At 54.0% G+C, this 67,827-nt stretch overlaps 3 protein-coding genes across 6 annotated transcripts; all 3 read left to right on the plus strand.

Annotated features, from left to right (window-relative positions):
* Window positions 1–11,595: 11,595 nt before the first annotated feature.
* Window positions 11,596–23,700, plus strand: LOC308224457 (ras-related GTP-binding protein A). Of its 2 annotated transcripts, XM_080624394.1 has the most exons (10): window positions 11,596–11,821; window positions 12,259–12,292; window positions 13,951–14,050; window positions 14,982–15,048; window positions 15,738–15,960; window positions 18,072–18,167; window positions 19,022–19,144; window positions 21,358–21,449; window positions 22,300–22,415; window positions 23,163–23,700. In XM_080624394.1, exons 2-10 carry the CDS (start codon window positions 12,266–12,268, stop codon window positions 23,258–23,260), a joined length of 942 nt encoding a protein of 313 aa, XP_080480520.1. In that variant the 5' UTR covers window positions 11,596–11,821; window positions 12,259–12,265; the 3' UTR covers window positions 23,261–23,700. The 2 variants fall into 2 exon arrangements, with proteins under 2 accessions (XP_080480520.1, XP_080480521.1); XM_080624395.1 differs by lacking the exon at window positions 22,300–22,415.
* A 2,562-nt stretch (window positions 23,701–26,262) lies between these two features.
* Window positions 26,263–32,834, plus strand: KLF8 (KLF transcription factor 8). 3 transcript variants are annotated; one of them, XR_013957586.1, is made up of 6 exons: window positions 26,263–26,322; window positions 29,081–29,630; window positions 30,395–30,521; window positions 30,630–30,763; window positions 31,852–32,443; window positions 32,537–32,834. XR_013957586.1 is itself a non-coding variant. In XM_080625096.1 (5 exons), the coding sequence occupies exons 1-5, from the start codon at window positions 26,296–26,298 to the stop codon at window positions 32,031–32,033; spliced, it is 1,020 nt and encodes a 339-aa protein (XP_080481222.1). In that variant the 5' UTR covers window positions 26,263–26,295; the 3' UTR covers window positions 32,034–32,834. The 3 variants fall into 3 exon arrangements, 2 of the variants coding, with proteins under 2 accessions (XP_080481222.1, XP_080481223.1); XM_080625096.1 differs by having other exon boundaries at window positions 31,852–32,834; XM_080625097.1 differs by having other exon boundaries at window positions 30,419–30,521; window positions 31,852–32,834.
* Window positions 32,835–39,099: 6,265 nt separating this feature from the next.
* On the plus strand, window positions 39,100–60,421 carry LOC308224617 (Krueppel-like factor 5; the record flags this gene model as incomplete). Its single annotated transcript, XM_080624745.1, has 5 exons — window positions 39,100–39,264; window positions 50,203–50,250; window positions 53,602–54,487; window positions 56,484–56,543; window positions 60,243–60,421. The coding sequence occupies 5 exons, from the start codon at window positions 39,100–39,102 to the stop codon at window positions 60,419–60,421; spliced, it is 1,338 nt and encodes a 445-aa protein (XP_080480871.1).
* Between the last annotated feature and the right edge of the window lie 7,406 nt (window positions 60,422–67,827).

The raw sequence follows: 67,827 nt of genomic DNA on the forward strand, positions 1-67,827 counted from the left end.
TTCTTTGCAGCCTCTCTGCTCAGATTAGTTGCTCTCTGTCCTTTATACAAGGACTTGTAGCATCAGGCCCAGATTAGCTTTCCCTGATTGGATCATCTGTTTTGTAAAAGACATCCCCTTCTCTTTCCTGCTGCTGTGAGTGTGCTGCCTACACGGTGGTGTTCATGGACGTGGCGATGGGAGTCTTAGCGTCAGTCCTTAGGAGAATATACTCTTGAGCAGTATAAGCAGCCCAAACTTTCTTTTGAAGCCGAAGATGTGACGGTTTCAGTTTCAGAATGTGAACCTCTGGAGAGAAAATTGGCACTTTTTTGTGCTATTCAGAGTAACTTAATCACTGGTGATCAATAATAAACCCTGCTACTTGTTGGAAAGATTCTATCTCTGAGGGCATTGGAATAAAGGCTTTGGCAACAGAAAGACAGAGACAACTTCATTTATATAATTTAGGAAGGAGATTTCTCTGAGGAGACATAACCAGAGGCTCTAAGTGTCTTCAAGGTAACCCAGCATATATCCCTTATTTTGTTAATTCCTTTCCAGTGGGATAGTATAATCCATTTCATATGGTGATAGGACAGAGAAAGATGACCTGAAGCTAAAGCAGCAAAGCTGTGAGCTAAGCATCAGTACAGTTCAGCAGCTCTGAAAGTTAGCACCAAGAACAGGGACACATGGCAGGGGGATTAAGTACCATTTCTTAAGGGAATCAAAATTGAGAACAATTAAGGGCGACTTACAAACACACGAGTGTTATTTGGAACACATTTAGCATATACCAGAGAAAGCATCAGTGTTTTAGAAAGCCAACTACTCTGTATTATTGTTGGGGTGAAAGTCTATTCTCTTTCCTATCTATTACCTATCTATCACCCTTTTGGTAGGGTGGGACATTTCTGCCACTGCAGCAAATGTTGCCTGGGTTAGCATTGGGGTTTTTGGCATTACATGGCCAGGGAACATGTTGGATGGAAGCAAAATTCCATCGCATCCATTGCACACATGCAGTGGGCTAAGAGTGGACAGGCCCTTCTTTACACAAGTTAGAGGCAGGTGGCAGTTGGCAGTAATGTGTTCGTTTTCAGCTGTCTGCCTGTACCTGCAGGTGATGAATGACTTGAAAAGGCAGATTAACCACTATTAGTGATAGGGAGAAGAATCAGGTTCCTGATTTATTTCCGCCCTCCTCAGGTTTTATGGGGTCAGCTTAATTTGCTATGAACTCATGCTTTACAGTTGAGCAGCAAGGCAGTGAAGAAGCAGAAACACTCCTCAGGACATCCTAGGTATGTACCACTATTAAAACCATCAGTGATATGCACTGATCTTTCCTTGTCAAGGTTCCCCAAAGGATGTTCCTTTGGAGCCCTTGAGGAGCCCTTGCAGGCTGAGCAGCACAAGCAGGAAGAAGCACAGCATGGTTTGTCACCAGGCTCTTTGTTGATCGTGCACATCCATTTAACATCTAACTCAGCTTTAGTTCCCACTGGAACACAGTCAGCAAGGCCAATCCCAGCGTGTGCTTAGGTGCTCTGCAGAGTTATTCATTTACTGGCTACGTTATAGAAGGTGCCAACTGTTGTTTTTAATTCGGATACAGGGCTGACGTCTCTCAAGGGGTCTTTGTCCCCATATTAGGAGGGAACAGCCACAATACTGTATTACTGTACTGGAACCATCCCATTTTTTCCTACATCCTGCTCATCTGCCTTTTTTTCTGACAGAAGGTTTCATTTCTTAACTATCTTTTGGCAAATCATTGTTTTTTCCATTTCATCATTTCATGTGTTTGAAAGTGAAGCTGTTTGTAGCCTTCTTTAAACTTGCTTCTGCCTAAATATATTTTAGGGTTGCTTGCAAGGGTTGAGAACACACACAGCCATCCCCTCTTAGGAAAAATGGGGGAATACATCACAGAATCCTGTTTCTTTCTTCCCTCTTACTTACCTGGGAACCCACTTCCCATTACCCTTCAAGCAGTTCCCTGGAGAATTACGTTTGCAGTTATATTGCATTCCTCAATTCCTCATTTGGGTCTCATTCAGTGATGATTTTCGTTGCCCTATGAATCAGTTTGAGGTTTTGCTTTCCTGGTGAACAAAGTGAACGCACTTACATAGATTTATCATGATTTATACGTGTTAAACATTTATATATGTTAAACATTTCAGGAGCTGCTGGATTTGAGATCCTGGTGCGAGGTGGCCATGGGGACAAGTTACAGCATGGTGACTATGAGGTGAGTGAAGCACTGCGATATGAGAGGTCTGTTCTCACCCGGTTAGATCTTAATTCTATGTTCCCCTTGTTACAGTGCCATGGAAACAGCAAATTTGCAGTAATTCCTGTTGGCCAGGCCTTCGAGCCCCTCTGTAATTGCAAACCTTCAGAGTTCACCCCTGGTGATAAAAGAGTTCTAGAAGAATGCAGAAGAGTGGTGAATCCATTTGGGTGCAGTGTTAGGGAACAGGAGAGATCTCATGTTACAGCACAAGTTAAATGCCTCTGTTTGCTAGGAGAGGCAGCAGCCTGGCTGCACTACAGAGGGTGAACAGAGGGACTGCTTCTTGTGCCCCTTCCTCTCCCACTGCCTTTATTTCACACCCAGCATCTTCCAGGAAGGGTCACAGAGGAGACGTGCTCATCTGCAGGTTGTTTAGTAACACACCTTCAGTCGCTGTTAGCCAGATTTCAGGCTCAGGGCTGTTAAAGGTAAAGCTCTGAAGCACCAGTCATCAGGTCAGGGCTATTCTACTGGTGAAGAAGAAAAAGAGTTGCAGTCTCTAGAAATGACATTGGGTTATTGCATAGAAATGGCAGCAAAGTAGGACAGGGCTTGGAGCAACCTGCTTTAGAGTGGGAGGTGTCCCTGCCCGTGGCAGGGATTGGAACTGGATGAGGTTTAAGGTCCCTTCAGCCCAAACCAGTCTGGGATTCTATGATTTTATGACATGGCCAGTTTCTTCTGTTATGTTCCTGAGACATTGGAAAGCCAGCTGCAAGGGTTGGACAGGTCCCACTGGCTCTCAGAATTAACAACAACAGAGTAATGTAAATGAGACCCCTTTGATGAAGGCTAACAGCCAGATCCTGCTCTCTGCTTCATTAGAGTAAAACAGAGAGATTTCAGTGTCATCAGCAGACCCATTCTAGTTTTATGCTCAGGTAATGGAATTTGGCCCAAAGAGACTGAAAAGAACCGATCTATCACGTTTATGTAGTTGAATATAACTGCTGTGCTCTGTTCAGGAGAATATTTCAACAGGGCTCCATATAATATTGCCTGTACTCTGTGACTAATTCCTACAGCCATACTAACTTAATTCTGTAGCAATTTAATGACTAAGAAAGAACTAAATTGCTTGGCAGGATAATGGAGGGAAGAAAGAACGTAGCAGGAGGGTTAAGCACGGTGGATTTCACTGGCCACGAGAGTACAAACTGAAATGCAATGAAACAAAGTTCCTGGGAGAGCCATAAATAAGGAGTTTAATATATCCCCAGCAGGTACAAGCTGCATAATCTGCTCCAAGACATTGTGCTTTCGTCTGCTGGAAGCCAGGCTCCATCTTAACCTGACATGAAAATTGTTTGAGGGCCTCAAGCCATTAGCTCATAAAGGGCACAGAAAACAGTGTTGTTACTGCGGTGCTTTGACTAATTCCATCTCTGTATCCTCAGAAAACAAAAGATGCTAAAAGATGTAAATTGTTCTTAAAATCAAGTGTTTGTGTGGTTGGTTTTTAACCATTATGGATGATGTTGGTAAACTCATGGCAAGTGGGTTTACTTCTTCCCCTGCGGGTTTTACAGTTATTAAAGTCCAGAGGTTCTAATGTAATTCATTGAAATCCATTCTGAGGAATGGAGAATAAAACATTCCAAATGCCTCAGAGGTGCTAAGGTTTTGAGGATCGTTTCAGGTGGATTTCCAGGAGCCTCAGTGAATTCCGGGAGATGAAGCAACAGAAATACGCTACTTAAATAATGAGCTTGTAATTGCAGCTTTCATGCACTAGGAAGAGGCATTTTGGTCATTCTCTCTCCTCAGCTTAGCTGGAAACTGCCTCCCTTCATTCACTTTTACTCTGCTGTGGAAGGCGGTTTACAAAGAGCACTGAGGCTCCCCTGGCTTAAGTAACAGCAAACTGGATCAGCAAACATTTTGTTGCTCATTCTAGTTTTGATTTCATCTCCCAAACAGGAGACCAAGATCAGAATGTAATGCTGCTGTGGAAGCAGATGTAAATCCATTGGTCAGGAAAGGCTGATGATCATGGGGAATGCTCCCAGTAGAGTCTTGGACTAGCAGAACTCCTTTTGCATCACGCACTTCCTTGGAACCCGGTTCTCTGTCTCCACCTCCACACTAAGTGTGCCAGGGGGATCCTCTCCTAACCCAAAGGTCTAAACCCAGGTGTGATTAGAAGATGCTGAGCTAATTTCTTGGAAAGATGAATTTGGTTCCAGCCCTCCCTCCCCATACCCTTGTGCTGCCCAGAGCAGCTCTTTCCTCATACCTCCAGCTGAACCTGACCCAGAACCTTTCCAGCTCCATCCGAAGCTGAAAACGCATTTCAGTGTGGATGACAGTCGTGTTTCCATTGTGTCTGAGGCTCCTCCAGTCTGGCAGGCATGTGCCTGGAATCCAGAAGCAGGTTTCTCAGAGCCACAAGTGCTTGCCTGGCTCTTCAAGGGGACAAACAGCCATCAGCTCGTTACCTGGCCATGAAAAGACATTGCCTGTATAGAATGTGTCAAATCCTGTCCCTGGGGTGACAGTAGCTGCTGAGAGGATTGTCAGTGTGGGATGGAGGAGCTTGAAATGGTGCTGGATTAGTGCTCAGCTCAGTTTTCTCCTTGTTTTTAAAGGAAAGGGGGAATTTAACCCTGGGAAGCTGTCCCAGCTCTGCAGTTTGGGATATTGATCCGTTAATCAGGTTCAGCAATAGCTTCAGGGAATCAAATGTTTTTCTGTGATCTCTTCTTAGTGTCTTCTTCAGCCCTGAGGCAGAGAGAAATCTGATGATGCAAAAGAACCAGGAAGTGACTTTTAAGCTGTTCAACCCCCTCAGTCCTTGACATCCCCCAAGATAAAACCAGAAGCTGGTTACAGGCTGTCTCACACTGACATGTGAGTACTGCTGTAAGGAATACCTGTTCATTTCCTATTGCCCAAGGAAATGCTGGTTCTCCTGAAGCTGACAGGAAGGCTTTGCTTTTATTTCTTATTCCTGTACATACTTTGCAGCATCCTCAGCCTTAGCTGTGTTCATTTCACCTCAGCCCTGGAGTGCACAGATCATGGTCACACTCTTCAGCTCTCAGCAGCACCAGCACTTGGTAAAGTAGCTCCATCCCCTGAGTTAACCTGGAGTCAATCATGGAAGAAACCAGAGCTCAAACTGAGGAATGGGACAACAAGGACAGGGCAGGAGGGATGAGCAGTGCCCAGCTGAGGGCTGGGAGACAGGAGACCTTCTGCATCCTGCTCTCTGCTGCGAGGCAGGGAGGCTGACGCTGCTGCCATAGGATGGGCTGGGTGCCGTAGGATGGGTTCTGGAGCGGCTGCATTGGGTTGGGTTGTGCAGAAGGCTCCCTTCAGGCTGTCACTGTTCCTGTGCTCCTAACACCATGCTCTGAATGTGGAAAGGAGGATGAGGGATTTGCAGGATTGGTGCTGTTCCACTGCCGGGTCAGTGCTCTGCGGCTGTCCCCATTTCATTAACAACAGGATGTTGTTTTAGCTAAATATTTTGTTTAAGCTTTTACTGGGTTTGAGGCGTCAGTGGATGATGAGAGTGGAGAGGAAGAGGCACCTTTTCCCAGTGACAGGTTAGTGAGGAGACACCGTGTCTTCCTCTCTCCTCCACACAGCCCTGCTGAACTGCCTGAGACCTTCAGGTTACGGATCTCTCTGCTGGGGCCTCTCTTCAACAGGTTCCAAGATGGCCCTTGTTTGACAAACCATTAATACATGGAAGTAGCTGTCTTTTTCCATCCTGGAGACTCTTTCTTCCCTCAGTATCTCCTGGGCCATATATGGGATGTGCTGTTGAAAGCCCAGATTCACATTGTAATGAGATTATCATCCCTACCTCTGCTGGAATTAAATAACAAGCCAAGCATGGGCAGACAGGACACTGAACACTGCCGAGCTGCCGGCTTTGGCGAGGAGGTGGGTCATTGGTTTGAGGGGCACAGTGTGTTACCAGCTTGGCCTCTCCTCAGCCAGATGACCTGTTGCCGTCTGCTGCCTGTTAATGCCAACAGAATAAAACTGTGAATTAAGAGCAGTTTCCTGCAGTTTGGTTACAAATACGCTTTTGACCACAGCTACTGTAGGTAGCAGTCGTGTTTCTGGGCCAATCCCAGGGTGGTGACCCCCTGAAGAAGGTGTCTTGCTGCTTGAGGAGCAGTTTGGGCATCGGGTAACGTAGTGACTCCCCCTTTTGTTTTCATAGCTGAGATCGAGAGAATGGGGAAGCTTCTGCCTTTCACTGGGTTCAGTTCCTGCTGTCTCACTGCCCTGTTCTTCCTTCCTTTCCGTTCCCCCAAATCCATAGGTGCCTCCTGCTTCCCCTCCTGCCAGCTGGGACAGTGACACTGGGAGAGCTGCCAGACCTGGCTGCGCTCCCGAGCTTCCCAACGTTTCCCATCCTCTGAGACCATGTGGATACCTGCACCAGCCCTGCAGCAGAAACAGCTCACGCCTGGCCTGGGAGGTGGGGACTGAGACACTGCATAGGGAGAGCTCAGCCTGCTCAGGGGCCAGTGGGAGCCCCTGGCCCCGTGACACCAAGCTGCTTGTGATGGGTGCCCAGAGCCAAGCAGCCAGTGGGACCAGTGCGGGTCTGGAGACAAGGGCATTGGCAGGGAATAATGGGATAATGAAGGTTTAGCACAAGGACAAAAGGGACTTTTACAGCAGAGGAAATGCCTTCAGAGATGGGGGATGTTTATACAGGGAGAGATGGGTGGAGGAGCAGGAAGCACAAAAGAGCCAAAAAGCTCTAGAACAGGGACAGGAGGGTGGAGCCTTTAAATAGACATTTGGAACATCATCATGTACCTGCTCACGCTGCATCCAGGCACATTCCCAATGTGTCAGCCACCACAGAGTCTGTTCAGCGCTGGGAATCATGAGGCTGGGAATGCTCTAGACCATGTTTACACCCTGAGCAGTCTGGATGTGAGACAATGTAAGACTCAGAGGTAGAGTTCTGGCCCGACTTTAACAACAATGTGCATGTAGCTGTGATTGAACGGGTGCAGTGTCAGTTATGGATGTGCTGGGAGGCCTGTGCCATACATTCAAATACACCACAGAGCTGTTGGTGTTCAAATCCTTTTTGGTTTCCCTTAGACCACACTTCCCTACAACTGATGAGATACTGATGCCTATTTCAGCGCATGAAGAGACTATTAACTTTTGGCTTCTTCCAACTTAGCGAAGAGTCTGAGGGCTGTGGCAGCTCCACAGGGAATTCTGTGCCATCAGTTCACTCCTCCTCACACAACCATAGATACCCCAACCTCACTCCTCTCTCTGGTCTCAGCTGCAGGATGCTGGCACAGGGAAAGGGCACCCGCTGCTGCTGAAGAACTCGCTGCTTGATGGATGGAAACCAAACATCTTGAGTTCCACCTGGAGCCTCTGGCAGCGAATGCAGGGCTCAGAGCAGTCGTGTGGTGGTTTCCCATGGTGACACGTGGCTCGGTAAGCCCCTCTTAGAGCTTTCTTATAACTTCACCATGCTGAAAGCCTGGCCTGGGCCTGATGATTGGGGATAGACCAGAGGGGTCCCAGGGAGCCTGCCCAGCAAATTAACACCATGAGCTTTGCACCAGAGAAGAGGGAGCCAGTCTGAACGACCTGACAAGTGTTCTGTGCCTCGGGATTAGGTTTACCTGATGGGCCAGAGAGCAAAGACACAAGTCCTGAGGGACTGGGGCTTTGCTTTGGAGCCTCATGAACCATGTGCTTGTGTGGAGGCAGAGATTACATAAAGGAGTGGGAGATGGGGAGGTGTTGTTTATGTCACAGGCTCATCCTGTATGTGTGAAGTGCTGGATGCAAATAGCGTGGTTTAGAAGCCGGGTGCTGTTGGGGCACACGCTGAGCGAGGAGCAGGGTTTGACACTCCAGTTCCAGGCAGCAGACCATGGCTGGATGGGATTCATGGAAGAAGACAGACAATAGTGCTATTTAAAATCCAAATCTGGCTCTGGAAAGCATTTTCCACCTTTACGATGAGCTCAGGGACTTGAAAATAGCCACACCTTAAAGCATGGAGATTGCAAACCTGAACTGTGTGTGGAGGAAAACCAACACCTTGCATCCTTCCTGCCTGTTTGAATACTGCCACTGCCCTACAAACCTGTTAAGAACCAAAAAACCCATGCGGAAATCACACAGGTTTGGTTACTGATGCTTGGCAAACAGCATGGCCTGAGGATCAGCGTCACAGCCTGATCTCTAGGCAACTGCTTCTCCTCCACCTCGTACCGTCCCTTGAAAAGGGATGGATAAAGAGTATTATTGGAGGCAGGCAGGCTGTGCAGACAGCGCAGCGCTTGGGAAGAGGGTGCTGCTGCATCTCCACTCATAAATCAGGATCGTTATCACACCGGGGGGGGAAGAGAACCCAGAGCAAAGGCATCTGGTGTGAGTTATGTCTCTGAGCCTGCTGGAGCTCTCCATCTTCCCGTGGCGCTTGCCTCCCCTGAGCCGTGCCGCCTGCCAGCAGCCATTAATCCCCTCCTCTCCTGCTGAGCGCTGAGCCGGGGCCAAGGCAGATACTTCTTGTGCCTGACAGTTTGGGGTTGGGGGCTTTTGTCTCTTTCTAATCCTTGCTGTAATGAGCAAGAGCCCAGAAACGCTGCGGGTGCTTTCCGCAGGCACGGGTGTCAGTGAGGGAAAGACAAAGCCGGAGCAGCGCTCTCCTTGTGAGGCATCAGTCGCCCCTTTTGGCTCCAACACGTGTATGAAGAGAGGAGTGACATCTGGGAGCACGGGGACCTCCCTACAGCACTGCCTCTCTGCAGGACCCATTTCCTGTACGGTGCTTTCCCTGCAGGGGAACTGGGGGGACACCAGCAGCAAACCTGAACTCACCTGCTTCTGATTTCACCCAGGCTTGTTAAGACACAGATGCTCTGAATGTGATGCCCTAAGAGTAATCCTGCAACTAAGCCGAACCTGTATCTCTTTGTTCTTGTTTTTGGATGGCAGGGGAAATACCAAAAGCTGTTTGCTTGGGCGAAGCTGTCCTCACACTGGCAATGGGACAGTAGAACCAAATGGGTGATTTGTGCTACCAGAACACAGCGTGTCAGAGAGTATTTACAGACATTTGCTCAGTGTTTATGTCAGATTTCACCACAGCACGGTACTAACACTTACATGAGTGAGAGCCTGCATTTCTCAGCCAGTAAAACCTCATGGATTTGTCTGAGTCTTTTGCTCCTCACTGAAAAAGGGGAACTTGAATCCTCAATAACTGAATTTCTTAGAAGTTTATAGATTTTAGGAACAAGTGTGACTCACAAGAGCAGATTAGAGCTACTTTTCCTGTGAAACAACACAACTAATGCCAGCAAGCCCATGTTGAGGGGTTTGTCTCGGTGGCACCCAGGGATGTCATGAAGTAGCTGCAGCGTATGGGTGAACGTGGTGCTGCTGCCCTCTAACAGAACATGCTGGTTTATATCCTGAGTGTTTCCAGCATCCTCACTCTCACACTGCTTCCCTCTGCTGCTCAGCTGGAATTCCCATCAGTGGCATGAGCTGCTGGGTCTCCTCCAGTGGTTTGCTTGGAGGGAGCCAGGTAACTTGGGATGACCAAGCAGCATGAGGGTAAATCTCAGCACTGCTTTTCCCCTCCATCGAGACTCATCTGGACTAATCATTGCGAATGGATGTACCCAAGGGATGGGCAGGTTCCGAGGCTCTGGCTCTCAGGCTGCTCTGCCTTGCAGGAAGCGTGATTTAACCTGAATGAATGGAATTCTCATCCCCAACATGCTGATTTGCAGTGCCTTGTACCAGCGCTCTGGAGCCCTGTGCTGGCTGTTCACCCAGCGATGAGCAATGAGGGTTTCCAATGCGGGAAGTGGAGCCTCTTCACTGTGCCCAGAGCCACATCACCCCTATGAACCCTTTACACGTCCTTTTTGTCCATTCCCAGGGCTTTTTCCTGTCATTCAGTGGGTTATTGTCATTGTCACTGGGGGGTTTTTAGCTTTCCCTACACTCGCAGCGTGCTGTGCTGTAGGTGAACACCTCCAGTCCCTTCTAGACTTTTATTACCAGTTCTGCTAATTAAGTTAAGAGCACCCAGGTCAGGAGGAGCACGATTCCAGCCCGAGGCCCCGCCTGCACCCCCGGGTGTCCCGTACAGCAGCGCTCAAAGTCCCTGTCCTGGTGCCTCCCCTCCCCAAACCATTCCTCACCCCTGGAATCTGCCCCGCGGCGTGGCGGCGGCTGCGGCCGGCAGAGGGCGGCAGAGGGGAGCGCCGCTCACGCGTGCGCCGTGTGCGCCCGGACCCCGCGGAACGGCCGCGGCTGCGGTGCCCGCTCAGGAGCACCGGCAGCGGCCCCGGGACCCCGGGCGGACGTGCGCAGGCACGGGGACGGGAGCGGCCAATCGCAGATGCAGCGCTACGGTCGCACCGGGTGACAGGGGAGCTCCCTGGAGGACCCTCGGGCCCTCCCTTGCTGTGTGAACCTGCTTGTGTGCAGTAGGGAAGCCTTGTGCCGTTGCCCACCCCTGGATGCGTTCTATAGGAGTATATAGACGGTAATGGAAAACTGTTGGGCACGTAGTGAGTTTCCCTTGATAAATGACCAGCCCTACACATTTATACATATCTATAACTTACATACACAGGTATGTATGCGTAGCAGATTATTGCTGCTGGAGTTGCAGTACTTTAGTGCTTTCCTCGTACAACGAGGTGGTTTAAACACACCGCGGGACACAGGCTGCGAGTTTCTTGTATTAGAGAAGAACGCCATTAACTCCAGACTATTCAGTTAAGGACTCTCGTGTCCGATTTACTTGAACACGTCAAACCAGGGTGGGAGACGGGCTCTGCAGTGGCTTTGAAGAGCTTCAGCAGGCTCCTGGGGTCGCGAAATGCGGCTGCAGAGGTGTTAAAACGCGGTCCGAGGAAGTCCGAAGAAAGAGGCAGCAATAGAAAAGATGGTGCTTCCCATACCGGGAGTCGAACCCGGGCCGCCTGGGTGAAAACCAGGAATCCTAACCGCTAGACCATATGGGAGGCGCTGGGTGATAGTTTCTCCGCCCTCCCCACAGCCCTTCCCAGCCCCTCCAGCCCCCGGGGCGGAGCGAGGCCTGGCTCGGCGGCCCTGCATGTACCCCGGGAGCCCCGCCTCGGCCCGGCCCGGCCCGGCCCGGCCCCCTGCCTCCATAGCGCCTTTGTGCCAGGACGGCGCTGCCCGCACCCAAGATGGCGGCAGGGGCTTCACTGCCGCCGTGCCCCGCCCCTTTCCTCGCTCCTTGCCCTGCCCACCTCGCGTCACGTGACGGGAGGGAGCGCGCGGAAGAGGGCGGGGTGAGCGTTCACGTGACTGGCGTCTGTGTCTCGTGAGCGGCGCCGGGGGGGGGGGAGTCCCGGAGCGCCGCGGCGGGAGCGGGCGAGGCCCCGGCGGGGCTGCGGATCCACGCGAGGCCGCGGATTTGCGGCCTACCCCGGAGCGAGGGGCGCTCGGGCACTGCAGAGCTCCGGCGGGCACCCCCGCCACCGCCTGCGGGCACCGCCGAGCCGCACCGGGAGGCGCCTGTCTCGGATAGAGGTAGCGGGGGGCGGCGGGGCCCGGCTGTGCAGCTGTCGGGCCCGGTGGGGCTGGGGGCGGGCTGGTGGGACCGCTGCCGCCACGGTCGCGGGTTGCTCGTTGCGGGTTCCGGGGGGCTCTGGGCCCGGCCGCTGTACGTGAGGAGCCTCCCGGCGCCGGCCGCGTTGCTGCCGCTGGGGCCTGTTTGGCCGCGCAGTGACGGGAGCGCCGCTGGCCAGGGCCGGGGTGCAGGGTTCTCCAGCGGGGGGGAGCCGGTGCCAGCGCTTCCCCCGGCGACTGGAGCTGGAGCTGTCGAGTGCCCGATGGGGCGGAGGCTGGGGGTGGTGTCAGTGTGGGAACGCTTCCCCTTTTGCACCCGCTGCCCTCTCGGAATGGGATGTGGAGGTTGAAGTGGAGCCTGAGGGCAGCAGCGATCTCAGGTGGTTTTCTCTCTGCAGGTGGGTGATGCCAAGCACAGCCATGAAGAAAAAGGTAAGAGCCAAAAGGAGGATCCTCTGCAGCTGGGTTTTGCTTCCCTGTATTTGCTAATGTTGCTGTGTGTTTGTACTGTATCTTGGGGTATTCTTTGGCTTTTGGGTGCCTCAGAGTCACGGATGTATCCTGTGCTTGAAGCCATTGAAGTGAGTTTGAGTTTGTTCACTGGCTCATCTCAAGGCCGTCCATAGTAACTGCTGTGTGTTTGTGGTTCCTGTTGCAGAACCCTCTCTTGTGCCTCCCACAGCGTGAGGGGAGAGGAGACCCCCCTGAAGCACTTGTGTGGAGGCCTGTAGCTCACTGTGGGCAGAGCGCAGTGTATCTGCAGGGCTTTGCTCTGGGAGGCTGGTAGGTGTGACCGGACCAGCCTGGCTTCCTGAGGAGAGCCCTTGTCACCATGTCAGGCGTGTGCTCAGCAGCACAGGGATAACCTGTGCAACAGGATGGGCTGATTCTGTCTCTGCAGCCCTGAGGCTGTGGCTGCTGCTGGTGTCCAGTTGGGAAGTGAAGCCGGTGCCTCCCCAGCTGATGTCTGGCACTGGTGTGGGCTGGACAGGCCATGGGCTGGTTGTGCTCTGTTAAAGTGATCCTTGATGAGAGACTTGGAGCTGTCAAAGGCTGGGTTTGCCTTTGTAGCTGGAACTTGTTTAACAGCTGTGTTTGAGCCTGTGCTGCTGCTGCTGCTGGGGTGCTTCAGGTTGTATTTTTAGATCACAGTGTAGGGGCTTTCCCTGTGTGACTGGTGCCCTTCTTCGCCCTCCAGTCATTTCCTTTGGCTGCCAAAGGTGCTGCCTCGCCTTTGGATGGGGCTTGGCCCAGGATGGGGCTTGGAGCAAGCTGCTCTAGTGGAAGGTGTCCCTGCCTGTGGCAGGGGTTGGAACGGGATGAGCTTTGAGGTCCCTTCCAACCCAAACCAGTTTGGGATTCCATGACTCTGGAGTCAAGTGCCTCCCCTAGATGACAGCTTGGTGCACTTAACTCGGGCTGTCCCATTGGCTTTTAGTGTTCTGCTGCAACTTGAACTGTAACGTGTATTTCACCTCTTGGGGAGAAAAAACAAGTCATGTTGTGATAAGGAAAAGAGAAGTAATGGGTGGAGAGTACCCGTGCTGGGTGGGCATGGGATTGTTTCCAGCCTGGTCTTAAAGGCTTGAGATAAAGATGTTCTCTCATCTTGGCAAAGTCCTTTACTGCCTTCCCCTGTGGTGTGGGTGCACTTGGGATGTGTGTGGATGCAAGAGGGTGGGATGGGGGAGGCTGGAGCAGCTCCTGCTCTCACTCAGTGCTGGTTCCCAGTCCTCTGCCAGGGTGCATTGGGAAAAGGGGCTGCACCTCTGGGTGGTTGGAGCCAGGAGTGTGGAGCGTGGAAGGGCAGAGATTCCAGAGGGGCTGAGGGGCATAGGTCAGGAATGCAGCCAGGGTGAAAGGGGTTTCAGTCGGACCACGATTTGATGGCCATGGATAGCAAGGGGGTAAGGGTGTCTGTCTCCTGCTTTCCCAGGTACTCTCTTTGCCTCTCTTTTCTGGTGCATTCATATTTGAAACATGTTGGTCTGCTGTTCTTGTGGCTTCAGCAGTATGTGTTCACCCTGAGGGGGCCAGAAAGCTCTTGCTGCTCTGTAGTAGCTAATTCCTCTGTATTTTCTCCTTCCCAGGTGCTGCTGATGGGTAAAAGTGGGTCTGGGAAGACCAGCATGAGGTCCATTATCTTTGCAAACTACATCGCCAGGGACACACGGCGCCTGGGTGCCACAAGTAAGAGTTCTCTTGTGTGAAGAGCGGGTTCTCAGGGTGCAAACCCCCTCTGTTAAAGGGGAGAGACTGTTCCCTGCAGCAGTCCCACCTCTGCTCTGTGCTGGAGTCAGTGGGTGCTCGTTCTCCACACCTCACAGGAGCTTCACCCCTGAGTTCAGCTGAGGGTGGGTAGGGAGCTGGAGTGAAAGGGGAGGCAGCTCTGGGTTAAATTTTGCTGCTTTTATGGGTGAACTTTTATCCTTAACTCCTTTTTTTGACCAGGAGGCAGCCATTGCTGCAGCTTCACCTATTGAGGAGCGTTCAGAGCCTCGTGTGTTGGAGAAGCTTCCCTGTTGTTGGCCAGCTGATCACAGTGCAGCTGGAGCACAGTGGTGTCTCTAAGCACCCGAGCTTCTGGCAGGGTGAGGCACTTGCCTCAATGTCTTGTGCCTTTTTCACCTCCAAAACCACTGATGTGAAAAAGCATTAAGTGATGCCTCTGCAGCAGGGGTAGAAGTTGTCAGGATCTGATGCTCCTCTCTGGGAAGCACTGGTGACGTGGTCCGCAGTCCCTCTTTGCCATGTATTTGGTCTGTTCATAAAATTCACATTCTCTGTGCTACTGATTTACTGTGTTTAAGGCTCGTTTAAGGCCTTGCAGGGTGTGCTGGATCTCGTGTCATTCTTAAACTATCACAAAGATCAGAGCTCATGTTGCTAAATGGGAGCCTCCTGCTGTCCTTCCCCAGAGAGCAGTGTCCAGGGTAGGGAATAGAAAGGTTTGAATTACTCCAGGAGCTGTCTCTGTAGTGCCTTCAGCTACAGGTTTACATCCAGCAGTGGTATTTGGATGGGATTTTACAAGCTGTGGGCTGTGAAGAACAGCGTTTTGGCTGCCCAAGGAGGTAGCTCTGAGCTGGGTTTGTGGTTCACTCCTGCTGTCTCTTTCCAGTTGACGTGGAGCACTCCCATGTTAGATTCCTAGGAAACCTGGTGTTAAACCTCTGGGACTGCGGAGGGTAGGTACTGTTTGATCTTCTACCTTTGGAACCGCTGGGGTTAGCTCTGGGGGTGGGACAAACCAGAGGGATGTGTGTGCTGCTTGTGTAGGAGCAATAGAACAAGCTTCATGTGTGCACTGTAAAACTGGTGTGACAGCTCTGGAAGGATGGATGCCACATCTTGGGTTGTGTGTGGAGGCCACGCTGCCTCTTGAGCTATCCCTGCATAAAAGGCATGGTGTGTAAGTCCACCCTTCCCTTGCTGCCTGCTGTCTTGTGCTGGCAGCAAGCCTGAGCCCTTCACCTGAGATTCTGAGGTAGTGGGAGGTGACGCTGGGTTCAGAATTGCTCATCACCAGCTTGATCCAAATGGGTGCGTGCTGAGAACTAAAACTGACCAAGGGGAGATTGAGATGAGCTCTTAGGCAGAAGCTCTTCCCTGTGAGGGTGCTGAGGCGCTGGCACAGGGTGCCCAGAGAAGCTGTGGCTGCCCCATCCCTGGCAGTGCTCAAGGCCAGGTTGGACACAGGGGCTTGGAGCAACCTGCTCTAGTGGAAGGTGGCCCTGCCCGTGGCAGGGTCTTGGAACTGGATGAGCTTTAAGGTCTCTTCCAACACAAACCAGTCTGGGATTCTGATTCCTGACAATGCTAAGCCAGACCTGGTTGCTCTAATGGGAGTTTCCTTTATTGCTCTGCTTCTTCTCAGACAGGACACCTTCATGGAGAACTACTTCACCAGCCAGCGGGACAACATCTTCCGCAACGTGGAAGTCCTCATCTATGTCTTTGATGTGGAGAGCCGTGAGCTGGAGAAGGACATGCACTACTACCAGTCATGCTTGGAGGCAATCCTGCAGAACTCTCCCGATGCAAAGATCTTTTGTCTAGTGCACAAGATGGACTTGGTGCAGGAGGATCAGCGGGACTTGGTGAGAAGCTGATAGTTACCATAGAAATGCTTTCAAATAGAGCATCTTTGTGCTAATGCAAGTTGTGATTTGATACTTCAAATCCAGCTCCACCACCGCTGTTCTTGGAAGGGTTTCTCAGATGTTGAGTGTCAAAGCCCGCTAAACTTTTTCTGCCTCTTGTGAATTTATGTCATCTCTATCTCTTGCATATAGTGTGGTGGAGAACAGAACTAATGACTTTTAATGACAACTACCCTAAGCCTTTTCCTTTATAGCACTGATTCTGGTACTTCCACCAGGCCTTGGCTCCCCAGGGGAGGTGGAACTGAAAGAAATCCAGTAACCTTGAACCCACTGCTCACCATTTGGATGGCTTTGCACATGGTGGTGACAGTGACAGTTGGTTTCTCTTTAGCTGTTGCTTTCAGCCCTGCATGGACTCTGCCCTAAAGCGTAACCAAAAAAACCCACCCAAAACCCCCTAAAAGAGTTGAAACTGTCCCATGTGACTGGAAGGTGGTTTCTGTTAGTTGGGTCTGTTCTCTGCTGAGAGAAAACACAGCTTTGTGGGTTAGACAAACACATCCCTGGCTGCTGGGCCACTGCCTGGCTTGCAGCAGGTTTGGAGACCCCTTTAGGCTGTTGGCTTCTGTCTGAAGCAAGAAGTCTTATTAAACTCTCCTATGATTGCTGGTGAGTGTGTGCCTGGGCAGCCCAAAGGAGCCCTGTGGGCGCAACCACAGCCTGACCTCCCTCACAGACTCACTCTTCCACATGCAGGCTGGTTTCGGATTGCTTTCAGTGCCTGAGAGGGCTGATCCTCCGCTTCCAGTTTTAGTTCTGCCTCCAGCTCGGTGCAGAAATGGCTCAGAGCTTGTTTGCTGGGTTGATTCAAGGAGCTTTTCCTCACTTCCCTCTGGGCTGAAGGATGAGCCTAAAATCTTGTGCCCTGTCCAGATTTGTTTGGGACAAATGCTTGTTTTGTGCGGTTAGGCAGACTCCAGTGAGGCCTTGAAGGAGAGGGTAGACAGAAGAGGGGCCTTGCTTTGGATATGCTTTCAATGTGTGTCATTGCACACACATCAAGATCTGGTTTAAGGCATCTGCTACTTGGAAGAATATGCAAACACTGGGCCAAATCACTGTAAATCTTACTGAAGCCTTTGGTATCCCAGGACCCGCATGGTAGTTGTTGGCTTACACAGCATTCCTTGGGAATTGGTTAATGTTCCATCATGTTCCTAAACACAGTGAGCTGAGGTGCAGGTGTCCTTGTGCCTTCCCCTGCAGAGGCTTGTTGCTGGCTGCCCTGCTGCTTTATTATCAGTCTTGTAGTAGCTGGCACAACGTTCTCTGGTCTTTGCTGTTCCTCTGCTCCCCTTTTTTGTAGCCATAAGCTCTAAGGGCAGAGTATGGGGTGAGATGAGGAGGCTGTAGGAGTACATGCCTTGGAGCTGCTTGTATTAATAGAATCCAAGACTGGTTTGTGTTGGAAGGGACCTTAAAGCTCATCCAGCTCCAACGCCCTGCCACGGGCAGGGACACCTTCCACTAGAGCAGGTTGCCCCAAGCCCCTGTGTCCAACCTGGCCTTGAACACTGCCAGGGATGGGGCAGCCACAGCTTCTCTGGGCACCCTGTGCCAGCGCCTCAGCACCCTCACAGGGAAGAGCTTCTGCCTAAGAGCTCATCTCAGTCTCCCCTCTGGCAGGTTAAAGCCATTCCCCTTGTCCTGTCCCTACAGGCCCTTGTCCAAAGCCCCTCTCCAGAGGGATGACGATCCTGTCCAGTTTGCAGTAATGAGGCTTTTTGCCTGTGACCAGAGACTTGTCAGAACTCAGGTCCTTGGAGACACTCACGTGTGTCTGCTCCTATTGCCACTCCACGACATCCGTGGTTATTTCAGCTTTGAGTCCCGCTCAGATGTATGGCAGGACAGCCTCAGTCTGCCTGTCCCTGCTGCTCTGGAGGGGTTTCTCCAGCCTGGCCTGGCCAGCTCTGCTCTTGGCCTCTCTCCAGTGCTATAGGTACGTGAGATGGGTTTGAAGTGCACGCTGCAAACACAATACAGCAACCACACCAAAGGCAGGAATATTGACACTCAGCTGCCAATCTGTTTTCTATTCCCAGATTTTCAAAGAGCGTGAGGAGGACTTGAAGCGCCTTTCCCGTCCCTTGGAATGTGTTTGTTTTAGAACTTCCATCTGGGATGAAACACTCTACAAGGTTTGTACAGCTTCCTCCCCACATCTGGCTGCTGCCTCTCCCACTTGAAAGCAAGAGCATGAGGAAGGCGAGTGGTTGGTTGCTGCTGGTTTGTTAATGGCCATCCCTTTTAGTTCTGCCACCACTGCTGGTAGGGATTAGCTCTTGTAAATGGCATCAGAGCATCCTGGCTTTAATTAGGACAAGTAAAACCCCACCACGCATTGGAGTCATGGTGGCAGTATGTTAATGCAGCTTAAACATTTTGCCTGGCTACTTTAGAAACAACTTCTGCATCTTTTAGTCACGTTTATCCAGCCTCAGTGCTGGGGGGAAGCGTGTGGCCAGGCACTGACACAAACCTGGGTCAGGCGGCGGCAGTGTGGTCAGCTGAGCTGAGCTTAGAGGATCTGAGTCTGAATGAGGACAGATGCCTGTTAGAGCATCCCCTGTCCCTTCTGGGCTTGTCACTGACTGACTGGGTTAGATGAGAGCTTTGTGTTTGGAGCTGCCAAGTATCCCTCTGCATGCTGACCTTGCTCAAAATTAACAGAGGGTCTGGAAACCTGAGCAGGTTTATTTGGGAGCAGGGAAGCATTGACAGCTTCAAATGAGGAGGATTTAAGCCTGTTTAGTTTCTAGTTTCTCTGTGACTGTTGTGGAGAACTTGACCTAAAGAGGAGTTTACTGAGGTCTGGGGTACCACTGATGGTTTCCGCTGTAGTAGATATACATGGATATGGAGATGGGAGAAGCTTATCAGCCTTGCCTAGGCTGTCAGCACCCAGAACTGATTTGGAGCACGTTGCACTACGACAGGAGGAAGCAGAGAAGTGCTAACTCAGCCCTTATGTTGTGTCTTTCTTCATTGACAGGCTTGGTCCAGTATAGTCTATCAGCTGATCCCCAATGTCCAGCAGCTGGAAATGAACCTGAGGAATTTTGCTCAGATCATCGAGGCAGACGAGGTGCTTCTGTTTGAGAGAGCCACGTTCCTGGTGAATACAACAGCTCTGCCCCTCGGGTCCTCTGCCCAGCCTGGGACAGGGTTTCCCCCTGGAAGGTGCTGTGGCAATAGCTCACAGAGAGGAGCCAGCACCAGATGGCAGGAGGCTTCGATCCACACCTTGTGACACTGAAAGTAGCTGACATGGCTCCATGGCTCCAGAGGCCTTCCCGAACTTCCACTTCTGGCAATTTTGCTGAGGGCTTGATCAGCATTTCCCTCTTTTCAGGCTATAAGAGGGTTTCATATCCCCATTCTATTGCTGGCCATGGAACTTCCTTGAGTTCCTTTCTGCACAGGGTAGGAACCTTCTGTACCTTCAAAAAAGCCTTTTCAGGCTTTTTAACTGGTCTTGATTGCTTTTTTTTTTCTTCTTTTCTTCTTTGTTTGTTCTCTACAAACCCAGAGTATGGATGGGGAATCACAAGTGATGGGTTTACAACAGCTTTCAGAGTGACCAGTGCGTGGTAACTGTGCTTCCAACCTGTTGTATCTGCAAGGTAAAATGTGTTGGCTAAACCCACCATTGCTGCATGTCCATCCATACTCTTGGTTTCTGGATGGGTCTCTTGAGACTCACACCGATCTCTTGCTGACCTGAGGAATGGGTTTGATGTGTTGATTTTCAAGTGCTTTTCTTGCTGATTTTGTGATCATGTCTGATTTTGAGGTGATGGAGGGAACATGGAGAAGGAGCTGTTGCTTTGCTCACTTCTTAAACTACCAGAAGTAAACCCCCACCATTTGTGACCAGTTCTGCTTTGACCTTTTGCAGATGAGAAGTGGTTCCACCCAGTCTATGTAGCAGTACTTTGGTTAGAAGTACCTTTTTTACTGGAAAAGAATAATCTTTGCTGCAAAAACCTGGTGCTGATTTCAGTGTTGTGGTGACTTTTAAAAGACTCTTTTTCTTCTCAGTGTTTCTTTCATATATTTAAGCTTCCCTCAGGACTCTTTTCTCCTGAAGTGAAATCTTCCTCTGTAATTGTATTCAAATCACAGTAACAGAAAAACCCATCTGGGGAGTTAAGGAACAAACCTGCATTCAGGGAAGACTTTTGGTATATGGAAGGCTTTGGAGCCCTTGAACGTGGCTAAACCTGTACCAGTATGAATAACTGGGCAGGTTTAAAACAGTAGGAAATACATCATCATTTAAAGGAGTTCTAAGGGAAAATAACAACCCCAAAACTTGGTTCTCACAAGGCTGTTAAATGTGACTCCATAGGTAGAAGAGTAAGAGTTTGACATCCTTGTGTGAGGTATCTGACACTTCCAGTAGTGGTTGGTTTCATGATTCTTAAGAGCTTAAAGCACACAGCAGAAGGCTTTAGAATACTCCTTTTTGGTTTGCTGTGAGAATGAAGATGGTGTAACTTGCACTGTATGCCATTCCCCTCATGCAGTAATGCAGATCTCAGCCTGTTAGCTGATGAGGGTGAGGAGTGAAGGGCTGTAGGGTGCCAGCTTGGTGAAAGTGGCTGGGGAGATGCAGCTGTGGATCATCTGCAAGGATTCTAAAACACTTGAGATTCTCTGGATGCCTGCAGCAGACCCAAGGTCTGTGTGTTGCTGCTGGATTGTGGGAGGAAGAGGAGGGAGCTCATGTGGGTGCAGGCAGCTTAGCACAGCTTGGTCTGACTCTGAACTGATGGAGAGGGAACTCCTGAGGAAACCAGCTGCCTTCATTCTGCTTCTCTTGCGGAGGAGGAGCCTGCTTTGGCTTTGAGGGCAGTGTGTGAGCATCCTGCCTGTTGCAGAATGGGAATTCCTCAGGTTCACTCCTTAGGAATCTGCAGCACAATAGCCTTGGGAAGGAAAAGCTATTCCAGCATTGGTGAAGTGCCTGATTCCCCTACTTAAGGTGGTGGTCTGGCATTTCCCCTCCTCTCCTTGCACCTTGTCTTTGAGTCAAGATTTAAACTGCTGCTGGGTTGGGGTACTCAGACCCCAAATGAGCAATTTTGTCTCTTGCCTATCTTACAATACTTGCATCTGCCTGTGAAAGGCTTCCTGGTGACTGTGTTACTGAGCTTGTTCCATCAAGAAAGCACCAGTCTTGTCGTAAACAGGTTCCAAGATTCAATCAGCCAAAGGCGAAGGGAATCTCAGTCCTGGTCACCACTTGCTTCCCATAAAAGCCTGAGGAACCTGCACTGAATGGAATCCCTCATTAACTCCCTGCTCTCTCCTTCTGCCTTCCAGGTCATTTCTCACTATCAATGCAAAGAACAACGGGATGTCCACAGATTTGAGAAGATCAGCAACATAATAAAGCAATTCAAGCTAAGCTGCAGGTGAGCTGGGTGCAGCATCGGGTGGGGAAGATGCCTCAGCAGGTACTGCAGTGTTCTCCAGTCAAACAGAGGCTCTCCACACTGGTACAAGTTCTGAGATGCTGCAGTTAAAATTGCACCGTGCTTCAACACTGAGTTAGTTGTTGTCCTTTGTGACTTCCTCCTTTGCTGCCGGTTGAAAGAGGTTTGGTTGGAAACCCGTTTTCTTCTCCTCCTGGGCAAGGCAGGGAGGTTCCAGGACTGAAGTGATAGTAAAGTGGTGACAGTCGGCTCGAGAGCTTTTGCCCCCGCACCATGGTGCTGCTGTGGGAGGGGGAGGTTTGCAGACACTGTTTATTGATGTTTTGGCTGGACAAGTGGGAAGTCTCTTGGCTTTTGAACCTCCTCCGGGTCCCACAGGCTGTTGGTAGTATCTACAAGCGCTTGAAGCCTGAGCAGGATGGAGGAGGGCCCCTGTGGCTCACAGCTGTCTGATGCTTCAGTGTTCAACTGTCTTTGTGCATGGCTGAGCTGTCACATCCATGGGGCAGGTCACATTGAGTGCATGGGCACAGCAGCCTCTGTGGGGCTGTGTGTCTTGAGTTACCTTCACCATTCCATGTGCAAATCACTTCAGATTGTTCTCAGCCTAAAGTAGAGGGTATTCTTGTTAAAAGAGAATAAAACCCAACAACCAAACACGTGGTCACACCTGGCATCTCCTGCCAAGTGGGGACTCAAACACTTTGTTACCAGCAGCTCATATAAAGGGATGTTTGCTCTGTGGGCACCGAAGCTCATGGAGCAATGCTACAGCAATCTGTCATTTACTCTGGTTTTCCCTTTCTTTCCCTTTCGTCTCCCCTCTTAGTAAGCTGGCAGCTTCTTTCCAGAGCATGGAGGTCAGGAACTCTAACTTTGCTGCTTTCATTGACATCTTTACATCAAATACATATGTGATGGTGGTTATGTCAGACCCTTCTATACGTAAGTTGAAGCAAAGATCAAGCCCTTGGCCTGTGTGTGTTTGCAGGGACTAAAAGCTGAATGAGTCTGGTTCAAACTGTGTTTCCCTTGGGAAACAACAGACACTGGGTAAAGCAGAGAACCTGATTGGAATGAAAAGATAGGGAGGGATCTGAGCAGGGGGGTGGCTAAAAAGTGACCGCAGGAGGCAAGACGATGTGTGCCTGGAGAGCTGAGCTGTGTGTTCCTGTGAGCGGAGGGAACCGCTCTAACAGATGTGACCTGATTTAGTAGCTCATGTCTAATAACCTATTTTGGGCTGTTCTCCTCTGGCAGCCCCGGTGATGTTTGGAGAGGAAGCAGAGCTGGATCGTGTTGGAGCTCTTGCTCTCACTGCCTGGACCGTCTTGGTGGGCCAATGCCTCTAATTATAGCAGCATCCATTTATCTTAAGGAAGAAGCTGCGGGCGGCAGCGCCAGCCCTTGGGGGCACAGAGGGACTGTTTAACTGTTCACACAGCTCCAATTGAAACCGCTCTTGGGAGGGTTTGAGGTGCTTGAGAGACACTCTGTGGTGGACACTGTGTGGCTGACGCTGTGCTCCAGCCCCCTGCCATGAGCAGGGACACTTTCCACTAGACCAGGATGCTCCAAGCCCTGCAGCCTTTGAGGAGTGGGGTTAAAATAAGAGAGTTTGGGGATGGGGATGTTGCTTTCTCACATCCCTTCTAACTTGTTCCTATCTCCCCTGTCCCTGTTCCGCCCTAGCCTCTGCGGCCACGCTGATCAACATCCGCAATGCCAGAAAACACTTTGAGAAGCTGGAGAGAGTGGATGGACCAAAGCACAGCCTGCTCATGCGCTGAGCCCAGGCCCCGGCACATGGGCTCCCAGGGGGAGAAGAAATGGATTGGAACTACTTATTTTTTAGGAGAATCTAACAATGTGGGTGTGTGTCGGGTTTGAGATGAGTTGTGCTGCTTTGTTCTTGCTCCCTTTGACGGTGGACACTAGGCTGGAAACACTGCGGACCTTCCAAAGAGACTTCCCTGGCACGTGTGGGGTTGGGAAGCAGGAGGGACAGGGGACATGCTCCTGGTTGGCACCGTGCACACGGCAGAGCTGGTTCGGCTGTTTGGCTCCCAGGTAGAAGTGACAGGAATGGAACAGTCGCTGTTCCGTTGGCTGGGTCTAGAAAACATTTATAAATTTCTCCTTGTCTTCAAGTCATGAGAATAAATTTTTGCTACCAGGGATTTCGGATCCGAGAGCTTTGGGAAGTGGGATTTCTTCCTTTTGAAACCCTGGCAGGCTGATGTGCAGTAGCTGCATTTCCCATGGTCAGACTCAAGGCCAGTCCAAAGTTTCATTTAAGATAATGTGTTTGGCACATCAATTCTTGACATTCCTGTCTTATTTCGTTCATGGTTTATGTGTGCTATTACCCCTGAGCACAGGAACAGGCACTGTGAGTTAGGGGAGCCTGTGGCTTGCAGGGTGGGAGCTGATGCTGTCAGCTCTTCCTGATTTTTCTTTCTTGCTGCATCAAATTACTATATAAAAAGGGCAGTGGTGGCTGAGCCTGGCTCCTCTGTTCTCCAGATGTTGCTTTCCCCCTCGATCCTTGCACACAGACAAGCTGGGACTGGGGATCAGCAGATCTGCTGGTGCTCTGTTGGACCTTGGAAGTGGCGCCCCATCCCTGGCACTGTTGAAGGCCAGGTTGGAGGGAGCTTGGAGCAACCTGCTCTAGTGGGAGGTGTCCCTGCCTGTGGCAGGGATCGGAACTGAGAGAACTTTAAGGTCCCTTCCAACACAAACCAAGCTGGGATCCCTGTCAGAGAGGGACTTGCCAAGATTCCTATCAATGGTTCAGGTGTTTGAGCTTCTGGAGGACTTGTGAATGGGCTGGAGCTGTAGTAGAGGGTTTCCCTTCGGCTTCAGTGTTTGCAGGTACGGAATACAGGGCTGGTCCTGTTGTGGGAGCAGCAAATCTCGGCCACAGTCACCTCTGTCTGATGTTGGGATGGAACAAGCCAAAATGCAACTACAGTTTCCTCTTGTGGATGCTGCCCTAGCGCTTGGACAAGGTCAGCGACTTGATGGAGAAACTTCATTTCTTTCTGCACTCAGCCCCTGCCCTTGGCATTGCCGAGTGGACCAAGAGGACCCATCATTGCTGATCCATGTTCTTGGAGCCTTGGGATCATCACTGAGGGGTTACTGGGACGGGCTCTGCCTGCAGGAGAGGGGCAGTTGTGGTTTCAGAACAGCAGAAGATGGTTTATGGCCGTGGTTCCAGCACAGATTGAAACACTTTTGCTGACAGAACGTTCCCACAGCTCTTCCTGTCGAAATACAGTGGGACATGCTGCCCATTCCCATGGATACCAGGAGCTGATGCTGGGTTTCTTCAGGGGATGAACTTTACCATGTGAAAGTGGGATACCGGCAAGGGGGCAATGAAGTTGATGTCTCTCCAGATGTTGCTCTTGCAAACAGACTTGCACACATCTGGCCCTGAAGAACTGAACTGCACATCTTGAGGAGAGGGTAGGGGTGCATCCTTTTCCTTCAAGACTTGACCTTGGAACTAGGAGAAACTTCATGTCACCTGTCACTAAGGTACTGAATCAATTAGAATCCCAGGCTGGATTGTGTTGGAAGGGACCTTAAAGCTCCTCCGGTTGCAACCCCTGCCACGGGCAGGGACACCTTCCACGAGAGCAGGTTGCTCCAAGCCCCATCCACCCTCACGCTGGCCCTACTTGGGTCACCCATGCTTGGCCCAGTGCAGGTACCAGGAAGGAACTGGTTCAAGAACCCATGAGCAGAGAGAGGTGTGGGGCTGAGATGGCCACAGTGAGCAGGGCCTGCAGCCCCCCCAGCTCCAGGGAGCTCGGAGGAGAGCAGAGCCAGGAGCGAAGCTCTTCCCTGTGAGGGTGCTGAGGCGCTGGCACAGGGTGCCCAGAGAAGCTGTGGCTGCCTCGTCCCTGGCAGTGTTCTGCCCCTGCCTATGGAGGTGAAGGGAGGGGGGTCCCCCCATGCCCTGCTTTCTGCACAGCTGCACCCAAGGGCCCCCTCCGCGGTGTTTAGGGGTGTCCCTGTTTATGTGTGTGGGTATTTTAGGGGAGGGGGTGTCTAGTGATTTATGAGGGTTTGTGGTTGTGTTTGGGGAAGTCCTGGGTAGGGGGAGAGGCTCTTGAGCTGTGCTGGGGTCCTGATTCCCCCCCCCCCCCAGGAGGTACCCCCAATGGGGTACTGTGGGAGAGATGGCTCTGGAGAGCCTAGCTGGTTTACATGTGTGGGAGAGGGCTCGGGAGTGCAGGAGTGGGACACCCCTCCACCACCATGGACCACATTTGCCTCCTGCACCTATGGGTGCTCTGTGAGGGGGTGTTGGGGTGCTGCATGCCTCTGGGGATGAAGGGCAGGGACTGGGATGTGTCTGTCCCTCCCCCCATCACCCATGGTGGGGGGGTGAGACTCCGAGGGGGGGGGAATGTCTTAGCCCCTTCCCCACCTTTATCACTGTCATGAGTTCTCCAGGTCTCAGCAATGTGTTCCATATCCCCCCCCCAACTCCAATTCGCCGGGGGGTTTGGTCCTGGGTTGGGGTGGGTGTGTGATGGTATCAGTCTGGGTACCACACCCCCCTCAACCCCTGTATCTGTTTCCATGGAAACACTCGTCCGCGGGTGGGGGTGGGTGTGAGGAGCCGCCCATTGGCTGCTGATGATGTCACCCTATTTTTGGGGTGGGGGTGGGGTGACCCCACCCATTTTTGGGGTGGGGGAGGGGAGCTCCGCCCTGCGTCGCCCCGCCCCTTCCTGGTCCCCGCCCGTTTAGTGGGGGGGCCCCACCCGGCACCGCCCCGGCGCGGGGCAGCGGCGGCTGCGGGATGCATCCGGAGGAGGTGCGGAGGACGGTGAGAGCCCGGGGGGGGGTGGCACACACGGCGGGGGGGGGGGGCCGGTCTCATGGTGCGTGGGTTCTTAAAAGGGCAATGCCCGCGGGCGGGGGAAGGGGTTGGCAGCGTAAAGCCTGGGGCGGGGGAGGGGAGGAAAGGGTGGGAACCGCCCCCCCCCCCCCGCACCAGGCCTATGTGTGGTTCCCCCCCCCCCTCAATGGTCGCTTCCGGGGTGGGCCCCACCGCGCTCTTGGGAGGTCACAAGGGGGGAGGGCATGGGGGGGGGGCGACGTCGCGGCGCGCCCCGCCCCGCCCTTCCCTCCCCCCAACTCCGCTTCCCACGCCCTTTGCTCTTAAAGGGCCAAACACCCCCATCCCTAAATCCCACCCCCCATTCCCGGCTCAGTCACACACAGGGAGGAAATCCCTCCGGGAGAGCGGGATAGCGATGGGGTGTGACGACCCCCCCTCCCTCAACCCACCACTCACACCCATGGGTGGGGGTAATGTACCCCCCGCGGGGGGGTTGGGTGGGGGGGGGGGCATTAGGACCGTACAGGAGGTTTTCCCACGACTTGACAGCCCCCATCCTCAAGGTCACCCCATGGTTTTGGGGTGCCTCCATGAGGGGTTATAGGGTGGGAAGGAGGGCGTCGTTATTTATACCCCCGGGGGGGGTGTGTGTGTAAAATAAAGGGAGTATAGTGGCCTCTCAGTCCCCCCCAACCCCCCCTCCTGGGTGGGGTTTGGGTGCGTCCGGGCTGAGTACGGAAGAATTCATGTCACTGATGAATCCCCATAGGGGGGGTGAGGCTGGGTTTGAGGGGGCTGCGAGGCCGCTGCTCCCCCCCTCACTGACACATCGCACTCACTCCTCCAGCCTTGTGGGGCTTTGGGGTGCCAGGATCCCCCCAAAGTGGGGTGGGGGGGTGTAAATTGCCCTTTTGTGGGTTCCCCCCCCCCCCCCCAAAATGGGCCCGGTTGGGCTGGGGGTCCTGGTGGAGGGGGCTGTTATGTGGCTATGTGGGGGTGTTCTGGGGGGGTACCTGGTTGTGGGGTGTGTTTGGGGGGCCCTGGCTGAGAGTGGAGGTGTTTTGAAGGCTCCCTTTTTTGTAAGGGGGATGTTGTGGGGGGTCCTGGTGATTTGTGAGTGTTGGGGGGGTGCGTTTTGGGGGTCCCCGGCTTTGTGTGGGGACATTTGGGGTGCTCTTGGCTGGAGCGGGGCTGTTTGGGGGTATGTCCTTTGCTCAATGCATTTTGGGGGGTCCCAATTTGAGTATGTGGGTACCGGGGGGTGGTCCCTCATGAGACATATGTGTGGGGTGTGTTTGGAGGGTCCCTGTTCGTGTGCACGGGTCTTGGGGGCCCCCGTCTAACAGTGGGGGTGTTTTTGGGGGGTCCCTATTTGTATGTCGAGCATTTTGGGGGTCCTGGTGATTTATGAGTGTGTGGGGGGTGCGTTTTGGGGACTCCTAGCTTTATGGGGAGGTACTGGGGGGTTTCTGCTGAGGGCAGGGCTGTTGGGGGGGGTGTCCTTTACTCCGTGTATTTTGGGGGTGTCCATTTGAATACGCGGGTATTGGGGGTGTCCCTGCCTTTGTGTGTGCGCACTGGGGGGGGAGGTCTCTTTGCTGAGAGCGGGGCTGTTGCGGGGGGTGTCCTTTACTCAGCGCGTTTTGGGGGGTCTCCATTTGAATACCTGGGTATTGGGGTTGCCCCTGAACCCGAAGGGGGGGGGATCCCTGTCCCGGTGTGGGTCCGGTGCCCCCTGTCCCCGTGGGGGCTCCCCCCGCGCCGGGCGGGTGTCCGTGTGTGCAGGGCGTGTGCGCTGGGTGTGCCCGGGGAGGGGCCGGGCGGGCCGCGCGGTGCAGCCGACACTGAGCGCGGGGGGCTCTGCGGGCCCGGTCGGGGCTCGCTCGGTGCGGGCGCAGGTAGGGGCTGGGGGAGAGCTGCGGGGCTCGGGGGGGTGGTGGTGGGGTGGGAAGGAGAAGATGAGGCGCTGCGGGGGGGGGGGGTTGACCCGCGGGGCACCCCGTGGACCGGCGGCACCGCGCGGGGGGGGAGTGTGTGTGTGTCCTAAAGGGGTTGGGGTGCGCGGTGCCCCCGGTGCGTCCCGCCGGGTGCCCCCCCCCCCCCCTCCACGGCGGCAGGGCCCCTTTAAGGAGCTCCACCCCGGGCCGAGCCAGGGTGGGGCCGAGGGGCCCTTCACACCTCTCGGACCCGGAGCATGGCTCTGCCGCCGGGGGGGACAGGGGGATGAGCACCGGGGCCCCCCCGCGCCGTGAGTGCCCCCCCCATCATACACCGGGTGAAGCGGGGGGGGGGTTAACGGGTGTCGCGGCCCCTTTAAGGCGCGGGGGAGGGAGGGGAGCGCGGTGGGGCCGCCACCGCCCCGCGGGGGACACGCCCCCTCCCTCCCTGCCCCGCCCCGCCCGGCCCTGAGGGGAGGGGAGGGGCGGGGGCGCGCGCGCGCGGGGAGGGAGGGGCGGGGCCGGGCGGCGGCGGCACCACAAAGGCGCGCGAGGGGCGGGGCTTCATTTTTCCCGCCTTCGCTTCGCGGCGCGGCCGTCGTGAGGGGAGCGGGAGCCGCCATTGCTGACCCCTGGCACCGCCGTGGCTGGCACCGCTGTTGCTGACCCTGCCGTTGCTGGCCCCCCACCGCCATGCACGGCTGGGGCTCCCCTCAGTTGGGTGGGATCCCCCCGAGGTGGCCGTTCTGCCATCGCCCTGCTGTACCTTTTTCCCTGCTGCTTCACAGTGTGTGGTTCTCCTATAGGGCCGAGGGAGGACGGCGCCAGCCATGAGCTCGTCGGCGCTGCTGGCGGAGGGCCCCCTTGACCCTCCGGTGCTGCTGGCAGACATCAAGACGGAGCCCCCCGAGGAGCTGCTGGCCAGTGACTGCGGCCAGCCCCAGGCGGAGCCCGTGGATCTCTCTCTCAACAAGTCCAAGGTGGCCACAGCAGCCTCAGCACCCCCGCCGCCGCCTCCTGTCTCGGTGCAGTCCTCCCCATTGCTGGTGGCTCCTCCGCTCCCTGCTCCTGCCACCGTCTCCATCTCCCCCTCCGGTCTCAGCTCCACCTCGGCCATCCCGGCGGTCCTGTCGCCTGGCTCCATCCTGGCCTCCACGCAGGGCAGCGGTGGGCAGCAGATCCTCCACGTCATCCACACCATCCCCTCCGTCAACCTGCCCAGCAAGATGGGCAACCTGCAGACCATCCCCGTGGTGGTGCAGTCCCTCCCCGTCGTCTACACCACCATGCCCACCGATGGGGTCACCGCCATCACTGTGCCCCTCATCGGGGGGGATGGCAAGAACGCTGGGTCTGGTAAGCACATGTTGGGGGAAGCATGAAACTTTGGGGAATCCCGGACTGGTTTGTGTTGGAAGGGACCTTAAATCTCATTCCAAAGCCCTGCCACGGGCAGGGACACCTTCCACTAGAGCAGGCTGCTCCAAGCCGTGTCCAGCCTGGCCTTGAACACTGCCAGGGATGGGGCAGCCACAGCTTCTCTAGGGTGAAGTGGGGGTGTCCCACTTCATGGAGCAGCACCCCTGAAGGGGATCTGATTTTCCCCTCACCCACATTTGCCATCTCCACCCACAGCCACCCCAGGGCCCTCAGCCCCCAGCCTGTTCCCCAAGGGGACACAGGGAGGGCAGGGGACACTTGGGGCATGGCACTGCCTGCCACCCGTGCTGCTGCTGGCAGCCTGCCTGCCCTTCCCACTGCCTGCCTGCTGCCAGCGGCTCTGGTTTCAGTTCAGCTGCTTCCCCAGGCACCCTCTATTCCCTTCCCCAGCACATTCCCAGCTTCCCACCTTATCCGGAGTGGGGAGGACCTGGATCTCCCCTCTCAAGGGCAGGAGCAAGCAGCCAAAAGAAGTGCCACCCAAGTCATGCCTCCCAGTATCTGTGCCATATGGCATCTGTGGCTTTTCCATTTCCCCACTTAGTTTTTGTGGGGGGAGCAGCATTTAGGGTGCTGTGTAAGCAGAGGGGGGGTTATTCTGGTTCAGGGGTGGGGTATGTTTTGGGGTATCTCTGTTGTCTGTTCACAGCTTCACCCCCTCCCTCCTTGTTTCTCAATAGCTTTTCTTTCCCGCCCCCCACCAGTGAAAATTGACCCGGGTTCCATGTACCCCATGGACATGAACAGCGACAGCGAGGACAGCGCCTCTGAGAGTGGCCCGGCCCCTTTCCAGGACCTCCAGAGAGAGTGAGTCCCTTTGTCTGTGTACCTTCCCACCTGTCCCCCCCCTCCCTGGGCACCCCATGGGGTCTGGGGGTGCCAGGGCCGTGCTTCCATCTCTGCCTCCTCCGGCAGGCCGGTGGCGCGGGCACAGCGGGCAGAGTCCCCCGACCTGAAGAAGCGGCGCATCCATCAGTGCGACTTTGAGGGCTGCAATAAGGTCTACACCAAAAGCTCCCATCTCAAAGCTCACCGGCGGATACACACAGGTAGGGGACAGTGCCAGACACCCCCCCCCCCAGCAGGCAGGGTCAGGATCAGTGCCCCCACCTCCCTGTGGGCTGGGAGTACCTGGGGATGGGCTGGGAGGGTGATGATGGTCCTTGTGATGGAGAGGTCTTTAGGGGTGTTGGCTCCCTCTGCCTGAGCTGGGGATGGCCTTTTAGAGGGCCATTTAGCCTTTAGAGCTTTTAGAGGGTTGTGGAGGCTCTTTGGCGGTGCTGTCAAGTGCTTGGGGGGCAGTTTGGGGGGGCTCATGAGGCTTTAGGGGAGCTGGCAGCCTGTGTCAGGGGTTGGGGGGCCCTTTGGTGATGCTGGCACCCTCTGCCAGTGGCTGGGGGGGTCCTTTGCATATGCTGGCACATTTTGCCGGGGACTTGTGAGGCCCTTTGGGGTCTGGAGGACCCTTTTGGGTACTGGCACCCTCCTACAGTAGCTGTGGGGGCCCTTTGAGGGTACTGGCACCTTGTGCCAGGGGGGTTGTGGAAGCCCTTTGAGGTCACTTTGGGAGCACTGCAGGCCTTGGGGGCACTTGCGCTCTGTGCTGATTCTTTGGGAGTGCTGGGACCCAAGGCCATGTCTCGGGGACCCTCTTGCCCCCACCCTCTGCCTGGTTATGGGGCTCTCCCTTGGGTGACCCTGCTGGGACTCCCTCCTCCTTCTCTTCCCTTCTCAGCACCCTGGGTCTCTTTGCCTGGGGGGTGTTCCCTGTGCCCCCAACATGTGCTCAGCACCCCCCAGGACCCCAGGCTCTGCTGTGGGGTGCTGCTGTTCAGTCCCGGTGAGGACAGTGGGGTGCTGCCAGTAGAGTTGTATGGGGGTGCTACCATCAGCCCCATGGTGCGACAAGGTGATGCCGCAGGGGTGTGTGTGAGGTGTGCACCCCAAAGCACCGCCTCTGCTCTCGCTGGCGGCGCGGGCGTGGTGAGGTTACACCTAAAGCAGCACTTGCACAGCCGGTGGCGCCAGTGAACCGTGCTGGGCCAGCGGCAGGGCCTGCGCAGGGAAGATGAGGGGTTCGCCTGGCTCGGGAGGGCATTCCTGCCTTGCTGAGCCCTTCTCTGCTCCCCCGGTGCAGGCGAGAAGCCCTACAAATGTACCTGGGAAGGATGCACCTGGAAGTTTGCCCGCTCCGATGAGCTGACCCGGCACTTCCGCAAGCACACAGGCATCAAACCCTTCCGCTGCTCGGACTGTGACCGCAGCTTCTCCCGCTCTGACCATCTCGCCCTGCACCGCCGGCGGCACATCATGATGTGAGGAGCCCCCGTCCCCAGGGCTGGGACTGGGGGGACAGTGGTGGAAAATGGGGGTGCATCCCCCGCTGCTCTTCTGTGTGTGGTGGAAGGACTGTGGGAACGGAGAGGCTGAAGTCTGCCTGGTGGAGAGAGAACTGTGGCCGCTCCAGGAGCCCTGCCGACATGAGATGCACAATGGTGGCTTCCAGACTGATCCTCCTCCTCCTGTGCTCCTGTTTCTTCTTTTTCCTGGGCTTCTCCCCACACACAACATCCAGAGGCTCCTCCTTGGCTTCTCACCCAGGATTCACTCAGTAGTTGCCTCTAGACCTGCACATCGACCTCTTGCCCACTTCCACCTCATGTGCTTGCTGTCCTTGCCCCTCTCCCAGTCGCTGTGAGCAAAACTTGGAAGCCATGGCAAGGACAGAGGTGAGGGCTCTGCCATTGCCCCTATGCAGTAGCCTCTTTCCTGAAAGTTGCTGCCTTTCCATTCCCAACCGCTGTGTGTCCCTGTCCCAGCAGGAGAAGGGACCTGGCACGTTGCCTCTCTGCATCTCTTGGCATGTGCTGGGCTTCACCGGAGGTGCCCAGAGGCATGCAGGAACAGAAGAAGCAAGAAGGGGGAGGAAAATCCACCACAACAACCCAACGTCACCCCCAGATGAGATTGCCACCACCAAACACAAAGGGAAACTGTGCGGAACGTGGAACTGTGATTTTATGGAGTTTTAAAAGGGGTGGGATGGGGGGAGCTGCAGCATTTGGGGTTTTTTTGAAGACTGTGGAACACTTGAACCATTTCTAAGTTAAAAAGGCAGACTGTGGCCACACACTTTGCTTTTTAATGGTAATTATTATTTCTGTGGGGTGCCCCTTTCCCAGTTTCATCCCTCCCACCCCACCCCCCCCCCAAGTCTGGGAGGTATCAGGATTTGGGGTTGGAACCTTGGGGCTTTTGGGTGGTGGGAAGGGTGCTGAGGGGCCATGAGCCCCCTCTCCCAACGCAGTACCGGTGGGGCTGCTTGGGGAAGGGGGAGCTTCCCAGAAGCTCTCTTTGAGCCTGTGCCTTTGGCCTGGGGGGTGCTGGGCTGCTTGGGGGGGCGGGGGTGTGGGCACAGAGACCTACATCCCCTGAAGAGGACTCTGATGGATGCTTGGGAAACTTCCCTGCTTTCCACCTTCAAGGAATGTTCCATTGGACAGAGTTTGTCCCTGACCTCATGGTGTCCCCAACCCTTCTGGGGCTCAGCACAGCTGGAGAGTGAGTCCAGCTGTGGCTGGTCACAAGCAGTGTTCCCAGGGCTGGTTTTGTAATAACATTTATCAAGGCTGGATCAATGGGCTGAGGGCAGTTGAGGTTGAACAAAGTCAAGTGTTAGGTTCTGCACTTGAGTCATGAGAACCCAAAGCAATGCTCCAGACTTATGGAAGGGTGACTGGAAAGCTGCTCGTGGAAAAGGATCTGGGAGTGCTGATTGATGGAGCTGAACATAAGCCTGTGCTGAGGCAGCCAAGAAGCCACCAGCATCCTGGCCTGTATCAGCAGCAGTGTGGCAGCAGGGCCAGGGCAGTGATTGTGCCCCTGCGCTGGGCACTGGTGAGGCTGCACCTTGAATCCTGTGTTCAGTTCTGGGCCTCTCACTACGAGAGAGACATTGAGGTGCTGGAGCGGGGCCAGAGAAGGGCCTGAAGCACAAATGTGATGAGGAATGGCTGAAGTACCTGGGGCTTTACAGCTACCTGAAAGGAGGATGGAGCCAGGAGGAGGCTGGTCTCTGCTCCCAAGGAACAAGTGATAGGACAGAGGAAATGGCCTCAAGTTGCACCAGGATAGGTATAGGCTGCATATTGGAAACGTTTCTTCATGGAAAGAGTTGTCAAGCACTGGAACAGGCTGCCCGGAGATGTGGTGGAGTCACCATCCCTGGAGGTGTTTAACAGACGTGTAGATGTGGCACTTAGTGACATGGTTTAGTGGTGGCCTCAGCACTGCTGGGTTCATGTTGGACTCGGTGATCTTGAAGATCTTTTCCAACCTAAATGATTCTGCAGACTCTGCTTCCCCGTCCCACCATGTGTCCCCTCTCTCAAAGCCGTGCTTACCAGAGCTTCTCCTGGGGCTGCACCTTATGTTCTTCCTTCATCTTCAGCCCCAAATCCTCACAGGAAAGCAAAGGAGGCTGGGAAAACCCTTGGGATTCAGGGTCAGCCCTGCTGGTGGTCCCATAGGACCCTGCAGCCAGGGGCTTCACCTTCACTCCAAGCCCTGGGGCAGGTGTGTGTGTATGTTTCTGTTTTCTATTTGGTTGTTAAACCCCAAACAAGGGATTTTGAACTCTTGATCTGTGATATTTATACAAAACTCTTTGAGGTCTTTTCTACACAGGAATAACATTGAAAGTAGCCGAGTTCCTCTGTGTGTGTCTTGCTTTGCTGCAGCTGTGGGGTGGGGAGAGGGACCAGGGCATGGTGAGGGCCGTGGGGCTCTCCTGCCTCTTCCGTGCCAGGAGGAGAGGGGCTGAGCTCAGCAAAACGATGGTTTCTTGGGCTGGTTTTCCCAGAAACTGAAGAGATTTCAGAGCTGTGGAAAAAACGTGGATTTTCCTTCCTTTTGAACATCTCCAGTGGGATATTCACTGGCCATGGCGTGTGTTTGGCTTCAGCAGTTACCTGTGTGATGCAGAGGGCTCCCTTGAGGTGAGACCCCAACCTGGCTCCTGAGGTGAGGAAAGGCGATGACAATCCCCTTTGAGGTGGTGGTAAAGGGCTTGGTGGTCCCACACCACACCGGGACAGGGAGAGGTGCTAAACACCCCCTGGAATCCTGCTGTGGCTCCTCCTGTGATCCACCAGCTTGTTAAAATGGTCGTTTAGAAGGCAAAAATGGCATTTTAAAAGGCAAAAGTTGCATTTTTTAACACAAAAATGACTTAAAGTGGCTCAGCTGAATATTCCCCAAGTATCTGGGAGGAGATGATGGTTTTCCAGGGAGACATGTTGCTCCAGAGCCACTGTGGAAGTGGCTTGAGCAGACTGGCTGCTTTCCTGGTGGCTGCTTCAGTTTGCCGTTGGAGGAACAAAGTGCAACAGCAACAAGAAGAGGCAAAAAGAAAACCCCCAAAGCAACCCATGGTAAGGGTGTTTGTTGGGTGAGGTTTTGGCCTTTGCAGCTCAGTCCTGGGTCTGTTTGTGCCTGTGTTGTAGGGGAGCCCTATGATGAGGCTGGAGCAGAGATCCAGGAATCCTTGCTCGCTGGTGTTGGAGCACCAGGGCACTGTTTCCATAGGGAAACACCTTCCTGTGAGTGAAAATCTTCTGGCAAAGGTGTCTTGGAAGTGTTCGGCTTCGGCTCTGCAGTGTCCTATGCTGGTTTTCTCTCCCACGTTACCAAAGGGAACAAGGGAAGTCGGGTGTTCCCATGTGGGGATGCTGCTGGTGATGAGTGCTGAGACCTGGTGGGAGAGAACTTGCTGCGCTGATGATGGAACACCTCCGGGTGGCACACAGCACCCATGTGTCCCCATGTCACCCCTCCCAGCCACCGCTTTGTCTTACCCCAGAGAGGAAACCTGAGTGGCAACTGGCATAGAGCCACAGCCTGGTTTGGGTTGGAAGGGATCTTAAAGCTCATCCAGTTCCAACCCCTGCCACAGGCAGGGACACCTTCCACTAGAGCAGCTTGCTCTGAGCCCTGTCCAGCCTGGCCTTGAACACTGCCAGGGATGGGGCAGCCACAGCTTTTGCCCAAGATCTCATCTCAGTCTCCTCTGGCAGTGAATGTTCACCCTGGTTTTGGGGGAGATGGGAGTGTCTCTGCCACCCCCCAATTCATGCAGAGCTGCTTCCTCACTCATTGTGGCCTGGGGACATCCTGCAGTATCTGGGGTGATGCTCTTGTACCCCTCTAAGCCAGCCCTGCCCTGAACTTGCACCACTGCCAGATGAGCTGTTCTTATGCAGTGTTACTCCTGAGGTGAGCAAACATCTCTCCTGCTGGCCCTTGGCCTTGCCATCACTGATGGGTGAGTTGGGAAGCCCCTGGACCACTGCTCCCCACCCTGCACCCCTTCATGTCTCCTGCCCCCCATGCTCTGTCTGGCTCTGATTTCATCCCCTTCATCTTTTCTCCTGCTTCTAGGAGACCTTTGGGGTGCTGGACCTCAGCATCCACCGTTCCCTCAGCAGGACACAGCCGTACAGGGGGTAGGCAGGGGTGAAGCCCCCAGGTCTTTGGAGTTGTGGGGTCATGCATGTTGGGGTCACACATGTGGCAGAGGGACATGAGTCCTCTCTCCAGCACGAGCATCACTCTGCTGTTGAAGAAGATGCTGAGGTCCTGCTGGGAGGGCAGTGGGGTGCTAACCCCTCCCATGGGCTGATTCCATCACCCCCAACTCCTGAGCCCAGGAGCCCATTTCAGCCTCATCCCTCTCTTTGCTCCAGGATCACCCGAGGTCCCTCCGCATGGTTTCTTGTCCCTGTCCCACTCCCCTTGTGCCAGGCAGGAGGTGCCGGGGGCCTCCTGCCTGCTCCCGGCACTGCTCAGACTGGTTTAGCAAGTGGATGGGGCGGCTGCTCTGCCTTTGAAGGGCTCCCAGGAAGGGTTTGATGGCTGGAAACCTCCCGAGGAGCAGAAAGGGAAAGACAGAAATGGGTGGTTTTGGGTTTCGGGTTGGGGGGGGGGGGAGCAGAGGCGGCTCCGGCGGCTTTGTAGACCTTTGTTTCGTGGAGGTGATGGTGAAAGGGAAGCGGAGGGGGTGTCCCCCTTCCCTGCCAAGTGAGTATCTCACACCAGGCTCTTGACCAGCACCGAGGCTGAGCCGGGAGCTCCTGGCCCACATCTGGTGTGGCCTGACCCCAGGGAGGCAGATTCAGAGGGGACTTGGGGATGTCCATCATGGGGCAGCGAGAGGTGGGTGCTCCAGCCACTGCTTCAGGGTGGATGGATGAGTCTGGGGGTCAGCAGGGTGAGGAGAAGCTGCTGCAGGGGGAAAGCAAAGGCTCAGTGACCCCCTGGCAGGGTCTGGGCTCTGTTCCCCTGCCCCGCGTACCTGCCACCACCTCCTTGGTGGGACCATGGGCTGTCACCCATGCTGGGTGGCTCCTGGGGGGTCTCCTGTGGCCCAGTCCAGTGGTGGCTGGTGAGGTTTGAGGATGGGTGTGAGCCCCTGGTGCTCTGCTGGCGCTGCCGGGATGGCCTGGGAGGTGGAATGGTTTGGGAGGTGGCATCCAAGATGTATTTCCCACCCTGATCTGGATCTCCTCAAAGCTCGGAGCCTTTCTTGCCTTTTAGCTCAAGTCTCTGCAGCTCAGCCCAGGGCTTCACCTCCTGCTCCTGCACCTGCTAAGAGGAGGACTGGGGTGTCCTTCCTCATTCCCATAAACCCACACAATGCTGGAAAGGGGGATCGGGGCCTTCACCCCAAACCCCCTTCTGCATCTTGGTATCAGCTTCCCTGTGTAGAAGGGGACTCTGTACCCCAGGAATAACTGGTTGTGTGGCTGGGATTGCTGCTGTGATCACTCTAGCTCAAGCAGGACATGCTGTGTTTGGTGGTTTGTGGCATGTGGGGACAGAATAGGACCTTCGGCCAGCGCCGGTTGAGGGACGTGGTGTGTCTGGCGGTGCTGATAGAGTCGAGGCTGTTTCCCTTCCTGTGGGGCTGGTGGCAGATAAGGATGCTGAGGATGGCTTTGGCCCATCCCTGGGAAGAGAAGCTGCTGCACCTCAGGAAATCATTGCCAGGTTGATCTCCGTTGGGTATGAAGTCCCTGTGTGTTCCCTGCACTTGCTGGGGTGTCAGCAATCCCATGGGAATAGGCTTTCCCCTTCCTGGGCAGGAGCCCAGCTCCCCTCCTTTTGGCTGGGGGTGGGTAGAGCAGCCTTAGCCCTCTACTTCACCCTTTTTTGTCGGTTCTAAAGTCCCCTGAAGGTGCTGGGCACGTCCTGGACGGGGGTGACAGCAGCATCCCCCCTGCAAGGGCACAGCCTCTGTGGGATCCTGCCTGGGAAGCACTGGGATGTGGGAATGGGGGATCTGAGGGCTGCTTGGGGGGAATGAGCATGGAGGGGGAGAGAAGGCTGGGCTTTTACGTAGCCTGACACGGTGCAGTTTCTCGGAAAGGAGGACATTGGGGTTGGATGTGTCCAGGGAAGAAATAGCTTCCTATTTATTCATCTGTTTTAGTGTGATGATATAGATGCTCAAACTGTGATGATCTCCCCAAAAAAGTGTTTTTATTCCCCTGTTGCTCTGGCTTTTTCCCTCTCTTTCATAAAGAGAAACCCAAACACAGTCCTCAGTTTCTCCATAGGGGCCAAGCTGGAAAACACTCATATCTGAACCTTTTAAACTTGTTTGTTGTTGGGTTTTGGTTGTTCCCCAACAAGATTCATCCCTTTTCCCCCTTTACTTTTAATTTATTTCATTTTGATTTAATTTAATTAATCTATTTATTTTTGATCTTCCTGTTTTCTCCGCTGGGAATCAGAGGTGTGAGCAAACAGGAATCTCCTTGTCCCTAAACCCCAGTTTTCATGCAAAATTCAGACATTCATTGGAAAAGCATTTTCTCATAAAAAAAACCCCAAATCCACTGTTTTTAAGACCTAACCCAACCCCTCGTTTCCATGCGAGCGCTCGATGGTTTCACTGAGCTGGGTTGCTCTGCCTCCATCCCAGCCGTGCTGGGGTCCGGGTTCCCGGTGGCACCGGCGGCTCTGGCAGCACCGCGTCCCTCGGGCCGGTGCTCGTGCCGGCGCTGCCTGTGCACCGTGGCACACAGGGGCTGAGGGCGAAGCTCCGGCTTCTCCTCGCTCCTCCCGGCTCCTTTTATCCCCGGTGGCCGCGGAGGTGCCGTCGGCGGGATCCTGATTGGCTCCTGCGGCTTCCCCACCGCTTCCAGGTCGGCGTTCCTCCTCCTGCGGCAGGTAAAGCCTTCCCGCGACCCGGCTCCTCCGGGATCGGCCCCTCGCTCCCGCTGCCTCGTCCCCTTTCCCCTCCCCTTCCTTTCATCTTTCCCCCCTTTCTTTACTACAACCCCCGGACCGGACCGGTTTTCCCGGGGGCAGCGGGGTGGGAGGAATGAGCAGCGGGCTGGTGCTGCGCACCCCGCTCCCCGAGGACGCCTCCGTCTTCACCGCGCTGAAGCCCGTCACCATGTCCGGGGAACCTGGGGAAGACGCTCCCGTCTTTGAGGACATCAAACCCCCTTCCCGGCCCCTGGAAAACCCGCCCGAGCTGGCGCAGGTAAGGCGGAGGCCGGTGCCTCCTGCTCAGTTGCACTCCTTGTGCCTCTCCAAGAGGAGAGCGTGGATTTGGACCCAATTCTGCTTTGTTTTCCCACTCTTTGCTACGACACCTCCATTGCTTTGTACCTTCGCGCTTCCCCCTGGGCCAGATTCCCTCTTGGGCGTGTTGGGTTTCATTATTATGGGGTTTCTCCGCCTGCTTCCTTCCAAACACCCTGGGTTTTGCTCGCTCCCGTAGCCGGGATTCAGTCCCTTTTCCCCAGGTGAGGGGGTCCTGAGGGGCTGTGCCCCACTGCCGGCTCACTGGGAAGGACCTGAGCAATGGGATCACTGTGCATGAGAGCAGGGAAAACAGGAGCTTGGTTCCTATTTTATTGTGTTCTATCTTGTTTTTCCACCGCCACGAAGGGGAAGGAATGCTCCTTGAAATTCCCAGTGGCGTCCCCCCTGTATGCGCCGGAGATAAAGACCTGGATAAGCGGCTTTGGGGTGTTGTTACACCTCTCTTGCACACCCATCTCTGTTCCGGCCCACGGCAGGAGCACGTCCAAGCACTGCTGCCCATCCCAGCCAAGGGGACGAGGCTCCTCACTGGTGTTTTAGGTGATGGACCCCTCATCCCACCATGAAGAGCCCTCAGCCACTCTTCCTGGTGGGAAAGGGGTGATCCGGGCCTGCCCGCACCCTGCTCCCGGGAATTGGGCGAGCTGGGGCACGGTGGGTAATGATTAACCTGCGCCCCACGTCCCAGCGCCATCTTGATCCGGCGGGAGGGCGTCTCCGGCCCCACGGGGACCCCCTCATCCTGGCTGTTATTCCTCTGGGAACCCCCCGAGGGCATCCCCATGGTGGGTGGATGCGGTTGGGCACGGAGCAGGGGTTGGGGCTCTGTATCCGTTGCCTGCTTCCCATCCCGGCAGCACTGATGCCCCGAGGGGTAGTTGTGGGGCTCTTTTGGGTGAGATGAAGGCATTGTCTCCATTGCTGTGTTTCCATGTGATACCCTGGTGGTCCAGCATCCATAGTGGATGTGGGGTCAGTATGGAGGGCAGAGAGCCAGGTACCCCACTGCTCCTTCCCCTGCGGTGGTCCTGACTCGGTGCCTCTCCCCACAGCCTCAGGGCTCCTGTCCCTCCACACTGGGCCCCTGTGGGTTACCTGGAGCAGGAGGGTCTGTGGTGGCCCTTCAGCAAGGGGGGTTTGTCTCCAGGCCTGTCCCTGTTTAGTCAAGGGGAGGGTGAGGTTTGCTTTTGTATCCCTAATGCCGGCTGGGATTAGTGGTGGGATTAGGCAATGGGGCTGGTGCTTCCCCCACACCTCGGCCATGGCCATGGGGGGAGGACAGGCAGCCCTGCGCCACCTCCTGTCCTCCTTAAGGGGGACATGGGGATGCAGAGCCCACCCCTGGCTGGAAACTCTTCATCCCATGACACCATCCTTGCTGCACTTTGAAGGGAAGGGGGTTTCTCACCCCAGTTTGGTCCCTGGGGCAATGCCACCCCACCATGGCCTGCTTGGGGTGGAGATAGCTGAGCTTGGGGGTGGCTGATCCTTTGCTCTCAATCCATCCCATATCCCTTTATGGACACCAGAGCCCATGGGATGGATGCTGGGAAGCTGCAGGGCTGGAGCTCACCCCTGCTCCATGTGGAGCACCCGCTCAGCCCCCAACCACCACACTGGGACCTCCCCAAACCCACCCAGGGTGAAGTGTCCCGGGTGGCACAACCAGAGCTGATGTGAACCAGATGTGGGGCTGGACCCACATCTCCTGGGGAGGAGTCTTCCACGTGTTGGCCCCTTCTAACAAGTGCCAGAGGCTGTGGTGGCTGTAAAGGAGATGCTGCCATAGCCGGAGGGTGGAAAAGCCACACGTCCGGGAAGCCCTTTGCTCCGGGAGGTGTTTATCAGAGCAGCTTGACAAGAGCTATGGAAAGGCTGTGACCTGTCAGGGCTCTGCACTGGCTGTTGCCACGGGGCATTCCCACTGCTCCAGCTCCTGAGCTCGGGCAAAGAAAGGAGCAGACTCTTTATCCCGCTGGTTGCAAAGTCCCCTCTCAAACAAGGGGGGGAGGTGGGAGCTATTTGCTGCTGAGGATTCTGTTGGGTCTGAGGCAGGTGGAAGTAGATCCTGTGTGAAGATTAAGGTCAGTTCTTCCCTTTTCTGTGCTTTTCCTGCCCCAAAGTAAAGAGAAAATCCAAAACAAACAGAAAGGGAAAAGAGGAGAGAAAGGAGAGAAAAGCCTTTTCCTTTCTCATTGGAGTCAGGTCGGCCACAAACAGAAGTTTCCCCTTTAAATCTCAGGAGGCTGATGCTGGGGGAAGGTTAAATATAACAATGAGTGAACCCAAAGCAAAGGGAGTGTTTCAAGGAGGAGGAGATGCTCTCTGTGTGTGGCTGTCAGGTCAGCCCCGATGGGCACCGGGGCTGGGAGGGGGCACCAGGGCTCATCTGCTGCTTCCACCTTCCCAGTGTCCTGGGGCTGGGATCATCCAGTGTGGATGTGCCAGGTGGGTGACCGTGTCCCCGGAGCTGGGCTTGACCTCATGGTAGATAATGTACCCCATGCTGGGTCCTCTAAGCCACCCCATCCCTCCTGAGCCTCCTGGGGGCACCTGAGGCTTCATGCCTTGCATGGGTTTGAGTGTGGTCCCCCGTGGTGTGATCCCGATCCCTGTGAGAGCTATCCCTGGGCAGAGCTCTGGTGATGGTGAGAACAGATGAGGTTTCCATGACCCTGGAGCTGTTCCTAGAAGGAACATTGACAGCGTGGTCGGGAAGGAGAGGCCATGTCCCCTGCCCAGAGGTGTGCAGGGTGGGACCTGGCTCCTAATGGGCTTCCCTGCAGTGGTGAGGAGCACAAGGTGCTGGAAATGGAAGGGATAACCCGGATCACCCATGGTAGCCCCAGGCCAGCCTGTCCCTGCTTCCCTTGGGTGGGTTAAGCTGCTGCAAGCTGGGAAGCGGCAGCAAACATCACCCCTTGAGTGCCCTGAGCCCAGCTCCCACCCCACAGGCAGTTTCTGACCCCTGTGCTTGGCAGTGGCTCCCTTTGCCTGCCCCAGAGCGGGGGGGGCTCCCACAGGAAGAAAACAGCATCTGGGAGGTGCTGGACGGGATTCGATGCTCTCGGGATGGTGCTGTGCCCTTTTCCTGGTGCTCAGATCCTCACACCATGAGCCGCATTACCCAGACCCTTTCAATGCGTGGATGGATGTAGGTGTCCTGTGTTCCTCTGACCTCATCCCGGCAGGGATTTTGCTTCTGGTGTCACAGGAGAAGATGGGACAGGCATTTTTAGGTGCGCTCCAGCTTGCTGGGCTGTGTCAATCCTGCTCTGTCCCTGCAGGGCCCCGTGTGCTGGGTGCTGCATCCTGTGGGTCTGAGCCTCTGTGGCCACATCCTTGTCATGACTCTGGCTGTGCTGGTGGCTCTCTCTTGCACCAGGGGTGGGTTTTCCTGCTCCCGTGTGGTCCAGCACCCGGTTGGAACCAGGGGGATGGGTCTTGCTCGTACAGATGTTGTTTGCGTCCGGGCCAGGAAGGGCTCCCGCTCCGCTGTGTTCATTCCTAGAGATGTACAAGTGATTCATTCCCAGGAGCTGCATGCAAGGAATGAATCCAGCTTTTCTGCTGCCATGTATGGGGACAGCACCAACAGGAGCTCAGCGGGGCAGTGCCTGTTTCCAAGGCTGTTCCCATGGTTCAGGATGGGCTTTGAGCTCACGGTGATGCAGTGGGAAGCCCGATGGGGCTTCGGGTGCAGGCTTCACACTGGCACGTGCCCATGTACTGTGCTGTTGTGGGAGTGTGAAGCTGTGGTCTTTTACCCCTCTTGGATAACCAGGATGTTTTCCATCTGGGATCCTCCTGGCTTTGCGGAAGGGTTCAAAGCATCCATGTGTTGCGCACAAGTATGCAAAATGCTGTGCAAGAATCCCTTCCAAAGCATGCCAGAGACAGAGCCTGTGCAGAGGCAGAGTGGTGGAGATGGTGGGTTGAAGGAGGAACGGGCTCACTTGGTCCCTGTTGGCACAAACCAAGGTGGTGGGATGGCAGCTGTTGTGGCCATTGGCTGAGGGATACTGGGGAGGAGGGATCCTTCCAGGCTGTTTTGCCTTGGGATCAGCGGAGGGTAATGCTTCCCTGTGGATTTGCAAGTCTGATGGGCTTTGTGCCTGGCAGGTGCCTGCAGGGCCATGGGAAAGAAGCTGGAGTCCCCAGAGAGGATGAATCTGTCCTTGTGCTCTTGCAGGAAGACCCTCAGGGGCAGTCCCCAGGCAGGATGCTCTCTGCAGCCCTGTGTCAGGGTGATGCGCACCAAATCCTGCTGTGTCCACCAGGGAGCTTGGGCAAACCCGGTGCAACCGGTGAGCCAAAGACCAGGAACTTCAGGGGATCTCAGCCTCGGTGTTTGTTGTTTTACGTGACTTAATCCCCCAGCCCAGACTTCCTGGTGTGTGTCCGTGGGCACACGAGCGCTGCTGGAAGCAGACGAGGTGTGGGATGAAACGGCCAAACTTTGAGCTCGATGGAGCACAATGGCTTTGTCTGGGTGGGACAAAGGCTGATTGTTCCGCAGGGGGAAGCTTGGCTCCACAAGGCAGGAGAGAGAGAGAAAGGAAGGGATTTCAGGTGTGTTGCTCCTCGTCCCCCTGCACAGCCCCTGCTCAAGCCTGTTCTCCACTTGCAGACACAGGGAGCTGCAAACCAGGCAGAAAAGCACGTTGTGGAGTGGTTTTGTTGCTTGCTTTTTCACCCTGAGCACTCAAAGGGCAGGTATTTCAGGGAGGAAGCAAACAGGAGACTCCGACTCCTTAATACATGCAACAGATTTCCCTTTGTCACCCTTCCTGACCGGTGTGTGGGAAGCAAACAGTCACCTGCAATCACTCTGCCAAGGTCTGGGGTAATGCATTTCTGGCCGGTGCATCATCAACGGTGAATTTTCCCCTCTCAAACCTGTTTGGTCAGCTCCTTGCACTGTTTTGTTCCCCTTCCCTGGTCCACTGAGTTCTTTTATCTAACCCATCCACTGCAAATAATCACGCTTACAACCGTCTTGTGAGCTGAGCCCCTTGATTAGAATATTTGCTTTGCTCGTGCTCCATTGGTGAGTTCCATGAGTCACAGGGTGCAGTTGGTGTTTGGGGATTGGAGCGCTGCTGTTTACAATTCAGATGTTCTCAGAACTTGAGCTAGCATGAAAACCCTCCAAAAAAGCCCCATGGGCTGTTTACCACATCAAAGAGGTTCAGCCCCTTTCAAGCTGGGATTGAAACTCAAACAAAGAATCTTTCGTGATGTTCAGAAATGCTCAGGGAATCCTTTGAAAATTAGGATTTCTTAATTTCTTTTTAATAGGATGGGGACCTTCCTGTTTCCACTGAGGACTGGATTTGCAAGTATGAAAATGCATTTCATGACCTTGCTCTTTGTAGTATTTCCAGTACAAGCAGGAGAAAAGAGGGGCAAGAAATTGGTCTCGGTATAGCTGGTCTGAAAACACAGGGACTTCCAGGAGGAAAGAGTATTTATTATCCATCTGTTATCACTATCCCATCTGAAGCAACTTGTGTCATGAATCCGAACTCGTCCTGAGAGGGCAGATATGTGGGTACCTCCTCACCAGCCACTCCAGCCCATCACTTTAATGCTGTTCCCTGTACATTATCATGTTGCTGATCCTCACGTCTGGGGAGCTGAGCCCAGGGGTGGCTGAATATAGTCAATGAAAACCCATCTTGCTGTGAATAGGTCTGATGGTGTTCTCTGAAGTGTGGGAATGACCCAGATTTGTTCAATTGAATGGGAAAAGGGGAACATCTCCCTTTGCCTACTCATCGTTCTGCTGTTGTAGAGCATAGCGTTTCATTCTGAGCAGATCCTGGTATTTGGTGCTATTGTGGTTCTGTGTTTTGAGAGGGCTCAAACCCATCAGCTTGGCTGTTTGACATCACCTCTGGGACACGAAGCCCTCGTGTTTCCCTGGGCCTGGCAAACCTGGGGCTTCTCCAGGGCTTGGTGCCTTCTCCGTGGGAACTGTCAGTGGCCTGTTACCTGCCTTAATCACTCTCTCTTAATTAACGGCAATTGGCAATTCACTTCTGTACGGGGAATATGTGGAAAGAGAGGGTTGAAGCTGGAGGGAATGGATCTTGAAGAAACCCTTTGAGGCTAGCAAAGGACCTGCTCCAATGTCCCCCTTGGTCCCTGACTCTGTGCTGGGTGCTGTGCAAGCTTCGAAGCAAGAAACTGGCCCAAAGACCTGCTTCAAGCACAGTGTTTTCACCTGCCTTGGGGTTTGTTTTGTTTCACTGGCTGGTTTGGCAGGGCAGCTGAGGGCCACAAGGAGGTTGGGATGTGCTGTCCGCACGTGAAACTTGACCTTGCTTTCCCCATGCCTGGGGTTTCGGTTCTGCCGTGGGTGTTGTACAGGGAAGAACAGGCTTTGGGGCTGTTCTATCGTGTGCTGAGTGCCAGGAGGACTTCACAAGCCCCAGCAAGCAGCAAATGACTCACTCTGCCTTTGTCAGACCCTGCCCTGGGAATGTGCTGCTTTTCTTCTCATCATCCCTGATGAGTGTGAGCTTTCAGATGGTTCAAATGAGGTGGAATGGATCCCACCCAAACTTCCCTGGGAAAGCTCCCTCTGAGCACTAACAGCCTCCTCCATGTAGATAAGGCTCTTAGTGACATGATTTAGTGGTGGTAATGGTTGGACTTGATGATCTTCAAGGTCTTTTCAGCCTACTTGATTCTATGTCACACTTGGTTCAGGACTTGCAGCACTGATGAGTGATGAGAGGGGAGGTGGAAGGCTCAAGGACAAACCCAGTGTCCTACGGCCATGCAATAGCTTGAAACAAGTGGATGAATTTGTCCGGGTCATCCTGGGGAATGGGGACATCTGAGAGCCTTCATCTTCCCACATTCAGCAGAGGAACAACCAAGGACAAATGGAGCTGCAGGTTAATGGTACCTTTTGGGAAGGTTTCTGCTTGCTCTCTTAAAGTCCACTGGAGTCTGGTTGCTCCAGACTGCTCCTCTTCCAGGCACTTGACCTTGGAGTCGGATGAGTGTGTTTCTTTGGCCTTTGGGATTGCTGACTGCAGTGGCATGATTTCAGTGATAAATAACAGGGGTAGATTGCCTCTGAGTGAGTCTTTATCAGTGGCTGGAGGGAAGGAATAGCAAACAGAGTCAGCAAGTCTGCTGGGATTGAGCCTGAGGCTCAGCCAGAGGCCAGCACCTCCCCACTGCCCGCATCTGCCTTGGTGGTGACTCTTGGCCTCAAGGAAACTCCCTGTTCCTGAGAGGTGACAGTTACCTTGGGTAGCTCAAACACAAGGGCACAGAGTACCAGGATAACCCTCCAGAGCCGTCCATGAGCTCCTGGCACTAACCTGGAGAAGGGCTGCGTCTCTGTCCTGCTCCTGGAGCTGCTCTGGTAGGTTGGGAAGTGTGACAGCTTCAAGATGGAAAGACTGACCTATGTCCCTATGGACTCTATAGAGGCCTTACATAGAGACTTGCCCACTTTCCAGGTGGCCAAAGCCTGTGAAGATGCCTCTTGCCCCACCGCTTGTAATGCTGACACAGATGAATGCTTTGAGGGGAGCTTTTCTTGGAGCTGCTCCTTTCTTTGAGATGGAGCAAGCAGAAGAGTCCATCGTGTGCCTTCTGCAGTTCAGCACCTACCTCCATCGGCACAGCCTGGTTGTGCTGCCTGCAATGGTGCTTTGTTATCCACAGCAGCAGAACCTTTGGCTCTGCGTGTACTGGAAAGGAAGAGTCTGGGGGGTTTCTTTGCTAATCCCGTTTTGCAGAGAGTTCCAGAAGACTTGAGGAACAAACAGAAAATAACGTCGATCGAGGTCAGTATCAAACCCAAATGATCACAGAAACAAATATTTACTCAGGTCAATATTTAACCAGGAGACAATAAATGCTGATATTGAACCAAATCTGGCTCTAAATACGGTCTATTTATAATGTGTGCCTTTAAAGGGGTACTGCCAGGTACTTGCCAGGGGTTTTTGATTGATGATTGTCCTCCCCATTGTTTGCTGATTCCATGGAGTTTCATGCAGGTGCATGTATGAGAAAGAGGTTGTGCTGTGTAATTCCAGGACGTGGGCAACAGGCACAACCATTGTCCTACGTGTGCCCGTGCTTGGGAAGGGTTCTCACCTCATGGAAGGGTCCCCCTTGCACATGGAGTGGGTGCGTTGATGTCCCTCATCCCTTGAACCCCATGAACATCACAGGTTGTGCTGACCCGCATGGGTGAAGCTGGTGTTTTTCTTCCAGTGCCTAAAGGGGCTACAGGAAACCTGGAGAGGGGCTTTGGACAAGGGCCTGTAGGGACAGGACAAGGGGAATGGCTTTAACCTGCCAGAGGGGAGATTGAGATGAGCTCTTAGGCAGAAGCTCTTCCCTGTGAGGGTGCTGAGGCGCTGGCACAGGGTGCCCAGAGAAGCTGTGGCTGCCCCATCCCTGGCAGTGTTCAAGGCCAGGTTGGACACAGGGGCTTGGAGCAACCTGCTCTAGTGGAAGGTGTCCCTGCCCGTGGCAGGGGTTGGAACTGGATGAGCTTTGAGGTCCCTTCATCCCAAACCACTCCATTATAATTCTATGATCTTGCACCCCTCTCCCAAAGCTCTTTGCAGCTCTGTGGCTGGTGCTGGCTGTGACAAGAGCGAGCCCCATCCGGGTTCGATGCCTCCCAGCTCTGCAGAGGGGCTGTGGCCAGGCAGGGGCCAGCACAGGGCTGGAAGCTGCCAAGTCCTCCCGGAGCCCTTTCCGGCCGCTCCCTTTGCCAGCTCCACTTGCTCGTTGCCTGTTTCGCAAACATTGATTTCCCTCCTTGTTCTCCGCTGCTGCTCGCGTGGTGACAACGTCTGATGTTTCTGTGGCCGTTTGTTATTCATCAACTTCAGATTAGAAACCGTTTCATCACGGGAGAGACGCGTCCCACCCCCTGCCTTGACAGCCTCGGAGCCTAATGCTCTTCTAACGATGCTCGTGGGTGACTGCTGCCAAAGCAGCACGGTTGGCTTGAGCGCTGCTTTTCTTTTGTATCCTCCCAAGAAATGTTTGTCTTGGACTCTGTGTGTGTTGATCCATGTCCTGATAACACCTCATCCTGCCTTCGTCTGAGCAGGGGATAATGGTCTCCAATACGGTGGGATTCAGGAAAATTGGCAGATGGTAAAGGGGGAGGATTCATGTTTGTGCCTACGAGCCACAGGAGAATCCACTCTGGGGAAGCTGGGGCTTCACTGCTGGCTTCCTTCATCGAGCCACTGGCTTGCAGGGCTGGGTTTCACTGGTTTCACAGTGCGGGTGCTCCACAGCAACAGCTCTTCTAGAGGCTGCTGGGCTCGTCTTGCCCTCCAGGGAATTTCGGTCCCAGGTTTGGATGTGCCAGTGCTGAGTGACACGGTCCTGCTGGTCCAGTGGCACAAACTGGTGTGTGATGGCCTTGTCTGGAGTGGACAAAGTGCTTGTTCTAACCCCTTCCCTCTCCCTGCTTGATTTCCTTTTGGCTTTGCATTCTCTGGCGAGTTGGAAAGGCCCTCGTTCATGGTCAGACATGGACGCTATGACTTGAGGGAGAGTATCACAGGAGCTGAGTGCCTTTACTATACAAGAGGCTGTTCTTATTGGCTTTCCCTTCCTGGCCAAACCGAAGATTCCAGTTTGGACACCTCTAAACTCACAGAGGTTGTGCTGATTGCTCTGCCTGTATTTCTCCTTTGCTCACTTTTGCCTGAGCTACTGACCCATGTTTCCTATGATGGCTGCTGGAGCCCTTGTTGGTGCAGTTGGTGGAGTCTGGGAGATGCCCACCTCCAGAGCAAGTATCTTCTCCGTGGTGATTGCAGTGGTGGCATTGATAGTGACTATAGAGGAGACAGCTAAAAGACTAATGGCTCTCCAGCTCAAAGGCCATGGTGGGTATCTTGCAGTATTGAGATGGACTGAGCTCACTGTCTATGTGATAAGTTCAGCCCTTCTCAGAAAGGCAAGAAAATGGTTAATTCCCAGCCTGTGGCTGCAGATAGGGAGGAGGGGATGGGCTGATCCTGCCCGGTCATTGCTGTCTCATTCGAGCCCACAGCAGTGTCCTCAGCTGCCCTCTCCAGAGCTGCTAGGACCTGCCTGGGGCTGGCTGAGGAGCCTATGGAGACCCAGCGTCTCTATGGGACTTCCTCCTGCTGGGCCCCACTCTAACCTCAATTGCTTCCTTTGTATTCGTGCTGCTTTCCATGCATGCGGACAGCTGCAGAGAGGAGGTTTTGCTGATTTCCTGGTGTGGTTGACCCCAAAATGAGGGATCCAGCATCTGGACCCACTGCCAGGCTCAAGCATTACTTGCACAGGAGCTTGGCTGAAGCTTGCAGGTGCTTCTGAAGCTATTTCTTCCTGTTGATGGGGTGATGTGACACAGCTTTCACAACCTTTCCAGCTCTAACCTGCAGATTTCATGTTTAAGCATCTCCTCATGCTTCCGGGCATGAAGACCACGTGGAGACCTGCAGCTTGCAGCATCCCCAGCCTGTTTGGTGTAGGTCTTCTCAAGGCCATGAAGCAATGTGGTTGGCCTCACAATAAGCATGCTCCATTTAGATACAACTTCCAGCATATGAGCACCCCAAAAATGGGAAAACGGAGCCCACTGGGTTGGTTTTCCTGGTGTTCTGTGGGAGAGAAGGAAGCCTGGGCTGGTTTCTAGTCCCTGCTGGTCTGACGCAGCCGGCTCCGCTCCCACCTATGGACACGAGGAAACCAGAGGAGGAACATCCCTGCTCCTGGATGCTGGGGGGGTGGTGAGGCCTCAGTGGCCAGGGGTGGCTGGGGGAGGCCTATGGAGGGTGGCTGGGACCGCAGGGGAGGCCACCCCACTAACCCAGTCCTGTCTGCCCCACAGCTGCACCCCCTGCGGATGGAACAGCGGATGCCGCCGCTCATTCTCGAGGTGAAGCCCTTTCCTCCTTCCTCCCTCTGCATCCCTCTGCCTCACTGGTGACAGGTACCTACAGCCCCCAGGAGACTGAGCTGGGATGTCCCCACAGCCACCCACACCCAGGGCACCTCCGCTCCCTCCTTCCAGCCGGGTGCCTTCCTCCTGCTCCTGGTGTCTCCATCTTCAAGGCCAGGTTGGATGGGGCTTGGAGCAAGCTGCTCGAGTGGAAGGTGTCCCTGCCCGTGGCAAGGGGTTGGAACTGGATGAACTTTAAGATCCTTTCCAACACAAACCATTTGATGGTTCAGTGGTGTGTGCAAGCCACCACTGTGACTGTCCCCTTGTGTGTCTCCATTAACTGGATCCCCACTGAGTGAATGGAGCTGTGAGTGAGAGCCAGACAGAGACACTTGCACTGAGGACACTTGAGCTGGATCAAGTCAGCGCTTAGTCATCCCCATGTGCAGGCTGTGGGCTGAGGGGTTGGTTTTGGATAGAGCATTGGCTGGGAGGTGCTTGGGGACATGGCTTGGTTCCAGGTGTCAGCACCCAGCATGAGCAGTGCCGGTGCGGACCAGGGTTTCTAAGGCATCTTTGGAACACAAACAAGCAAAGTGCCTCTTTCTCCCGCTTGGAAGGACACTGGGGCCCTTGGGGCTGTGTGGGACCTGTGGCATAACCACAGTGTGGGTTCCATGGATTCTGGCATGCAGCTACAGGCAAGGTATCCATCTGACTATCCCTCCTGTCCAGTGGAAGCCCATTGCTTCTGCTCTGCCGACCAGCTGCCCCTCAGCACCCCGTTTCCCCAGGGGCTGCTCAGGATCAAGTGGATTTATCAGGCTTTAATGGAATGACAGGAAGAAGCCTTTGCAGGTAGGGGTTGGTTATGAGAGAAAGGAGGTCAGGAGACCCTGAACAGGGGGACTCTGGCTGACAATGCAGGTTTTGGATCTGAAATTAGGCCCTCTGTGCCTTTCTACATTAATATACTTGCCCAGTCACCTGCTGTGTACAGACCCACTGGAGCTGTGTAGGTGGAGACCTTCCCTTGGGAACTGAAGGTGAGAAAGTTAAATGCCAGAGATAAGGGAAGTGTGGAAGTAAAAGGCATCAACGCCTTCCCCTGCCCCCACTGCTGCTGAGTGGGTCACTTCATTGCTCAGGTATGAACGGCATCTGGAGCCTCTGGTGCTGCCTAGAGCAAGCTGACACCCCAGGCTAACACTCCTATGCCAATGTGGGTGCACAGGGCAGGAGCACAGAGCTCTGGAGCTTTCATGGTGTTCTCCTTGGGCAGGAACCCAGCTGGACACTGCAGGGGGGAGCAGAGAGGAGATCACAGAATCCCAGACTGGTTTGTGTTGGAATGGACCTTAAAGCTCATCCAGTTCCAACCCCTGCCATGGGCAGGGACACCTTCCACTAGAGCAGGTTGCTCCAAGCCCCTGTGTCCAACCTGGCCTTGAGCACTGCCAGGGATGGGGCATTTACCACCTGTGCCAGCCCTATGTAAGTTTGAACCCGTTACCCCTTGTCCTATCACTACAGTCCCTGAAGAAGAGTCCATCCCCAGCATCCTTGTAGGCCCCCTTCAGATACTGGAAGGCTGCTCTGAGGTCTCCACGCAGCCTTCTCTTCTCCAGGCTGAACAGCCCCAGTGCCCTCAGCCTGTCTCCATACAGGATGTGCTCCAGCCCCTGAGCATCCTCAGAAGTTTGGACCACTCTGCCAGGACTGGGTTGAGTTCCCCTCATTCTCCTCCCTACCTCCCGTTGATGCCTTGACTTTGAGGTGTGCTGAGCCAGGGTTTCCTCACCGGAGCATGGCGGTAGGGTGCTGCACTGCCTCGAGCAGAGGTGGAGATGTGACACCAGGTGAGCTTGTAGAGCCAGCACATCGCTTCCTTTAATGAGGGCAGGGACTGTTCAGCTTCAATGAGGACTGGCAAGGTTTACACACGGTGTGTACACACACCAGTGTAGCCAGCACAGGGTAGAAAGCACAGTCCCAGGGCTCAGTTCAATGCAGCACTGAGACTTCCAGGTCCAGGGTCTCTGAGCTTCCACCCATGATGGAGAGGGTGTATCTGTGGCACGTCCCTGTGTCTGGGTGGGAGCCAGCTCACCCGTGTGTTGCCAGTATGACCTGCGGAGGTGCGAAGGCTCTTTGAATTAGCTGGCAGCATGGGTGATAGGTTTCACTGGAGCTCTCTTGGGTCCCGTCCAGCTTTGTTAAGAGCAGTGGAGTTGCAGCAGGGATGACTTTGGCCCGTTGCACTCCAGTGACATAGTTCAAGGCTGTAAAACCCTCGGCTCAAGCATGCAGGGTGTGGGGTGAGATCAGCACCATAGCTCTGCCAGGGAAAGCTGGTGGCTCTGCCAGCTCCTCTACATATGAATGAGTGTACAAGGGCTTTGCAATGAGCTTGACACATGGATAACCACATAATTAAAGGCTGTAGCTTTATAGAAGAGCATTAACGCTGGTATCTTTAACCACAAAGAGCAGAACTTGAGTCATCAAATGCCAAGGGATGAATTTCCTAGTGGATTGCTCCATCAGGTTGCTGAGTTATCAGGCCTGGATTCAGTGGGATGCTGCATCAGACATGAACCAGGAGGGGAAGCAACCTGGCAGGCGGTGATTGAGCTACAGGTCCTGTTAGCTTGGAAGGCCTGGGCTTGTACAAACAGCTCTACAAGACTAGAACTAAACCAAAGGTTAGGTGAGGGCTGAGTCACTTTACCAAGGCAAGACAGGAATAGTATGTCTGGTGGTTTCCATTTTAGGCTCACAGTCCACTGAATTAGTGGCAACATCACTTAGATTTCTAGGTGCTATTGTCCAAATTATCCTCAATTAATTAAGGATATTGACCTATAATATTCTTAGTTAACTAAAGATACTATCCTAGAATGAAATGCAATACATCTCAGCCTGTGGAGTTTAAAGGAGACCAGAGTCAGCACCTCTGAGGTGGGTTGCAGATCCAACACACCCAAAGCATGAGGCTGACTGGAGCAGTTTCTGATTCCATCCCACTTCTAGTGCTAAACTCTCTTTTTATGTGACCAAAGCTTTGTACCTAAAGCTTGTGTCTCCTCTGTCAGGCTCCTAACTGCATCCTCTGCCTAACGTTGCCTTTGTTATCAGTGCTGGTGGGTAGCAGGGAAGTGGGACAGAGGACAGTGATTCACTCCTGGGGAGTCTGGCTGAGTCAGAGACAAGCTAAATCACTGCAGCCTCTGGCTCCTTGCTGCTCTTTCCATTTCCTGCTACCTTAAGTACCTGTTGAACATTGGACTCCCACCACCAGTGTGCCAAGGTCACAAATCCCTTCTCTCTGTTCCTCTGCCATAGGCACGGTCCGAAATGGACAAGTACCTTTCAAACGAGGTGCCCCCCATCTCATTGCTGCCAGACAAGAAGTACCGCCGGGAGAGCGCCTCGGTGGTGGACGAGTTCTTCTCCACAGAGAAGCCATCTTCCACACCGTACAGCGTGAACATCAACGTCATCCTGCCTGACACGACGCACCTGCGCACGGGACTGTACCGGACCCCCAAACCCCTGGCTCCCTTCCCACAGATCAAAACCGAGCCCGGCACCAGCTTCGCCCAGCCCTGCTCCTCTGCCTCCACGCAGACCCTGCCCGACTTCACCAGTGTCTTCAGCATGCCCCAGTCAGTGGCGGTGAACAACATCTTCATCAAGCAGGAGCTGCCCTCTGAGATCCCCTTGCCCGCCAACCAGCAGCCTCAGCTTTACCAGATGCCTCTTGGCAATGGAAGTGCTGATATTACCTCTCTGACATCCTCCTCCAACACCACCACAGCCATCAACAGCCTCAGTGGTGTCACCATGTCCACAGGTAGCGCCATGTCCAGCGTGGTCCACAGACCTGTCCAGCCAGTGAAGCAGTACCCGCACGTCTCCCAGGGACAGGGGAACTTCAGCATCTCAGGGCAGTTCTACCCTGCTCCAGGGGTGAACCTGCCCCCGTCACCCCCCAACTCACAGCCTGGCAGCCCAGAAAACCAGCCTGAGCTCATCAACACCATCTCTCCCCCTCCATCCTACGAAGCCACGTTTGGACTGAAGTTGGTCCAGTCATCCCAGGTCCCCCCAGTCCCCAATGGCCTTGGGACCGTCTCCCAGGGTCACATTGTCATGCAGCCCCCCAAATACAACAGACGCAACAACCCTGAGCTGGAGAAAAGGAGAATCCATCACTGTGATTACCCAGGTATGTTGATGGTGGATGTGTTGGCTTTGGGGTGGATGTGTTGACACGCTGAGGCTGGGACTGCCTTGGGCCTCTGCAGGAGTTTAATCTGAGATCACCCTGTCTGGATGATGAAGGGAGCTATGGAGAGCTCCAGGGAAGTGGGATTCCTATGACACCAAGGAGGAGAAGAGTCCATCCCGCCTGCACTAGATGATGCCTGTTTTCCCCCCTTCCCTTTCTCCTGACTTGGAGAGGCAGAGAGCTCCTGTGAAGCACAGGGATGCTCCAGGAATTCCACTGCCTTAGCTGCCTGTTCCACTCTGTCTTTGCCTAACCCTGAGCAGCCACATGGTCTCTGCAGGTAAAACCATGCTGGCTTTCTCACTGACCTTCCTTTCCCACTGTCCCTTAATGGGTTGCAAACCAAACCAAGTAATTTCCATGAGCAGCCTTTATGGTCTCTGTATCCCCAAATCTCTTCTTCCAAAGAGGCAATGAGTGGTATCTCTGTGTCATGTCCTTTGGTGGCTTCGTGTGTTGCATCAGGGTGGTGTGGAAAGGCATTTCAAGGTGATGAGCTGAAGCTGTTCCCTGTGCAGCACCTTATTGCATGAGCGTGTCCATCTAGAGACCTGTGATGCTTGGGCAGGGGTTCCTGCTCTGTGCACACAGAGCTTGTGGGATTCACAATACCACTCTCATTCATGCTGCAGGGGAGAGAAGGAATCGTGTCCTTAGCAAGAAGCCGCAGTGACAGCAGCGTGAGGGCTTGAGGATCACCAGTCCTTGTGCAGGGACACGCAATCCCACTCCCTGGGCCCGGCCTGGCCGTGGAGCTGATGGGGATGAGCAGCTTTCCCATGGGGTGTGTGAGCTCGGGAGAGCCATTTCCTCACTGCCTCTGGCAGGATTTGTGTGCTGTCCGTGGCACAAGCATGGCTGCAGTAGGTCAGCCCCGGGGCCTGTCCAGCCCAGATCCTGTCTCCATCAGTGACCCCAGGAACTGTATAACAGGAGATGCTCAGAGAGATCTTTCTGTGCTTACACCTTCCCACCCTTTGGCAACCTGCAGATGAGGAACTTTCTGAGCCAGAAGCTTCACCCATGTTCTTGCAGTTAACAGCTTGTGCTGCATATTTTACCTTCTGCTGCTGGGAGACAGATTAAGGGTGTAAATGGAGCTGAGACAGACCCCTCTGGCCAGAGCAGGAGTCCCGTCCTGCAGGACACATTACCAAGGCAAAACCTGCCTGTTTTCAGCAGGACTTTGGCCTGCACAGGAAAGCAGGAACACATCAGTGGTGCAAAAACAGTGTTGGCACTGTTCAGTGCCAACAGCCTGCACTGAATAAACACTGGTGTGTACGTGCAGAGGCAGGGGAGGATGTCTAATCCTTCACGCTGAGGTTCAGGCAGAGGTGAACCATCAGTGCTGATGGCAGGGCAGCAGGTCTCACTGATGTGAGGTGATGGGAGGCACGCTGAATTCACACCAGGAACTGGAGGAACTGGGGAGACCTGTTTGCAAAGCCCCAGTCCCAGCTTACAGGAGGTGGCCCTGGTGTTTTTCCTTCTGTGTGCTGATGGGGAAGTGGAGCTTAGCCTTGCCATGCTCTGGGTACCTTCTACTAGAGCAGGTTGCTTCAAGCCCCATCTAACCTGGCCTTGAACACTGCCGGGGATGGGGCAGCCACACTGGATGCATGCTTTCCTGGATGCGTTTTATCCTGCCTCTAAGATCTGGTTGAGGACGGGGGGATTTGGAAGTCGGTACCTAACTCTTCCCCCCTTTAATTCCCAGCACAATGCCCATGGGTGTCAGGACTGTGTGGCAAAGATGGAGTACTGTAAATGTCTGTCTGTCCTGGAGAGCAAATGCTCTTCAGTTACTGCCTTAACAAATGGGTTATATGTATGCTGTGCTTTCCAGGCCTGCTCTGTCTCTAATATCAATGTTCTGGATTTGTTCTGGCCCTTTCTCACAGTTGAAGTTGATTCCTTTGTGTTTTTACAGGTTGCTCCAAGGTTTATACCAAGAGCTCGCACCTGAAAGCCCATCAGAGGACCCACACAGGTAAGAGCACCACATCTGCAGCCAACGCTTCTTACAGGGATAAGATGTTGCTGATAATGTTGGTTACCTTGATCCAGGGTGGTTACTGCTGTAAGGAGTTCAGTCTACTGATGTTAGCATTAGCAAGAGTCCAGTGGCTGCAGGGATTTCTAGAGGCTGTACTCTGCTCTGGGCAGTTGTTGCCTTCGAGGAATGGTCTAGAATTTAGAACTCTTGGAGTCTCTTGAGCCAATGGGTTGGGAGAAGGAGATGCCTCTGAGCCCTTCCTTTGAGATCTCCCAAATCCCAGCCAGGTCTGATGCTGCTTAGCCCTCAAAAAGAGTATGTGAAGGCATGTGGTGCATATAGATAACTGCTGAGGAGACAAGGCATGTTTCTTTTGTGTCAAGTGCCCCTGTGGTTCCCAAGGAGAGGAAGGAACCCCTCATATCTCCTTGTGTACCAGCCACACAGACCACTTTTCCCCAGTGCTCATCCCTTTAGCAACTGGTGGTGGTGTTATCACTGCAGCTACCAAATACACATACACACACATATACAAATACACGTAGGGCTCCAAACACACGTACAGAAGAGCTGTGCTTCATTCCTGAGGGTGAAGGTGCCTTAGGCTGCCCTGGCTGGTGTAAACCGTGTCACGAGCACAAAGGAGCTCCCACCACAACCAGCTTCCCTGGGGTAAACCCAGCTCGGTGGCTCTTGTGCACTCAAGCACAGGTCTTCTCATTAAGGCATTTATTATACCTGAAGCTTTATCAGATCCCTGCGTATCCAGGAACCATCAGTGCCCTCATAAATCTCTTTTATAGAAGGGCTGATCTTTACTGAGAGCAATTAAGCTGGCCCAGAGTTCACTTTGCTTTTTTATGAACAACGAACAAACCCCATCCTGAGGCTGGGAATCGGCTCTTGCTCTTGGCTCTGCTCCGCTTCCCTCTTATCACTCCTCCGAGCAAGCCAGCCAGGAATTCTGCTGTGTGCAGGAGGTACAGTATTGTTCTGGCAGGGGCTGCGCTGGGAGCAGGCTGGAGAACAACACGGAAAGGGTGGAAGAAAGGAACAGGAAGGACATTGTCCCAGCCCCAGGAGCGGGGTGCTGATAAGCGTTTGTCACAGCAGCAATCTGCGCTCAGGGCTCTTGCTTTGAAATGAAATATCTCTTTTCCCCTTCCGTTTGGAGCGCGGATCTTAGCTTTGTGCCCAGAGACGTGACCTGTCCGAGATAGGCACCAGCCTTACAAGTCACAACATAATGGTGTATCCAGGCAATTGGATCCCAATAAAATGCAGTCAGTTTTCCAGGTTTCCCATTAATTGGGCTGGAAATCCAAGTGTGTTTGCCTCCTTCTGCTTCGCTTGCTTTAAGAGGGAAGGACAGAGAGGCCAAGGAGGATGTGACCTGAGTAGTCAAGAAACCTGGTAGTATTGTGGGGCGGGCAAGAAGAAAGGAATCCAAACCAGAGCCAACCACAGACAGGTTCAGGGTGTCTGCATCCAGTCTGGAGTTGTTTTGAGGTCTCAGCCCCTCTAAGCACAGCAATACAACTGAGCTCCTGCCAGCTAAGCATGCCTGATGCCACCTCAGCTCCATCTCTTGAAGGGTTAATAACGCCCTTTCTCGCCATTCCTTGCCTGATGGCAGGAGGGCTGAGAAATACATGATCTCCAAGATCTTTTCTTGTGGTTTGCCCGTTGCCATGGGCTGGGCTGTATTCATCTCCTGGAGACACCATTCATTTCCTGGGTGCCATTGTGAGATTAAATATATAACCTGGTGGCTGCTCACCCGCCTCCTGGGATCTGGGAATGCCAGTTTGGGTCCTTTGTTTGAGCTTGCCCTGCCGTGCTGTCCTGGCAGATGGAGCCAGCTCGTGGGACAATGGAAAGCATTTTGTTTCTATCCTGGAGATCAACCTGTTATTGTTTGAAACTAAAGGGCCTTGGTAGGGCTGACCCAGCCAGGTGACCCGGCTGGGACAATGTCTGTGGCTGCACGGTGCAAATCCCGCCTCTGTCTTAGCATGCCAATACAAGCCTGAGATCCCCAGTGTGCTGTAAAACACCCAGTGTGCTGCTCGTAAATGGGATTTAAGCTCTATTTACCTGAGCCATAAAACTGACATCTTTCTGCTCTCTGTGGTGCAGAGCTTTTGAGGAGCAGATGTCCTGGTGCCCCATCTCCTTCAGGTTCATAGAATCATAGAATGGTTTGGGTTGGAAGCAACCTTAAAGCTCACCCAGTTCCACACCGTGACACCTAGGATTCAGGGACCCCTTCCACTAGAGCAGGTTGTGCCAAGCCCCTGTGTCCAACCTGGCCTTGAACACTGCCAGGGATGGGGCAGCCACAGCTTCTCTGGGCACCCTGTGCCTCAGCACCCTCACGATGAAGAACTGTCTGTGCCTTCATGGTCTATCCCATGCATAGCAGCCGCTGTAGACCTCTCTGTGGCTGAATGCTGTTTCCTGGCTGCACGCTCCATCTGCTTGGCACACAGGCTGCAGGAGGAGCAAGAAACATGTTGGAGCAGGATGCACATGCCTGTGCACGCGTGCTGCTGCGTGTACGTGCGTTCCCGCCGCAATGTGCGCGCAGCAATTGGCTGCTGAGACAGTAAATATTTGAGGTCGGGAAAGTCAGCACATTCCCTGGCCCCTGCCTGCTTGTTCAGGCTGTTAAGAGCGAGGGCTAATATTTGAGAGCACCACACCCCTGCGAGGAGAGGGCTCAGCTCCACAGCCCGGACACGCAAGCAGTTGGAAGTGGGCACGGGCTTTTCCAGCCCAGTTCCCAGCTGGCTGAGAAGTTAATGCGTTTCAGTGCAGGAATAGGTGTGTATGGGTGGGAAGAGGGAGAGGGCAGAGGCATTACATCATCCAAATGCTCTGGAGAAAACACAGCGTTTTGTGTACCAGGAGCTGCTCCGGGGCTGAACTTTGAGGCAGGGAGGGTTACACGGTGGTTGCAAAGATGCTTTGAGGGAGATTTGTATACCATAAGGAAGAAGCTCTTCCCTGTGAGGGTGCTGAGGCGCTGGCACAGGGTGCCCAGAGAAGCTGTGGCTGCCCCGTCCCTGGCAGTGTTCAAGGCCAGGTTGGACACAGGGGCTTGGAGCAACCTGCTCTAGTGGAAGGTGTCCCTGCCCGTGGCAGGGGGTTGGAACTGGGTGAGCTTTAAGGTCCCTCCCAGCCCAAAGCAGTCTGAGATTCTATGATTCTAACCTGCTTCTTTCTCCTGATGCTGCCCGTACCTGTATGCACAGCAACACCTTCCATAGGAATTTTTGGCAATTTAGTTAAAAATACCCATCAGAAATGTTTTTAGCCAGAAATGCTCCAAAATCCAACAGGAACTTGAGCAGCACTAGAAACCAAGCCTAGAAAGTGTGTGCATAGGCACATATAATCATAGAATAGTTTGGGTTGGAACAGACCTTCAGGGGTCATCTAGTCCAATCCTGCAATGATCAGGGACATCTTCAGCTTGATCAGGTTGCCCAGGACCACATCCATGGGCAAGACCTAGTTATAAGGGCACATGGACCTGCAGGTAACCGAATAGTTTATGGTTCCTTCGTGGCTGAGGACTGAGCACAGCAAAAGGGGACCCTGTCAGCAGTGTGGCCACCAGCCCTGTCCTGCGGGGTGGATGTTTGGGAGGCTCTTGGAGTGCCCGTGACCTGTGGCTGTTCCCTGCAGGTGAGAAGCCCTATAAATGCACTTGGGAAGGCTGCGACTGGCGCTTTGCCCGCTCTGACGAGCTGACCCGGCACTATCGGAAGCACACGGGTGCCAAGCCCTTCAAGTGCCTCGCCTGTGGCCGCTGCTTCTCCCGCTCCGACCATCTGGCTCTGCACATGAAGCGGCACCAGAACTAGGACCTGTCTCCGTTCACCTCTCCAAGAGCAGCTGAAACTATTCTTTCCCAAGGGGACCTCTCCTCTTCTTGTACGTAGGAACAAACCCATGCTGTGATCAACCGGAGGGGCAGGGATAGGGGATGCCCCCTCTATAGCCCTGTCCCCAACTGCTTCTGGTTTTAAAGGAAATCTTTCTAAAGAGCTATAATCAAAGACTTGATCTCATGACGAGGCTCCTGGCGGCACTGGGGTGATGGACATTGGATTCCGAAGGGCTTTCTTCCAGCAAACCTGCTATTTATTTGTCACTCAGGAGCAAGTGTCCTTCACGTCTCGAGCCCTTTGGGATGTCTTTTACCCCTTTCAGGGCTGTGCCTTTGGTGAGCTGAGGAGGGTTGTGATGGTTCGTAGCCTGTGACAGGTCTCACTTCAGACTGGTTGGTGCAAGCCTCTTGGACTGCCTCGTGGATGTGGCACCACCAACATGCAATAGAAGAAAGGAGCTGTGATGTACTCACCTGATGTGCCTTCAAGCAAGGGACAGCACAAAACTAGACGATAGAAGCCATCATCTGTGTCCCGCTGAGCCCACCTGAGGTGTCCTGGCAGCCAGCTCGCTCGGGGCTGCGAGTGTCTGCCCTGCTCGGCCAGGTTCTTTGGTTGCGTCCTTAGCATTTCTGCTTCCAAGATGAGTTTTGACTTCAGGTGTCTCTGGGAGGACCAGAATGAGTCTTGAAGCAACCCAGAGGACTGCAAAAAGCCACTTATAAAGTTCTGGTTTCCCTGAATACACTGTGCCTTTCTCTAAAAGCACTGGGCAACTGCTCATGCCTTGACCACGCACACAAGTCATCACCAACCACACTCGTTCTGCTGTTGCCATTTCATCCCGTTCAGCCAGAAAAGAAGAGGCAAAAAAAGGGTTTTGAAACAAATTCCAATAAATCCTGCTGTTGAGATTGCAATCACGTTACCTACCTCACAGGTTCACCACACCTCAGGCTCTGTAAGGCACCATCCCTCTTCTGTGGGGTGCCGTGATGCATGGGGCACATCAGCCATTCTTCACAGTCTAGCAGGGGTTAAGCTGAGGCTTAAGAACCAGGCCAGGCCAGTTTAAACCGCAGCTGTGCAGGCCATAAATAAATCAGGAACAAATAATGGGCCCGGTGTGTTCAACAGAATATTGATTTCCCCCTCACCACCCTCCTCTCTTATCCCTCCTCCAGCAAGTTGAAGTTAACGCGCAGACCGATGGGTGTCTGCAGTGGGACGTGAAAGGCCCCGCTGAACTGTGGCATCTTCAGGTGGTAGAATCTGGAGGTCACCTCTCTGCTATTGCCAAATTGCACCTTGGCCAAAACCAGCCGCTGGGCTCCTGGTTGTGCTTTGCCTTGGATGAATGAAACTGAGCACACCCACACGCGGCTGGTCTGGTATTGGGGGTGCATGGCGTGGTGTAGGCTTTGGGATGGGTGCTGTGCTCAGGGCTGGTGCAGGGCTGCAGCGAGTGGTTCTTTGGCAAGAATCCTCCATGTCACCAGGGAGGGTGGGAAGGGAGGGGTGAAGTCAGGACACTGAATTGCCTTGAGGCACATGGGGAGGGCTTTCAAAACCTCAGCACTAGGGCCTTTGCCTGGCTGGAGGGATCAATGACAGCACCCTCTTGACACAGTGATCAAGTGAGGATTGGAGAGTCTGGCTCATGAATCAGTTCTTGCTCACTACATCTATGTCCTCCATGTCCTTTTCCTAACTCTTTCATTGCTTGTTGTCACAGCTCAGTGAGGATTGGTGGGTGCTGGAGCAAATGGGCCTGTTTGCCATCTGCCATGGCTGTAGGATGTCTTCTTTTCAGGATACACCTTGCCAATGGCATCACCATGACCTGGACTCCTTCATTGTCCAACCTCACCTTGGAGGTTGGGTTGAACCATGTAAGTGAATAGGGTGTGCAGTGCCATCTCCCTCCCCCAAAACAGGGGGGTAGGAGGGGTGCATGGCCTGAAGCCTGTGTGCAGGGGCAGTTTTACCTCTTGCTTTTGCCTAGAGATGGATCTGGAGAGCCTCAGGGAGGTCTCTGATTACGGACAAACCATGGTGGTGCAGGTGTAGGGACGTGCGTGTCTGCTGCCATGGGCAAATTGAGCTCATGCCAAAGGCATTCCAGGGTGGTGTGGAGATGCCTCAGCCAGTCCCCGCTGGTGTCTCCAGGAAGCTCAGTGGGGCTGGTAGGGATCCAACGGGGCCATACTGAAACCTGCTGGGCTCTCCCTTGCTCCATTGGCACCAGGTCACCTCCTCCCTGGCTGAGCCCTGGCATGGTGAGCCTGCAGCATCACCATCCCTGCATCCCCCCAGCAGCCCCCATGGCTCTAACAGCAACCTCCATGCAGGAAGATGAATTTTGGGGTGCATCTGCTGTGGTTGCACCTCCTAAACGTGTGAGCCAAACTACAGAGCACAGGGCCAACCCAGTCACCATGTGTGCCATCAGCTTGGGCATGGGATTAACCATTACCTATGGCTCTCTCCAAGGGGTCGGTCTCATTGCCCCCTTCTTATTTATGAGAAGGAAACCTCTGCTTCCCCCCTGTTTCCATCTCTCCCTCCTTTGCTGTGCTGATGGAGCTCAAAACCCATTTGTTGAACACCAGTACAAAGCCAAAAAACAACCAACAGGCGGCTTTAATTTTCCTGATGATCTTGGGTTTTTTCAGTACAGCAAAATGCATCTGCTCTTCCTCACACAGACTCTGTGTGTGTATATATGCGTGTATATATATATATATATTTGGTTTTCTTTGATTTGATGGGGACAGAGGAAGAAGTGTCTCAACACAAACCCACAGCCTGCTGCCCAGGCAGCACCGCTGCTCTGGATGCAAAACACCAATATGCAAATGTTTTATGAGTGCAAAGGCAACACCTTAAAAACTGAAGAGGAAACCCAGAGCAAGGCCTGTGTTTTATTTCTCTGTTTGTGGGTGTGCAGAAGAGGACAGCCTTCAGCCTTGCATTTCATTGTAGCTCTAGGTGGCTATTCCTCAGGAGATGGGGAATGATGCTGATGAGCAAAGTCCCTCTTTGCTATGGGGGGGGATGGCTCAGAACTGAGCAACATAGCTGGGGTGTGCGACCCTTAGAACCACAGCCTAGTTTGGGTTGGAAGGGACCTTAAAGCTCATCCAGTTCCAATCCTTGCCACAGGCAGGGACAGCTTCCACTAGAGCAGGTTGCTACAAACCCCATCCAGCCTGGCCTTGAACACTGCCAGGGATGGGGCAGCCACCACCCCAGGTGAATCCCTCCACTGGGGTGACAGGGACATCGGAAGGGGTTTGCCAGCCTGTGCTTGGTGCGGAACAAACACCAGGCTGCCTTTGTATCATAGTGGGGACATAAATCACTGTAAATAGGAGAGGAGCACGTATCGCTTTGCGGGTTTGTGCGGGTTGAAGTGATCGAGATGAACACAATGTGACAAACAAACATAATTGGGACCTGGAAAGCTTGGGTGGAAGATTTATTTTCCTGGTGATGCTTTTGTTACGTTCCCCACCCCTGGAACTCCCCCACAGCTATTAATCTAGCTCCTATTTTGTAATAAAACATTATCACGTGGAGACGTGGTCTTTCTTCTGTTCCCTCCTGAAACGCTCTTCTTGCCTTTACCCGCTGCTGCCTGTGCCTGTGTTGATTTTACAGGCTTAAGAAAAGGATAAGAAGCTTTTTTATTAGGGTGAATTAGGAAAGTGGGAATTGGAGCGGGGAAGGGTGCATGCAGGGTGTAAGCCTGGAGCACCGGGCAACGCTCTGAGTGTTGTTACATGGCCTAAGCTGATGCTTTGGAGGAATGCTGAGCCCTTTCTCAAGCCGGTGTTGCAATGCTGAGCAAAGAGAGAGGAGGGGCAGGACTTGGGGTTTAATCCCCTCCACCTTTACTACGGGGAGCAGGGGACACAGGAGGAAGTGTTGGGCTGGGGACGTGGTGTCCAACCCCCCGCTCTGTGTACTTTAGTGTGTGTATATGTACACACACTGGTACATATGCAAACAGCCAGGAGGGGTTCAGCCAGGGCTGGTGAGCTCATGCCTGTTGCATGCACGCACCTGCACAAACACCTACAGCTACAACTACACACATGCATCTCTATACACACAGGCTGAACTAAATGTCTCTTTTTAAGCCTTTCCTGGCAAGATCCCATCTGCTTTCTCCAGTGGCTCCTTTGCTATGCTTGCAGGATCATGGCAACCCCAACAACTCTCAATTGTCTTCCACAGGTCTTGTGTTTATCTACATTTATAATGAAGAAAATCCTCTTTCTTTACTCATTAAGTTCCCTCAGCTCAAACGTTGTTATGATGCTGGATGACTTCCTTTACATCCTTCTCCTGTGGCTTCTAGACCCTCTTGCTGGTCCCTAAGCATTGCACTGATTTACTTTCCAAGCCTTTCTCCTCCCTCGGTTGTTCCCACATTTCACCATTGCTTGCAAAATAACCTGGGGACCCAGATGTCATTAAGATTATGGGGCCAGGGAGAGCAGGACATGGAGCCACAAACCTCTTGCTGCCACATCCCTGCAGTTGGGGAGTTCTGCTGCAGATCCTGTACAGATCCAGAGGAAAGGATCCAGCTGCACCTCTCCACAGTGTGTTTGGTGCTGGGTGCCCCATCCCCATGCATGAGGATATCAGAGCCACCTGCAGTGTAGGGAGGGAGGTTTGGGGCTGGGAAGGAGACATGGGCTGATGGCTGGGGACTGAGGAAAGGCTTGTGGACATCCCCATGGACTCACCACGACTGACTGCTGGGTACCACGCACCTCCTTTGGAGGCATCTCCTGCTCTGCAGGCACTCATGGGAACTCATGTTGGATGCATGGTCTCATGGATGCTGTTCATCTTTCCTAAACACATTCCCATGGAAGGAGCCATCACATGCTCGAACCCTGTCCTGCCCCCAGCCCTTCAGCTCCACTGCGCTCCGGACTTTGCTCTGTCAGTGCAGCCAGGCTGTTCCTGCTCAGATCACCACGATAGTGAGTAACAGGGAGATGTGCCCTGACGTCAGGAGAGTCCAGAGAGTGGCTGCTTTATGGCATGTGAAACTGAGGTGTCCTTCCTTGACGGAGCTGTGGCAGGAAAACCCCGGAGAAGGCATTGGAGGAGAGCCTGGATGGGGCTGCCACGGCCAGCCCCAGTCTGGTCTTCAAGCCATCCTCTTTGGAGAGCAGCCTGTCAAGCTCACCCATCTCTGTCTCCATTGCTAAAAGTGGTTTGTATCACCCCCAGGTTTGAGGGAAGGGATGGCTGGAGCACATTGGTGGTGCTGAGGGCAGCAAGAAGGCACCAACACACCCATGGACGGTCCCGAGTGGAGTACAGGGTTATCCATGCCCTCGTTCTGCATCCTGGCCCTTTCCCTGCCCGGGCCCCCAACCTGTTCTGTTCGCTGGGGATGGTGATGCTCTGCTTCACTCAGATGGCATCACGGAAGGTCTGACCCAGCCTGAAGGTCAGCTGCTGACTCGAGGAGTGCTGAGTCCATCTCGAAGTCAGGGATGTCCTGGGAGGATGCAGTCCCTTTGGGTGCTCAGGAGTTGGTTTGTGTTGGGTTGTCCCCAGTGGAAAGATGCAGGCGTTGCTCAGGTCCCTTTGGGTCAGTTCCCCCCCGAAACACAGAGGAGAGGCAGCAATTAAAGAAATAAATCCCTTTCCTACAGACAAATCGGGAGCACAGCTCCATTGGGAGCTGGGAGCTCAGGCTCATCCCCCCCGGGCTCCTCAGAAGAGCAGGACCTCATCTCTTGCCCAAAGCCCCTCTCCCTGCAGACCCAGCCATCAGGAGGACCCCCCATACCCACCCCATGGCTTTCACTGCCTGCAGTGTCCCCCCAGCCACCGGTATCATCTTCACCTTGTTTGTGCTGTGGTGATGAAGCAACGCTGCTGTAAAACCTGCTTCGATTGCATTGACCGCGGTTATGGGGCTGTTAAAGCTGCAGGAATGCCAGGATCGCAGCTGGTCAAGGACAGGGAGGAAAGGAGGGAGGCAGAGGGGGGGTAAAAACTAGAGGTGAAAGCCTGGAGAAGGGAGTCCTACCGCATGGTCATGGCCAGGAGCTGAAGGCATCAACTGGAGAGGACCCAAAGGGGTTTTTGCTTGGCATCCATAAGGAAGCAATGCTGATGCCACCAGGATGTGTCTGGCACCTGGAAAACAATGGGACTCACCATGGCAGGAGGAGATGGGCAGCTCAGTGGAGGAGGCTCAGCAAGGGTTTGGTCTCCCTCTACCCCCTTGGGATGATTTGGGACAGGAAGGCTGGAAATCCCCCCACTATGGGACAGCAAAGTAGCTGCACAGCAGCAGCTGTGCCCGTGGTCTGGTGGGATGGAGTGGGAGGAAACCTAATCCATCCTCCATGGGGATCTGGGGAAGGTCTGTGGATGCCCACCTTGCATCCCCAGCCTGGCCGAGCAGCACCGAGCTCTGCCCATGGGTGCTGCTGGACATGGCAGTGACTTTGAGCATGGTTTTAGATGTGAACTTCCCTGTCCCTTCCCCGCCGTCACCGGGCTCATCTCCCGCAGCAGAGAGCGGCCTCCCTGAGGTTACTGCGTTGGATGTTGTTATGGCCCGGGCTGTAAAGTTATCCATTGACTTGGGAAAACACAATAAAGAGAGCAGGAGCTGCCGGGCGGGTTATTCGGGTATGTCTGCAGCTCAGGGAAGGAAAGCCCCAGAGGTGTGGCTGATGGGGGGCACAGCAAAGCCTCCGATGGCAGTCCAGGGCTGGGATGATGCCTGGTGGCAGGGGACAGGGGGACCAGCTCCCGTGGGCTGACCTGGAAAACACAAGGGCTGGGAAGGGAATGCCAAAGGCAGGATAGGTTTTGGGAAGGGTGATGGAGAGGTGCATGGGAACAGGCATGCTTGCCGTGACAGTGCTGCCCTTCAAACCCAGCCCTTATCTCCTTTATCCTGAGGGCTATCAACCCACCATTCTCCCCGGGGTGCTCTATCATGCAGCCCAAGCCAGCTCTGAGCCATTAAAGTTAACTATTACCCAAAGTGAGTGTTTATTTGGGGTAATACAGGCCGGGGGAAAGTGAGGGAGGGGGAATGGCTCTTGTTTCTCTTCTACAAGATATCAGCAGCCCCGCAGCTCAAGTGGTGCTTAAACAAGATGAATGCTCAAATAACAGAGGGCAAACAGTGCTGCTGGGAGGTGGGATGCGAGAGCCCAGGCCACTGAGCTGTAGCTGGGACACTTTGGTGTCCCCACAGTCTCTACGGAGCCCTGAGCAGGGAGTTTGGCTTGTATGGATGGGAGGAAAGGGCCCTACAAGCTTCCCCCTGGCTTTCTGTCATTAGGAAGCTGTGGGGAGAAATCTTCCCTTTCCATGTGTTC

Source organism: Psittacula echo (assembly GCF_963264785.1).
Source record: "Psittacula echo genome assembly, chromosome: 8".
In the NCBI taxonomy this organism is placed as follows: Eukaryota; Metazoa; Chordata; class Aves; order Psittaciformes; family Psittacidae; genus Psittacula; species Psittacula echo.

What these genes read in the sequence shown, in the direction of transcription:
- LOC308224457 (XM_080624394.1), top strand. Translation starts at nt 12,266, where the DNA reads ATGCCAAGCACAGCCATGAAGAAAAAG. An exon ending in GGGATGAAACACTCTACAAG is followed by an intron (nt 18,168 to 19,021) that starts GTTTGTACAGCT and finishes CTTCATTGACAG; the next exon opens with GCTTGGTCCAGTATAGTCTA. An exon ending in TTGAGAGAGCCACGTTCCTG is followed by an intron (nt 19,145 to 21,357) that starts GTGAATACAACA and finishes TCTGCCTTCCAG; the next exon opens with GTCATTTCTCACTATCAATG.
- KLF8 (XM_080625096.1), top strand. Translation starts at nt 26,296, where the DNA reads ATGCATCCGGAGGAGGTGCGGAGGACG. An exon ending in CGGAGGAGGTGCGGAGGACG is followed by an intron (nt 26,323 to 29,080) that starts GTGAGAGCCCGG and finishes GTTCTCCTATAG; the next exon opens with GGCCGAGGGAGGACGGCGCC. An exon ending in TTCCAGGACCTCCAGAGAGA is followed by an intron (nt 30,522 to 30,629) that starts GTGAGTCCCTTT and finishes CTCCTCCGGCAG; the next exon opens with GCCGGTGGCGCGGGCACAGC.